This window comes from Sinohyriopsis cumingii, chromosome 6 (assembly GCF_028554795.1).
Source record: "Sinohyriopsis cumingii isolate HCF-2022 chromosome 6, ASM2855479v2, whole genome shotgun sequence".
NCBI classification, from domain to species: domain Eukaryota; kingdom Metazoa; phylum Mollusca; class Bivalvia; order Unionida; family Unionidae; genus Sinohyriopsis; species Sinohyriopsis cumingii.
In genome coordinates this window covers 114,416,952-114,477,899 of record NC_142966.1, presented here as the reverse complement: position 1 = coordinate 114,477,899, position 60,948 = coordinate 114,416,952, and the positions used below count along the sequence as shown (strand labels likewise).

Sequence of the window (60,948 nt, the reverse complement as noted above, 5' to 3'; positions counted from 1 at the left end):
TATTATTGCTCAGATGTATGAAAACCAGTGAAGTGTCCTAATTCCATAATGGATTTAAATAACACTAAAACATTCTTATTTGTGAACTTAATAACTGTTATTGAAAAGTTTGTGTTCATCACCGTCTTTTGTAATTCACATATACAAATTATGTAACTAATTAGATTCTAATTGTCACCAGGGCCGTGGACAGGATTTGTGGACCCTAGGGAAATTTCTCCAGTATGAATTACTTCCAAAAAATTCTTCTCGATGGTGATGTGCCCCATACTGCTGTGGGCCCCTGGAATTTTGTCCTAGTTGTCCTACCCTGTCCGCGGCCCTGATTGTCCTGACCCATGATATTTTGACTGTAAGGCGGTCAGCCGTCGTCTGAATCCCAAATTTTAATTAGACTTGCAGCCCTTTATTACCTTTACAATAAATCTTTGGTCACAGTTTATGAAAACAAAACTGTCAGAAAATGTATATTGCATGACTAGGAACGTGGAAAGCAAATCGTTTGTCTGAGTGCTCGTCTCAAAGGCTTCCGTGTGAAAATATTGCGGAATGCACAACATATGTTAGGTGCCCCGTATACACTGTCAAATTGGCTTGAGCAAATTATTTTCAATTACATTGACATTAGACAGCGTCCAGTTACTATGGGCGGGAGAAAACGACCAATCAATTGTCAGACTGTGACAAGCGCAAAGTGGCAGACGCGTGACTTGTGCATTGATGTTCTTACATTCTGACGAAAAAGGATGACAGTTTAGTATACAGCCCGAAAACGAATAAACTTACATTGAGGTAAGTTTTAAACAGATGCAGAGGAACGGACTATGATTACATTTAATTATTAATAGCCATATTACAACATAGAAATAAATTCACGGAATTGCAGGAGAAAAAGAGGAAATCAAAAGAAAAGGAAGAGGAAAAACTGCTACGACTTTATTTTAAAAAGACTATTATTTTCGAACTAAGAAATGTTGAAATAAAAACTGACGTGAGAAGTTTATGACTGCGTGCGTATAATGTGTGGAATCCATATGGCTAAAAAAATTGTTTAGTTGGTTCATCTTTTTCTTCTATATAAGCAAGATACTACATAGTTATATCAGACTTGGTAAATGTAAGCAGTTACTAAATGAGGCTTTATTGTTATTGATTTCCACGACTTTAACTTCTTAAATTCAAAATTTTGATCCAACGAACATTATTTGTGGGAACCAGGCATTTCTACTTATCTCCTTTATATCGTCCTACGACTCGTTTTACCTTTTTTTGTTGTTGAGTTTAATTATAGTAGCGTTCGCACAATTGTGCATGTGCCACTTTTTTCTGACTGCACCGCAGCCCGCTAGTTGTTCCTGGGGAAGGGATGGTGCCACATCCCCCAGGCTTTTATGGATTCAAGGAACCCTGATAGTTTGGCCTCAATCTGTGGGTCCATAAAGGTCCCTACAGTTGAATGGTTGGCTGTCATTAGTGGGAAGGAGAGCTCGGGAACGATCCTGCTTGCTTTACATCGCTGGTTTCTTGTTGCATTTGCCTTTTTTTTTTTTTCCGAGATTTTTTTTTTTCGAGATTTTTTTTTTTCCTCTTCAAAATGTTCTAAAAGGAGGGGGGATGTTCTATGCTGTTTATATAGGTTCTTAGTAGATATCATGTATGAAGAGAGATTTTCAAGATTATTATGGTATTACTAGTCGAGGTGTTTAGGGTGTGTTTCCTACGTTATGTTATTTATAAGTTTGTAGATATTACCTCTTTAAGTTATTTATTAATTGATGTTTTTAGAGATTGAATGTTATTCATACTTTATTTAGCAAGAGACCGGAGTCCTAGCCGATTACACGGTTCGTTAAGGACATCTAGGACAGGAATCCTAGCTGATTACTCGGTTCGTTAAGGACATCTAGGGCATCCGATTTTGCGGTTTCCTTAGTTTTTTATAGGTGCTTCGTAAGTGAATTATTTATTAATACTTTTATAAAATTGAATGATATGTTATGGTTTTTTATGTGATGGCTTCTACATTTATTTAGCTAGTTACTGGGTCTTTTGGTTTTGTGGGGATAGTAATTATATTTTGTTCCTAAGTCCTGCTGAGTCTATGAATTGATTTATATTTTTATATGCTGATTGTTTATTTTTATTAGAGTCCATAAGTAACTCTGGGTATGTGTGTGGTAATCCAATCTCTTTTTGGTTTTTGATAAATATTTTCCGAGCGAGTTGATATTTTGGGCATATATTGAATACGTGGTGTAGATCTTCGGTGGTGTGGCAGTTAAAGCAGTTAATGGTGCTGGTTTGGGTCCTATAAACCTTCCAAAACTGCTTGCTAGTTTAGTTTTTCCAGTTATTGTCCTGTTTATGGTTTTCTGTTCTAAATAGGTACCCTTAGGTAGCTGTATGTTCCTATCTACGTTTTTTTTGGGTTTCATGGTGATTTTTCCCTTTTGTGGAGGAGTTCCAAAAATCTTGCCATGTTTGGTCTATATATGTTTGTGCGAAGCTTATTGCTTCTGTAGAGCTATAGTTAAGCTTGATAGAGTTTTGATCTCCTAGTTTGGTTTTTGCAACTTTGTCTGCTGTTTCGTTGCCAGAGATTCCAATGTGCGACAGTATCCACATGAGCTCGACTAATTGATGTGCTGTGGTGATATCGTCGATTAATTGGCATGCTCTGTCGAGGAATTGTTCCCTAGAGTGTGTATTGCGATTTTGGATCGATTTGATAACGCTTAGGGAATCGCTTATAATGACTGCTTTAGGTATTTGGTTGTCTTTGATCCATTGTAGTGATTCAAGTATAGCCCAGAATTCAGTGGTGTAAATGGAGCAATAGTCAGGTAATCTGGATCCCGTTTGTATATTGAATTCAGGGATGACTATTGCTGCTGCTGTTCTTGGTGTGTTGTTTGTTTTTGATCCATCGGTATATATTTTAACATAGTCCGGGTATTTTTGGTTGATTTCGTTTACCAGTACAGGTTTTAGTAAGTTTTCTTGTCCTTCTTTATTGCCTAATTTGGTAGCTTCAATGTTAATCCTTGGTGGTTTTTGTAACCATGGTGATTTGTTCTGGTCTGTATTGTTTGTTACCTGTTTTTTTAGTAGAGGTATCTTTTCTCTTAGTTCAAGGATTACTTTGCCACTTGGTGTGATAGGTATGATTTTGGGTTTGAAGACAACTTTACACTTATTTATAGCTATTTTGGTGGGATGGTTTTACCTTGTGAGGTCTGTTGTTATCACTTGACACACGCATTGTGTAACGTCAGTATCGGAATCACCTATAGGCCTAAATGGTCCGGAAGTTTTTTTCGTCCTTATAAAGCGACGCAAACATGGATTAACCTCACTTATTTTCCTCTCTGAAGACAAGATGCTGGCCCTTATCATAATCAAGGGATAACATTTCATGATCTCAGACACATTCAATCAGACATCATGGAAGAGAATGTTGACCGCAACAAATGTCTTGTTGTCCAAATTTGATTTATCCAGGCCCTGCTCACTCACCTTGTTCCCAAAATGGAACCTCTCCTGGGTCTTGATGTGTCTTAGTTTGTCAAAGTTTGAGCCCCTGTCTTTCATCTCACTGAATCATGTATTATACAAGACTTGCATCACGATGGTACTAGCTTCAGCTAGCTGGTGAGTGAGTTGCATGTGCTGTCTGTAGATTCCAACAAGATGTAGTTCCATTCCAACAGATGTTATTATCTGAGTTACACAGAGTATGTCTGTCGTGGCTATCAAAGGCTGTTCTTACCATTTAAGGTAGGTATGCAAGATAGAACCCCTCAAAAGCGGGCTGTTTGGCTAAACAGGGTTATTAGACTGACATACTATAGACTAGCACAGGAGTTTAGCTGATGAAATACAAATAATTTCCACAAACGTGGTCTTCGAACGTAATATCTCAATTCTATACATAGTGGAGTCCAATATAATTAAAACCAGATTTCCACTGTCCTACGTGAAGATCTGACAGTCCCCGCTAGGGGTCATGTTCTGGTGACCATTGAATTAGCCAATGGAATTACAGCTTTGAGAAATTTGAAAGTGAATTAAATCGTTCGGCACACATCGATGCTCTTCAGCTATACTTCTCAGTCTCTCCGACACGAATTTGTAAGACCTCATGTGATTGGCGGATAAAGTTAGCGATTTGTGGTTATAACATAGGTCACCAGAAATGACTCCAAAGCGGTCGCTGTCAGATCTTCATGTAGGTCAACGGATATCTGATTTTAATCAGATTGAGTGGTGTCAGTTAGCCGGTTTACCCAGCCTACTTTCTGCTGCTTCTGTTTGTGTTACATGGTCTCACAAGGAGAGAACTGAATCTTGTTGGGTCACTGGTAGATGCCCAGACAGTTACAATGCCCAGTTCATGACAGCACAATCTCAGCCTCAGTCATGACCTTGTATCTTTTGCTGGATTCTCCCTGCAAACTTTGGAATGTAATGCAATAACCAAAGGTAGGAATCAACAGAGAGCGCACTCACGTGAATATAAAACGCATGATCTTCAGTTGTGATAACCTCATTTATATGTTTATCCTTTCAGTAGAGCAGTCATCTTCTAGAGGGTGAAATGGATAGGGTTTGCATGCACAACCATTCCTCTGTCTTATTACTTATTCTTTTAATGTTAATGTTATCGAGCAATGTATTTGATGAAGAAAGTAAATGTTTTAGTTTTTCACCAGAAGTACTTACCTGAAAACATTAATATCAATCCCTCCCCGCAAATGCAAGCATTATGTTATAGGTTTAGCTCAGGCTTAAACTGGTTACATCTGGGATATGGAAACAGATCAAAATTAATAGTTCCGGCTCATTACTCACGAATGTAGTCCCAGTCAATTTTTAGAGCATCTTTTTCCTGTCTTCTTTTGGTGGTGATACAAGAGTTAGATTTAGGCATTCTTGGTATGGATTTAAAGACAGTCGTTTATTTTTTGGAATATGAGCTTATGGTGTGGTTGTCGATGTGTGTTTCGGCGACAGTATACAGTGAATAATAAGGTCCTGGTGATGATCCGGAAGTGAAATATGTGTTCCATTGCACGCTGATTTGTTTACAGTTCAGCCTTTCAAAAAAATGCAGGTGAACCTTTGACAAGAATTTCACCGTGAAGTCATCTTTGAACGTATTTTAGATTAACATATGATTTGTATTGATTGTCACATAGTGGAATGTTCAGTACTGAGAAACAAATGTAGATAATATATAGTAAATTTAATTGTGTTCTATGTCCATATGTCACAATAGGAGAGTTAATCTGAGAACATAAGAGTTAATCTGTAAGAATTACTTCCATTAATCTGCGTGCTCTATCAAAGACGTTTATCATGTTTCAGGAGAGATAGAATCAAAGATAGTAATCTAGCAGAATGTAATTTCCTAATTTTAATGTGATCAGATGATGCATTTTTGGAGAACCGTAACTTGCTAAATATATCCTATTCCATATTTAAATAATATTACATAAATATAATTTAATTTATAGGCTGCTGCATATAATTAAATTTATAGATTATTGCATTTGTATTGGAAAATATGAACAAGTTTTTCTGAGCTGTACTGCACGATACTAAGACTGTAGTATAGCTCAGAAAAAGACGAGCTCATATTTTGTTAATGTACTCATTTTGATCCCTTCATTCATTTCCTTTCATACTTTTGATCTATAAAGGCTTTTGATGGGTTAGAGTTCAACATAATCAGTATGTAAGTTGTCACTTAACTCGAGAGATAGCAACTCGTAAGCCCTGTTAACTTGTACAGCATTTGTGCAAGGCATATTTTGAAAGATTATAGCGGAAAATATTTGAACAACACGGAAATGCATTTTAGGATTAACTTGCAGTGCTTTCATCATATTTCATACAACTGTTGCTTTCAATTTTTTTTTAGTTGCACAATTTGTTTACAATCTCGTAAAGCAAAGAATTAATTCCACCGAATCGTGAATGAAATCTTTGTCGAATTACACGACTTTTCAAATTTTTCTGGAAATTTGCCGCTGTTGCCCGATCAGCAGCGCTCTAAATACCATAGGGCCAGATTTATGCTTCATATTTTACGTGGATAAGTGCTTTGTTGTTGGTGGGATGTTTTTCACTCAGAAAGTGCTTCACTCGTTCCGCGGCTTTCCATAATTTTACTAATTAAGAGTTTATATGCTAAAACTATCTATATTTCTAGCATATTTGCTGGGACCCGTCAAATACTGGCAAGAAAATATCACTGGTCGAAAACAGTTTTTAGTTAGTCAGTGACGTCATTCGCAGAACAGGACGTTGTTCTCATACCATCTAAATTGGAAACTTACCGCCAGAAAAGAAGCAATTGGTTGGTTGCTTCACGCTGGCACGGTGTATACGTGGATAAAAGAACGAAGATTCTGTACTTCCACAAGGAATGCCTTTGTATTACCACCACCAAAAACTTAAAAACACTTCTCTTATCAAATGTATTTTTGTTAGGTATAGCGTGTTTGTGTAGGTATACAATGTATGTATAAACACTCTCCACCATTGTGCTGTAAATTTGTCATCCTCAATTAGAACAGGTATTTCAGCTGGAAAAAATGAAAATAATTTCATTTAGCTCCACATAATTTATATTTCCTTTGGTATTCTTTGTATGGGTATTGTATTTTGCGAGATGAATGTTTTCCTTTACTAGTCGTACTATTCATCGCTGATCTTATTAGCGCGGAGAAGACAAAAGAACCGTCCAACATTGTAAGGAAGGGAAGTTAAGGGATGATATCAGTTTGATGGAAATGATGGTGTACCTGCAAGACAAAATAGAGGAAATGGGATGCTACCCAAACCAAAGTAATGTTCGCAGGGAGCTGAAGACACTCACGGCAATAAATCATTTGTACGAGAGGTGGCAGGCATGTCTAATTCGAGTAGAAAACGGGGATCATTAGTATGTTTCTCGTTATTTTCTTTATAAAGTTAAAGATTAATCAGTGGAACTTAATCACTGATCTAGGGAGTACAGTAGCAATAGTCTGCTGCTGAAACAATATTTATGCATGCGTATTAATGCGCCATGGTCGGGTCACAATTTGATATGCCAGCAGCATTGGTATATTAAGTTGTTTTAAATCACCAAGGCAATCTTAGATGATTTAGCTTGGAGCTAGTATATAATCATAAAACTCTCGTTATGCTCGCGATACGATGGTTGAGCCGCTCTTAGGAAAGCCATACTCGTTTACCTGTATGTTAAAAAAATCAAAACTACATGATAATCCAATGAAAATTCAACGGCAAATGGGTACACATGATGCTATTTTACGGTTGATAGTGTATAAAATGGTGAGAAAGTCAACAAACTGATATAAATTTATTAAAACAATATAAATGATGTGTTATCGAAGATTATTATTGTATACAAAATCCAAGTCAATCAATTGCAAGACAGATGTTTGTACAACTGATTTCCAATTTATTTCAATATATTGATCCACATGCAATTTGTCTAATCATATCGATCTTGTAGTAGACCAGTGAATGTTGACCAGTCTTGCCCGTGCATGGTTTCTGTTTTACCAGGATATTCTTTAACAAAGACCACCTGACCCTTGGTCATCTCAGTAACCACAGTTATTGATCCTGACGAAGTTCCTGAATTTCCCGAGAACGCCCTTCCAATCTCCTCATTTTCTTTCATAATCATTAAATGAACCGTCTGTTGACTTAAAACGGTTACAGAGAAAGAATACAGTCCACGAAAAGGAGCGCTGAATCTTCCAGTAGAGGAATCATAGCAGTTACCCTTGTTGACTTTGACGCGGTCAAAAATCACAGTCTGATCGGATACGTGCGTCGTGTATGGAGATAATGTGGCGGTGAAGCCAATGCTGTGAGCTTCCAAAGTTACATTCCTGTCGAAGGCTGAAATAGACAAAGGGTGCCTATGTGATTGGAAGGAAACGGCTGACTATTCACATACATTCAATGATTATGGTCTAATTTCTAAATAATAATTGGCATGAAAAAAATGAACTGTAGAAGAATATCTTAAAATTATAGTACTGTAACCCTATTGTAGTTTATAACATTATTTCATTCAATCGTAATGTTCATTCATGGGCTAATGAAGAGTTAATATAAAGGTACTTTAAATAAGAAAATTGACTTCTACATATGTGTTCTAAAGCAATATATAATTACTTAATTATTTATAGCATAAATTATTGTAAGTACACCGAGTTCGGAAAAGATTTAACATGAAAGTTAGGGAAAAAAGTATAAATGCAACCATTATAGAAATAACAAAATGAACAAAATAAACAAAATCATACCCCCCATGCAAAAGAAAAGACCGACGAATAAAGCGATACAGTAATAATATATGAAGAGAAAGCATTATGCACCATGCTTGTCTCTTTGAGCACATTTTCTTTTCAGTTCTTCAAATTGTAGCATCAGCACCTCAACGTCATTCTGTAGAAGAAGTCGTTTGGCCTTCTCCTCCGCAAGTCGAATACGGATAGCTTCCAGATCTGCCTGATCCACGTTGTCTAAGATGGTCGTCCTGACAGAGGCAAAAGTAACAAATATAGCAACAAGTCTGACAGAAAGCATTTTCAGTCTTGAGTTCTTTTCCTTATGGTCACATTGGGAACAATGTCTAGATAAGTCGCTTGTTGGTCTCTTTATTATGGAGACAGACAATCTACGTAATTTTTGAACACGTGCGTAATGTTTCGAATTCTTATCTGCAACCATTCAACAAAGAGAGATGTGTAGATGATATCTTCCTTCATGGATCAGTTGTATTTGAAACGTGAGTATACATAATTTCATTAAAAAACATTAATACAATCAAAAGCATTCGTGTCTGACGCCGATAAGGTCTTGACAGGTCAATAACTCTAGTGTCATAAATACAACAATGTGAAATATGATGCTGTCTATGGGACAAATGAGGAAGGACAATTATTACGAATCCGTGGTGTTAAACTAAGTAATAGAAAAGAACAAACACAAACAAGTTTTGCAAAATTGAACAAATAATTTATTGCAGTAAAATACAAACTGAAAATTTAAAAAGAACTTATTTTATTGCGAATTAAGTCCCAAATAGTCTAAACAGTCCTATCATAAGTATAATGATGAACACGGTTCCAATAAATTCCAGTGGTGTTCGAAGTAAGATCCCGCGCTGAAGGTGCTGATGTGCATGTAGTCTTGACTGTACTAATGTATCAGTGACCTGATATTGATGATGTACTAACAGTCTTCCAATTAAACACAATAATATAATGTAAGATATCCTTGTCTGAGTTTACTACAATTTCAGATTAATGTCTCTGTACAAGAATATTATTTAAGAGCATTTTGTGTTTCCAGTGAATAAATAATTTGAATAAATGAATTCCACCGAAATATATTACTGAACCCAACAATAAGACTGATTTCTGCTTCGGATGTTATTGCAAGAATAAATAATTTTTCCAGAAAACAAAATTGGAAAACCCTCTGCTTGATCTACGAGTTTCCTAAATCTGACGTAACGTCGTCAATTAAGAGTTTATCGTTGTTTTCTTCTGAGTTTATCGTGGTATAAACTGTCAGTTGCCGACTAACACAGCAAATAACGCTCCTTTACCAGCTACTGGCATTGCATTATACAGTATTTAAGACAGTACACATGTACACAATTGCAGAGTATTACATTAACTCGCGATTGACAAATCAAAATGGACAAATAGTAAACATTTAGCTAATAATTGTTCGCACAATGAGATTTCGTCGACGGCAAGTTCCTGCTCAGTCAAGAGAGACAAATAATAAACACAAAAGAAAGCACTGAATTTTCTATTCTTCACATGACTATGTCTAATGGAAGTTTTGATTGAAAATTTGTAGGTATTGCGCCTAATTGGTTTGAACGCCGATGGTAAAATGGCAGCTCAATCAGTATTGACCTAAAACCTGAATAGCAATAGTGTCTTGTATTTTCATTGTATAAAATTGTGTTTCTTCAATGTTTCTCCACTATTAATATTAATACTAATGTTAACAATAATACTAATAATAATATCGACAAAAACTACACAAAACAATAGTTACAGTAATTGTAGGTACGTGAATAAACAATGAACCAAATGAATGAATTATTAACTAAAGAATATGAATTCTAAATAAATACTGGCAATAGTGCGCGTGGGTGACCGTATAGAGTCTTCTTGGTATACGTTGCTTGGTTTCAGTGCTTTTAGGTAGCTTTTCCAGTAGGATTCCTTTTCTATTATGATTTCGGAATTCCATTTGCGGTCGTGGGTAATTCCAGTTAGATCTATTATTTTCCGAAAAGATGCTTTAAACGCATTTTATCGTACAATATTGTTCCTTGACTAAGCTATTTGGGCATAGTGATAGGTGTCGGTGAATAAATGGGACCAGAACATGGTAAAATGATTCCGGATCAGTGTCAAGCTAAGCAGAAGTAGTTCATATATAAATTTAGAGGTTTTTACCTGGTTTTGCCTCTCATTGTTGAATAGCCATGAAAGGAAAGAGCCGATCTTTATTTTGAGATGGATTTTATTGGTTTTTTTTTGAAAGCACGGTGATCGAAGTGCACATATAAAGTCAATTTAATAAGTAGTCAAAAACTATGTTTTGATTCACCTTAAATGGCATGGACTGACGGGTCTTGGTTTGTGTTCACTGATTCTATAATGGCACTATCACCTCTAGGAGTGTTAGTGTACTATTAATGTTAGTCTCAGTTCAGCTTGGAAGAATGTATGTGTGGAATATATAGGAAAAATGAATAGTGATCTGACCCCAAATGGGTAGCAAGCATGACAAAAATACTTCTCTTTTTGCATGATAAATGTAGCATAATTGCCTTGCAGCTTCCTCTGTTTAAGAAAGTACCGAGCGCGGGCAAATAGCGTGGCTCGCGGTTCTTATGTCGTGAGGTTAATACGTTTTAATACGTTTTCTTCACACACACACCCCCCCCAAAAAAAAAAAAAAAATAAAAATAAATAAACACAGCAACAAAAAACAAATTAAAATTACCTTTATTTACAACTGCCTTTTATTTCTTTTAATAAGAACTTTCTGTAACGCGACATCTTGAAAGCCAGCACTATGTCCAGAATGTTTTTTCCTTGAAGCATGCATATAATGCGTGAACAATTCACCTGTGTGGCAGCATTTGTATTCTTGTTTATTGTTTTTTTAAATTTCGTTAAGTATATTTCTATTGTATGTTCGGCATGTGTCCATGATTATAGATTTGTAAGGGTAGTTTTGTAAAGAACATCACATAGCTAATTTTTGTTTATATATATATATATATATATATATATATATATATATATATATATATATATATATATATATATTCTAAATACTTATTACTTGTAGGCAAAAACGTTTACTTGCGTCTAAAGTTCATGTTCTTTATTTAAATTTAAATAAAAGATCTTGTCTTGTTTACAACTTAGAATGTTGTAGAAATGAAATTGTGACCCCATTCTGTTACTCTTTTCTGTCATAGGTTTAAATTTTTAATTTTAAGGTTGTTTGCATCAGAATTATTCATTACTATCTTACATCTGTAATGGAATCAGTCTTTTAGTTGTGCTCAGTTAAAATTTGAAAGAATTTATTAATTTAAATTATTCACTGGAATTATAAAGTGCTCATTAATAGTTTTTGAATATATCATTATTTTATGATTACTGTATCTTCCGATTGGTGTACTTATGATGGTTGCCGTTGTCACAATTCCACCAACACCGCACGAGTCACAAAATATAAACAACCATACACACGTGCGTTTTAGGAGTAGCAGTTATTTACGTGATTTCATCTTGCAGTTCTTGTTCCGCTTCGATTAATTTCACACGTCGGTAACATCGAAGATCCATTTTAGTTCTTCTATTAATAACGTGATCATGAAGAATAAGTGCTCGACAGGCTTTTCTTCTCCAGGTGCAAAATGTAAACACACTTCAAACGAATTATTCAATTTGACTGTACAACTTTCATAGAATCATAGAAACTATCTTTCCATGGAATATTTTGAAATTCTGGCGATTGTGCGTTTTTGTGGCCTTGCGTTATGTTCTTATAAAACCATACCGATTATGGGAATGAATGTTATCTGAGGCAATAGTTCTATTCTTCACCCAAAAACTGTTACATGGACAAGTCGAGGTGTTTCTCATTGACTGTGCTATTGTTGATGCAGCATAATCAACGGAGAAGGCAACTGCGGTAGATTTGTCAATTAACTCAACTTGATCGTTGCAGAAACAATTATCGACTGCTTTTATGCCTGGCTGTGCAGTCAGCTATTGGGTGTGTTCGCATGTTGGTGGTTTAATATCAAGCTGCCACTGAGTTGGTACACTCTGACGCAGATATTGGTCCAGACGTGTAACACAATCACTACGATGTTAACATCAATGGTCAGTCGATCCAACACCTCGTTGAGAAACTACCCAACCTCATCAACAAGTACAGATTAGGATTACACTTGCAGTGCCTCATTACCTGATACTGCAAACCTCGGCTCACACTTTGCCAAAACAAACTGTCCGAAAATGTATAAATCATTGCCAGGTAAGTGGAAAACATATGGCTTATCCATGAATACTATCGTCTCTAATGTTACCGTATGGAAAATAACTGACATGCAATATATTTAAATGCCTGTTAAGCACAAACATTTGCTAGATCAGATATGTTCTGGGGTGGTGTGGTTCTGTGCAGTTGGGGCATTTGATAGTTCTCCTTATACATGCCTCTCTATGTTGGCCCCGCAGCGGCCGCATCTATATCTGTCTCGACATTTGTTGGCGTAGTGTCCCAAATAATGACAGTTGGTGCAGAATCCGGATTTGTTGACAAAAGGTTCCTATCTGTGTCTTACTCAGGAGGAACTTAATTTTATCAAGGTTGCAACTGGTTCTTTTGATACTATAACTGCTTTTGTGGTGGGTAGTCCTTTACGATTTTTAAGTCGGTATGCCTTTTCAATTTTGCACCATTCTCATTGATTTTTTTTTTTAAAGCAGTGTTTGGTCATTTTGATCCTTATTATATCCTTTGAGGGTTAGTACTGATTTGAAGTTCATATTTAGGATTGGCTTGGTAGTTTTGTTGTGTGTTTTTGATTCAGAGGGGTTTTTGCTGTCAGATTTAGTAGGTTTATTTTGCATTTTGTGATGCCTTTCGATTTTAACTCTAATGTGGCATAAGATTTCCTGTTGCAGGAATGTTTCCACTTGGTTGAAGATGTTATTTATCTGCTTCTCACGAGTGCAGAAATGTGACCTAATCGTCTTCGAATCCCAACGTCTTGCATGTCTGGTATAATTTAGAAGATTGCCATCACTGGCCAATATGTGGGTTTGTATTTTTTATTTTATCTCTCCGATCTTCGTGAAAGTGAAATACAATGATCTGCTCACTGTAGCGACTGAATAAGTTATGTACAATCTGCAGACACGAATGGCGCTCTAGAAAAGGAAAAAATGCTTTTCATTATATAGTTTCGACAAGGACAGTACGAGTAACGAGCATCATTTATAGCATTCTCACACCATCCCGTTTGCTTGTACCCCCAAAATATTTTAAAAATAGAATGCATCATGGTATAAAAATGCACGAAACCTTGTCTTTTCATTCATTGATTTAAAAGTTCTAACCTGATTGTCACCAAGGGTTCAAGATTTCTGTCACTTGTTTGATTTCCGGATCAAACGGGAGTTTCTTCAGCGACACGGTCGCCATGTTTGCTTTGGACAGTGTTTGTTTTCAAGCCACATACATGATGTAGTACACCATTTTTGAAAATCTCTGTATTTCCGTAAATCTCTGAACACATTTATACAAGACTTCCTTCTATTTCTTTGTTGAATTTTTTTTAGAAATATTAGAACTAGACATTGCAGATTGTGGACGCAGACGACACAGTTTCTACTGAAATAGACATTTCTAGAAACCAGAAATGGACAACTATCAGTCTGTTTGCATGTCCACATCGGGAGCTTCCGTTTACAAATCGCCAATAAAGGAACCATTTGGGGACAATCAGGTTAGAAATTATTAATCATTGAATTAAACGACTAAGTTTTGTACCTTTTTATATCCCTGATACTTTTCGTTTTTAAAATCTGTAGAGGATAGAAACAAATGGGAGAGTGTGCTAATACTTAAAGGAGACCAGAAACCAATGGAAATATAGAATAATAATAAAAGTACTATAGTAGAAAACCTTATTCTGAAGTATCATCTGCGACCGTAACGCCAATATTTAAATATTGGCATATCTTCTAGGAGCTGAATTTCCGTGACCTCGTATGCAAAATTTCCGCGCCTATTCGGTTACTTTCGGGATGTGACGTCATAGTAGCCACTCCAGCAGCCCAAGTGGGAGTTGCCAGAGTAAAAGACAATACCGTTTTGTGTTGCTTACGGGTGTAATAGAACATTAAGAAAAGCCTGATGACATAAAAAAAAAAATCTTTTCCGAAAGATAAAGGCATAATGAAAGATTGGGTACATTATTACAAACGAGTCGATTTCAAAGCAACACCATACAGCACTATGTGCTTGTTACATTTCTCAAAGGAATGTTACGAGAGGGATCATGAAAAAATAGCAGCTCAAAGATACGCAAATGCTAGGCCTAGACTAAAAGTTGGCACTGTTCCAGACATACCTTTGGACATTTTAAATCCTGGGAAAAGTGTTAAATGTGTGAGTTACGAAAACGGGCAGAAGGACGAGTAAGTGACCACAAAATGCAGCAATCAATCCACATCTTTTATCTAAAAACAGCAGTGCTAAAAACAAATCTGATAGCCCGACACCCTGGGCCCCTTCTGGTTTTAGTTCCGGCCCATCCTGTATTCAAAGTGAGGTGCCCGTCAGGTTTGTCGAAACAAAAATTGTTTGCCTGAGGAAACTTTGATCGCGCTGGTGAAATGAGTAAATGTATTTTCAAAATGTTGACATACATGCCTTAACACGGCACAATCTAAATCAAATCACCACTGTCCTAGGTGAAATTTAGATTTGATTTTAATCAAATGGAAACTTTGCTAAAAATAAGATTCTAAACCTGTCGTGTTTCGAGAAAACACAATTGTCAGTAAAAATTAAAAATTTATAATAAAAAAAATGCATTGTATACATGTAGTATGCATAAACGGTAATCTGTAATAATTGGAACTGATATAAAACTATTCCTTGGGCAGTTTAAAAAGCAGCGATTAAAAAAAAGAGGTCAAAGTTTCACATTAACTGTCTGACAATAGAACGGGGGTGGGGACTATTGACCCCCCCCCCCTTGCCCCAATGTGCGACCGCCCATTTGACGTGCCTTTTCTCCCTGTGATACGCCTTATTATTCGCCCATGACAAGCCCCTCTTGCATATTCTGGTCAGTTCTGGCTAAATTGCAAAATAGCTACAGTTTTGATTTAAGTACGCAAATGATAAAGCCGGTGTGACTAATGAACATAATCCTTATCCTTGCATTGATCTTGTGAAAAGGACTGCCCTTCGGACATACTTCAAAGAAACCATGTTCGACAGTGTGTTTATGCGTAAGCACCAGCAATTGATTACCAAATAAACGATGCCTATTTTGTTATTACTTACGATGCCATAGACTTAATTTTAACAGTTCAAATATGCAGTCACAAGTTACTGTACTTGTGGCAACTGTTTTTCTCACGTTTTATGCCCCACCTTATATCCTTAGGTTTAAGTCTTAATGCATGTAACACTGTTTACTGAATAAAATATTTATTCAGAATTAGTTCTTTAGGGCCGCATATACTGCATGGTATATTTTGTTTTATTCCTTGTAATTTAATCATGATAATTAAACTTTTCATATACGGTAGAGGAATGTCAGGTGTTAACTGGCCGAGTTTCTTTGGCGGAAATGGAGATGCGATTTTGTTTGCAGTGAAAATTTCAAAGTGATCATTCATTTAAGCTAATTGGTGACAATTTTATTCTTTTAATTTTTTTTAAATACTATAGTACTGTTGTAGTTGTTTAAAAAATCTGAAATTCACTTGAATAATGTTTACTCTTCACGTTCTATTTACTGAAGAAGAAAAAAAGAAGAAAAAAAAAACTGTTGTATGATATTAATTATTTCGTCCAGTGCCGGTTTAGACGTGTGTGCGTGTGATTTGAATTTTTAACGTAGCTTTAACAATTTTTCAGTCATATCGCTACGATGTCTGCAGTGTGGCAGTTTAGACTGTGGATTGCATACGTTATATTTAAAAATGGTTTGGGGTTGGGTTTTTTTCTTCTGACAAATGAAAATTGACAGACATAATGTAATAATCGGGACTTCGCTGCGCAAAATTGAGAGATATTACGAGATCGGGAGGTAGATGAGGAAATACCCCCAAAATCGGGAGGTTTTTCTCCCGGCTTGACAGTTGACAGATATGAACTGTCCAGGCTTGTGGAATTTCATTCAGGACTTTAGTTTATTTAAGTCACCAGCTCGGGGCCTGTGCCTAACAAATTTCTTTTAGCACTTACCAGTACAGTACATAAACTATTGTATCAGATTGCAGATTCAACTTTTGAATGTGCAACCCAAATGTGGTCTCCTGTCTGCCTCGCTCGCCAATGTTTATGTTTGTATTCGAGAACTGGCTAGTATAGCGTCACGGTACCACGTGATCTGTCGTCTCATCAAAACTCGGAAAAACTCGGCAATTTACGGAATCGTGGTATCTTCCACGCAATATAATCACTACCCGCTTACGATATTTCATTTATAAACATTGCAGTCGAATTAAAATCTGTAGAGAATTACATACGTAAAAGGACAATTTTGATTTCTAGTCTCCTTTAAGTAAGGTCATGCCCGTATAAACTTATTTTGAGAGACGAAAAACAACAAAGCGTCCGACCGTATTATAACTAAGAACGTCACTTGTGTTACTGGTGCAGATTTAGTGCAAACTGCTACAACTATTATATCATTTTGCAGTTTTGCAGTTTATAGCGCATACAATGGAAATAAAGTCAATAAAATGCTTTAAAAGTATTAAAACTGTACAAATGCTGTGTAAAGAAGGAGTACACAGGTTAAACACAATCAGTTGCAAAGCATATTCATGGACCATTCATTTCCAGTTTATATTTTAAGATATCCGTCAAAAAGCGTTTTATTTAATTATATCGATAATGTAGTAGACCAGTGAATGTCGACCAATCGTTTCCGTGCACAGTTTCTTGATGACCAGGGTATTCCTTGACAAAGACCACTTGACCCTTGTCCATCATAGTGGCCACCGTCACTGATCCTATCTGAAATCCTGTAAATCCCGAATACACCCTTCCAATCTCATCCTTGTCTTTCATAATAAGACAATGTACCGCTTGGCTGGTTGAACCTGTCAAAACGGATACAGAGAAGGAATACAGTCCACGAAAAGGAGCGCGGAATTTTCCAGTAGAGGAGTCATAGCAGTTGCCCTCGTTGACCTTGACGCGATCAAAAATCAATGTCTGTTCGGATACGAGTGGTGTGTTTGTAGATAATGTAGCGGTGAATGCTATGCTGTGGGTTACCAAAGTTACATCCCCATCAAAAACTGAAACAGACAAAAGAAGCCCGTTTGCTTGAAACGAAATCTCTTTCCAAATTGCTTACACGTGGCTATTCACACACATTCTAAGACCATCAAAGACAAGGACCTCATTTTTAAACATTAATAGACTTGGGAAACAGTGGACTGAGTAGAAGAATATCTTAAAATTGTTGTACTATAGCCTTTATTGTGGATTTTATTCTTTATTTCTTTAAGCTGTAACGTTTGTTCATGATACTTGACACAATTAGTGTTAGTTTTATTATTTTTGCTAGTTTGGGTATTTCCAGCAGATAAAGACACAATAATTAAGAAAGAATAATTATATTTGTTTTTTTTAAGTGATATAAAATGACTTATTTACTAGCATCGGAAGTTCTCATAGGTTTTAAAACAAGACAAACTTGAGCACAAAGGTGAGAAAAGAAAAAATGTAAATACTTAATATAACATTAAAAACAGCAGCAACAAAAAGAGGTAGAAAATAAAAATAACACGTAATAGAACCCAACGGAAAAGACGATAAAAATATACATAAATAGAGAAGATTATTTACCCCGCTTATCTCTTTGATCACATTTTCTTTTCAGTTCTTCAAATTGTAGCATCAAGACATCCACGTCATTCTGTAAAAGAAGTCTCTTGGCCTTCTCCTCCATCAGTCGAATACGAACAGCTTCCAGATCTGCTTGATTCACGCTGTCTAAGATGGTCGTTCTGACAGAGGAAAAAGCAACCAATAAAAGCAGAAGTCTGACTGGAAGCATTTTCAATTCTTTCTCTTATAGCTAATTCGGGAACACTGTATAAGTGTAGACAAGTGTTGCTCTATTTATAATGGAGACAGACAATCTACGTACTTTTGAACAAATGCATATGAGTGTTTTCGATGTTTGTCTTCTTCTTGTATCTATTTTGTTCTTTCCTGCGTGCTTAGCAACGTAATGTTTTGAATTCTCTCCAACCATTCAATAAAGAGAGGTGTGTCGATGGGGTTTTCATGCACGGATCAGTTGTATCTGCTGTGGGGACAAAGCGTGCCTATACACATTTTTCCTTTAAATATGAAACGAAACTGAATCACTCGCGTCCAGTGCCGATACCATCTTGACAATTCGACAACTCTATTTGTAATAAATCAAACATGTGAAACTTAAGGCCGTCTAGTGAAAACTGAGGAAGGATGATCGCTGAGAGATTAGACAAGAAACAAACACGAGTTCGTCTAGTGAAAACTGAGGAAGGATGATTGTTGAGAGATTAGGCAAGAAGCAAACACTGCAAATCATCCATGCTATTCTTGACGGCATCATTTGAAGAGCATTGTAGTTGACACAATGGGAATTTGAGAAAGTAAAATACATGTTAAGGATCTTACAATGCTTTAGTGAGTATATAGATTGAAATTTGTCTCACCGAGATATATGGACATATTTTTCACGTGCTTGTGCTTGTTACATTGTTCGTGTTCGCGTTTAAATATATTACACCTAATGTATCTTTTGGGTAATATGTTAACTTCAAACTCAATGAAAAGCGCTTAAAATAAAAACTGCGAAGATTCCATGTATAGAATATGCACGCGGGTGATATGCACCTGCATCATTCACCTGTCAACCTGAACTCGTCATTCTACATAATCTTTGGTACCTTTTGAGTGTACATTCGTGGCCCCATCTGCAATGAACACAATCACGGACACAGCTACATTAATTAATCTGATTAAATGTCACAATAAATATCTCTGACACGTGCATTATAACACTGAAATAAATCCAATAAATTAAAAAAGTGAATAGAAAATAATTTAAATTACTCATAACATACACTGACGTAACCATTAAAATACTGCATACCATAAACTTGACAGCAACGATTTCAGACGGTAATACGAGCTCCCTACCCTTGAGGCAACGTCACTTGGATTAGACGATAGATGATATACATGTACACCTGTCGTACAGCGTCACATTAACTTCTGTTTTGATTTATTTAAATTGACGGATTTGTTTTCTACGTATATAGTTATATGTCCATTTTATTACGATCTTCCGATTTTACCTTGCTTTCGGATCGATAAAATCTCAAAGCTCAATAGCACTAGTCTTTACCAAGGTTAAATATGCCCGTTAAACTTTTGGGTGAACATTTAAAGATGTACAACGGTCGGAGTGGCTAAATAGGAAAATCACTGGATACGAGCATGGATATTATAGTCTTCAGCTGTGAAGGAGCAAGTCGCAAAGGTGTCCACATTTGAAAAGGAGGATTGTGTCTTGTAACTTTGACAGTGTTGGATATCTGTTGCAAGTATCTGACTCTCCAACCTACGTAGGCTACACATGCAACCGTTATATGTTTGTGTGTTTATTTGAGTTTTGAATTTCACACGAAGTGTATGCTCAAAGAAAATGGTTTAAAGAGAGCTGGTTACATTAGTCTGAATTTAACTGTCGTTGAGGAATGTGGCTCCTTACCCAAATACAACTGAGTTTTAGACTTCGGAGACTACATGACACACTGATTGACAGATTGCACTTAGCAACATATGTATCACCTGTTACTTGATTGTTGAAGGAGTCTAATTAACCTAACAGTCATTATGAAACATGCTTGACCGATAGATGTTTTATTATTCACATCTTGTTTGAAACGAGTTGGTAACGTACTTGCACCTACTCGACTAATCACAGTCCGCGAGTAAAAAATGACTTCGATATCCTTCTTGCAGAAAAATACTATTGTATTTTGCTCCAAGGTTTGCTGACTTGTGTACAAACCTTGTAGTATTTAAATTTTATTTTTATTGTGCAACTTTGTTAGTTCAGCTGGTAAGGTGTCAGTATCGGTATCATTATTCGATGAAGAAATGAGTACCAGTCACGATTAAGTTGCTCCATTTTTACAGTATCAATGTATCATAATTGCCGTTAAGCTTCCTCTATTGTGGAGAGCCCCGGAAGCTAGCAAACTGAACTGTCTCGCGGTACTTTTTTCCCTTTTCCTTTTTCTTTTGGTTGCTAAAAATACACCCCCCCCGCTCCCAACAGCATAATACTTAAAATACTCCTTATTTCCAATTTTCTCAAATTGGTTATAATAAATACATGGTGTCTGATGCTTTTTGATTTAGAATGTATGGATGACTTGGGTTTGTTTCATGGGGTACCGCGCCATTTTGAAATCTAGTTCGTAGTAAACCGGTTAACACTTTAACAAAGGATGGTTGTGATTTATGTCCCTAGAATTACCCCAGAGTTCATTCGAGATAAAATATAAAATAATGACCATTTGTTGAGTAAATTTCTGTCAGCGCTAGTAAGCAAGAAAATATTCGCAGTTAGTAGTAGACGTCGTATTTTTAGGTTTATAAAAAGCCTACCATATGTTGTTTCGCAATTACAGACATAATAATATTATTACTATTGGAGCTTTTCCTTAAATGGATGACGATCTTTTAAGATTGGATTATAAAAAATCCACATTTTCCTTTTCGTTATTTCTATAATAATAATAATAATAATAATAATAATAACAACAACAACAAGAATATATTGTTTGGGCAAGTTCCAGTTCTGGGTCACTTATTGATTTCTCTTGCCAGTCTAAGTTAAAAATTTAATGTCACTGGAGCACAGAAAATGGGGAAAACTTGAGGGACTGTACAATTTCTTATTATCCGATTCACACTTATGTCAAATGACCTCTTGCTTGGTAATTTGAGTAGTATAGTTGGTGCCAGAAGTACATGACAAAATGTGGAAAAAGAGTAATTATTGCTCAAATGTATAAAAACCTGTGAAGTGTTATAATTCCCTAATGGATTTAAATAATGCTAAAATATTATTATTTGACAACTTGATAACTGTTATTGAAAAGTTTGTGTTCATCACCGTCTTTTGCAATTCACATATACAAATTTTGTAATTAGATTCTAATTGTCACCAGGGCCCCGCACAGGATTTGTGGGCCCTAGGAAAATTTCTCCAGTATGAATTACTTCCAAAAATTTCTTCTTGATGGTGATGTGCTCCATACTGCTGTGGGCCCCTGGAATTTTGTCCTAGTTGTCCTATCCTGTCCGCTGCCCTGATTGTCCTGACCCATGATATTTGGACTGTAAGGTGGTCAGTCGTCGTCTGAGTCTCAACCCTAATTACACTTGCATCTCTTCATTACCTTTACAATAAATCTTTGGTCACAGTTTATGAAAACAAAAACTGTCAGAAAACGTATATTGCATGACTAGGAACGTGGAAAGTAAATTGTTTATCTACGAGTGCTCGTCCCAAAGGCTTCCGTGTGAAAATATTGCGGAATGCACAACATATCTTAGGTGCCCCTTATACACTGTCAAATTGGCTTGAGCAAATTATTTTCAATTACATTGACATTAGACAGAGTCCAGTTACTATGGGAGGGAGAAAACGACCAATCAATTGTCAGACTGTGACAAGCGCAAAGTGGCAAACGCGTGTCTTGTGCATTGATGTTCTTACATTCTGACGAAAAAGGATGACATTTTAGTATACAGCCCGAAAACGAATAAACGTACATTGAGGTAAGTTTTAAACATATGCAGAAGAACGGACTATGATTACAATTAATTATTAAAAGCCATATTACAACATAGAAATAAATTCACGGAATTGCAGGAGATAAAGAGGAAATCAAAAGAAAAGGAAGAGGAAAAACTGCTATGGCTTGATTTTAAGAAGACTACTATTATCGAACTAGGAAATGTTGAAATAAAAACTGACGTGAGAAGTTTATGACTGCGTGCGTATAATGTGTGTAATCCATATGGCTAAACAAATTCGTTTAGTTGGTTCATCTTTTTCTTCTATATAAGCAAGATACTACATAGTTATATCAGACTTGGTAAATGTCAGCAGTTACTGAATGTGGCTTTATTGTTATTGATTTCCCCGACTTTAATTTCTTAAATTCGAAATTTTGACCCAATGAACATTATTCGCGGGAACCAGGCATTTCTACTTTATCTCCTTTATGTCGTTGTCCTATGACATGTTTTACCTTGTTAGGTCTGTTGTCATCACTTGACACACGCACTGTGTAACGTCAGTATCGGAATAACCTATAGGCCTAAACGGTCCGGAAGTTTTTTCGTCCTTAGAAAGCGACGCAAACTTGGATTAACCTCACTTATTTTCCTCTCTGAAGACAAGATGCTGGCCCTTATCACAATCAAGGGATACCATTTCATGATATCAGACACATTCAATCAGACATCATGGAAGAGACAATGTTGACAGCAAAAAGGGTCTTTCTGACCTGTTGTCCAAATTTGATTTATCCAGGCCCTGCTCTCTCACCTTATTCCCAAAATGGAACCTCTCTTGGGTCTTAATGTGTCTTAGTTTTTGAAAGTTTGAGCCTCTGTCTTTCATCTCACTGAATCATGTATTATATAAGATTTGCATCATGATATCAATACCTTCAGCTTGCAGGTGAGTGAATTGCATGTGCTCTGTGGATTGGAACATGGTGCAACCTGTATTTGTTTCCTAAAAAGGTAAACCGTCGGAAGGCAATGAACAAATAAATATCTGCTCTCTCTCTCTCTCTCTCTCTCTCTCTCTCTCCTCAATGGATCCATAGACTGATATAGGCAACGCTGCAGTGTTGGGTATGTGCCTTCAGATGCTATCTGAGGTGAACAGAGTATGACTGTCGTGGCCATCAAAGCTGTTCTTACCATTTAAGGTAGGTATGCAAGATACAACCCCTCAAGAGTGTACTTTTTGGCTAAACAGGGTTATTAGACTGACATACTAGAAACTCGCACATGAGTTTATCTGATGAAATACAAATAATTTCCACAAACCTGGTCGCCGTCAGATCTTTACGTAGGACAACGAATATCTGATTTTAATCAGATTGAGTGGTGTCAGTTGGCCGGTTTACCCAGCCTACTTTCTGCAGTGTCTGTTTGTGTTACATGGCCTCACAAAGGAAAGAGTTGAATCTTGTTGGGTCACTGGTAGATGCCCAGACAGTTACAATGCCCAGTTCATGACAGCACAATCTCAGCCTCAGTCATGACCTTGTATCTTTTGCTGGATTCTCCCTGCAAACTTTGGAATGTAATGCAATAACCAAAGGTAGGAATCCACAGAGAGCGCACTCACGTGAATATAAAACACATGATCTTCAGTTGTGATAACCTCATTTATATGTTTATCCTTTCAGTAGAGCAGTCATCTTCTAGAGGGTGAAATGGATAGGGTTTGCATGCACAACCATTCCTCTGTCTTATTACTTATTCTTTTAATGTTAATGTTATCGAGCAATGTATTTGATGAAGAAAGTAAATGTTTTAGTTTTTCACCAGAAGTACTTACCTGAAAACATTAATATCAATCCCTCCCCGCAAACGCAAGCATCATGTTATAGGTTTAGCTCAAGCTTAAACTGGTTACATCTGGGATATGGAAACAGATCAAAATTAATAGTTCCGGCTCATTACTCACGAATGTAGTCCCAGTCAATTTTTAGAGCATTTTTTCCCTGTCTTCTTTTGGTGGTGGTACAAGAGTTAGATTTAGGCATTCTTGGTATGGATTTAAAGACAGCCGTGTATTCTTTGGAATATGAGCTTATATAGAGGTTGTATGTGTGTGTTTCGGCGACAGTGTACAGTTAGTAATAAGGTGTTGGTGATGATCAGGAAGAGAAGTCTGTATTCCATTGCACTCTGGTTTGTTTACAGTCCAGCCTTTCAAAAACATACAGGTGAACCTTTGACAAGAATTTCACCGTGAAGTCATCTTTGAAGGTTTTGTAGATTAACATATGATTTGTATTGATTGTCACACAGTGGAAAATTCAGTACTAAGAAACAAATGTAGATAATATATAGTAAAATTAATTGTGTTCTACGTCCATATGGGCAGAATAGGAGAGCTAATCTTAGAACAGGAGAGTTAATATGTAAGAGTTACTTCCATTAATCTGCGTGCTCTATCAAAGACGTTTGTCATGTTTCAGGAGAGATAGAATCAAAGATAGTAAGCTAGCAGAATTTAATGTCCAAATTTTAATGTGATCAGATGATGTATTTTTGGAAAAATGTAACTTGCTAAATATATCCTGTTCCATATCTAAATAATGTTACATAAATATAATTAAATTTATAGGCTTCTGCATATAATTAAATTTAAAGGCTGCTGCATATAATTAAATTTATAGGCTTCTGCATATAATTAAATTTATAGGCTTCTGCATATAATTAAATTTATAGGCTTCTGCATATAATTAAATTTATAGGCTGCTGCATATAATTAAATTTATAGGCTTCTGCATATAATTAAATTTATAGGCTTCTGCATATAATTAAATTTATAGGCTTCTGCATATAATTAAATTTATAGGCTTCTGCATATAATTCAATTTATAGGCTTCTGCATATAATTAAATTTATAGGCTGCTGGATATAATTAAATTTATAGATTGTCGCATTATTATTGGAAAATATGAACAAGTTTTTTCTGAGTTGTACTGCACCATTGCTAAGAATGTAGTATAGCTCAGAAAAAGAAGAGTTCATATTTTGTTAATGAACTGTTGATCCCTTCATTCATTTCCTTTCATACTTTTGATCTATAAAGACTTTTGATGGGTTAAAGTTCAACATAATCAGTATGTTGTCACTTGACGACTCGAGATATAACAACTCATAAGCTCTGTTAACTTGTACAGCATTTGTGCAAGGCATATTTTGAAAGATCATAGCGGAAAATATTTGAACAACACGGAAATGCATTTTGGGATTAACTTGCGGTACTTTCATCATATTTCATACAACTGTTGCTTTCAATTTTTTTTAGTTGCACAATTTGTTTACAATCTCGTAAAGCAAAGAAATAATTCCACCGAATCGTGAATGAAATCGTTGTCGAATTACACGACTTTTCAAATTTTTCTGGAAAGTTGCCGCTGTTGCCCGGTTAGCAGCCCTATAAATACCATAGGACCAGATTTATGCTTCGTATTCTACGTGGATAAGTGCTTTGTTGTTGGTGGAATATTTTTCACTCAGAAAGTGCTTCACTCGTTCCGCGGCTTTCCATAATTTTTGCTACTTAAAAGTTTATATGCTAAAACTATCTATATTCCTAGCATAGTTGCTGATACCCGTCAAATACTGGCAAGAAAATATCACTGGTCGAAAACAGTTTTTAGTTAGTCAGTGACGTCATTCGCAGAACGGTGACGTTGTTCTCATACCATCTAAATTGGAAACTAGCCGCCAGAAAAGAAGCAATTGGTTGGTTGCTTCACGCTGGCACGGTGTATACGTGCATAAAAGAACGGAGATTCTGTACTTCCACAAGGATAGAGGCTGTTATTTATCTGCCGTCTCATGAGCCCCACATGTGAGACGCAATTGTTTCCGAGTCCCAGTGTTTGCGTTTGTGAATGCCTTTGTATTACCACCACCAAAAACGTTAAAAAACTTCTCTTATAAAATGTATATTTGTTGGGTATAGTGTGTTTGTGTGGTTATACAGTATATGTATAAACACTCTCTACCCTTGTGCTGTAAATTTGTCATCCTCAGTTAGAACAGGTATCTCAGCCGGAAAAAAGAAAATAATTTCATTTAGCTCCACATGATTCATATTTCCTTCGGTATTCTTTGTATGAGTATTGTATTTTGCGAGATGAATGTTTTCCTTTACTAGTCGTACTATTCGTCGCTGATCTTATTAGCGCAGAGAAGACAAAAGTACCGTCCAACATTGTAAGGAAGGGAAGTTGAGGGATGATATCAGTTTGATGGAGATGATGGTGTAACTCCAAAACAAAATAGAGGAAATGGGATGCTACCCAAACGAAGTTAATGTTCGCAGGGAGCTGAAGACACTCACGGCAATAACTCGTTTGCACAAGAGGTGGCAGGCATGTCTAATTCGAGTAGAAAACTGGGATTATTAATATGTTTCTCGTTATTTTCTTTATAAAGTTAACGATTAATCAGTGGAACTTAATCACTGATCTAGTAAGTACAGAAGCAATAGTCTGCTGCTGAAACAATATTTATGCATGCGTATTAATGCGCCATGGTTTGGTCACAATTTGATATGCCAGCAGCATTGGTATATTAAGTTGTTTTAAATCACCAAGGCAATCTTAGATGATTTAGCTTGGAGCTAGTATATAATCATAAAACTCTCGTTATGCTCGCGATACGATGGTTGAGCCGCTCTTAGGAAAGCCATACTCGTTTACCTGTATGTTAAAAAAATCAAAACTACATGATAATCCAATGAAAATTCAACGGCATGATGCTCATTTACGGTTGATAGTGCATAAAATGGAGAGAAAGTCAACAAACTGATATAAATTTATTAAAACAGTATAAATGATGTGTTATCGAAGATTATTATTGTATACAAAATCCAAGTCAATCAATTGCAAGACAGATGTTTGTACAACTGATTTTAGATTTATCTTAATATATTGATCCACATGCAGTTTGTCTAATCATATCGATCTTGTAGTAGACCAGTGAATGTTGACCAGTCTTGCCCGTGCATGGTTTCTGTTTTACCAGGATATTCCTTAACAAAGACCACCTGACCCTTGGTCATCTCAGTAACCACAGTTACTGATCCTGACGAAGTTCCTGAATTTCCCGAGAACGCCCTTCCAATCTCCTCATTTTCTTTCATAATCATTAAATGAACCGTCTGTTGACTTAAAACGGTAACAGAGAAAGAATACAGTCCACGAAAAGGAGCGCTGAATCTTCCAGTAGAGGAATCATAGCAGTTACCCTTGTTGACTTTGACGCGGTCAAAAATCACAGTCTGATCGGATACGTGCGTCGTGTATGGAGATAATGTGGCGGTGAAGCCAATGCTCTGAGTTTCCAAAGTTACATTCCTGTCGAAGGCTGAAATAGACAAAGGGTGCCTATGTGATTGGAAGGAAACGGCTGACTATTCACATACATTCAATGATTATGGTCTAATTTCTAAATAATAATTGGCATGGGAAAATGGACTGTAGAAGAAGATCTTAAAATTATAGTACTGTAGCCTTATTGTGGTTTATAACATTATTTCATTCAATCGTAATGTTCATTCATGGGCTAATGAAGAGTTAATATAAAGGTACTTTAAATAAGAAAATTGACTTCTACATATGTGTTCTAAAGCAATATATAATTACTTAATTATTTATAGCATAAATTATTGAAAGTACACCGAGTTCGGAAAAAGATTTAACATGAAAGTTCGGAAAAAAGTATAAATGCAATGCAACCATTATAGAAATAACAAAATGAAGAAAAGTAACAAAATCATACCCCCCCATGCAAAAGAAAAGACCGACGAATAAAGCGATACAGTAATAATATATGAATAGAAAGCATTATGCACCATGCTTGTCTCTTTGAGCACATTTTCTTTTCAGTTCTTCAAATTGTAGCATCAGCACCTCAACGTCATTCTGTAGAAGAAGTCGTTTGGCCTTCTCCTCCGCAAGTCGAATACGGATAGCTTCCAGATCTGCCTGGTCCACGTTTTCTAAGATGATCGTCCTGACAGAGGCAAAAGTAACAAATATAGCAACAAGTCTGACAGAAAGCATTTTCAATCTTGAGTTCTTTTCCTTATGGTCACATTGGGAACAATGTCTAAATACAGTCGCTTGTTGGTCTCTTTATTATGGAGACAGACAATCTACGTAATTTTTGAACACGTGCGTAATGTTTCGAATTCTTATCTGTAACCGTTCAACACAGAGAGATGTGTAGATGATATCTTCCTTCATGGATCAGTTGTATTTGAAACGTGAGTATACATAATTTTATGAAAAAACATTAATACAATCAAACGCATTCGTGTCTGACGCCGATAAAGTCTTGACAGGTCAATAACTCTAGTGTCATAAATAAAACAATGTGAAACATGATGCTGTCTATGGGACAAATGAGGAAGTACAATTATTACGATTCCGTGGTGTTAAACTAAGTAATAGAAGAAAAAAAAACACAAATAAGTTTTGCAAAATTCAACAAATAATTTATTGCAGTAAAATACAAACTGAAAATTTAGAAAGAACTTATTTTATTGCGAATTAAGTCGAAAATAGTCTAAACAGTCCTATCATAAGTATAATGATGAACACGGTTCCAATAAATTCCAGTGGTGTTCGAAGTAAGATCCCGCGCTGAAGGTGCTGATGTGCATGTAGTCTTGACTGTACTAATGTATCAGTGACCTGATATTGATGATGTACTAACAGTCTTCCAATTAAACACAATAATATAATGTAAGATATCCTTGTCTGAGTTTACTACAATTTCAGATTAATGCCTCTGTACAAGAATATTATTCAAGAGCATTTTGTGTTTCCAGTGAATAAATAATTTGAATAAATGAATTCCACCGAAATATATTACTGAACACAACAATAAGACTGATTTCTTCTTCGGATGTTATTGCAAGAATAAATTATTTTTCCAGAAAACAAGATTGGAAAACCCTCTGCTTGATCTACGAGTTTCCTAAATCTGACGTAACGTCATCAATTAAGAGTTTACCGTTGTTTTGTTTTTTCAGTTTATCGTGGTATTAACTGTCAGTTGCCGAAGGGCGTTATGTAAGCTGTGTGATTCGGCAAATGACAGTTTCTACCACGATAAACTCAGAAAAAAAGCAACGTTAAACTCTTATAATTGAAATTTGAATTATTCGTTATGTTATTTTGTTTGCATCATTTAAACAGAAATCTTAATTGAGTGTAGTAATACATTTGGGGTTTTCTGTTACGTAGCTATTTATATCACTTGGGATTGTCGTGCTTGGTCGTAATAAGGTCATCATAACACCAGTCCTTCAAGCAATGAAAGCCAAATTTATAAAATGGTGTTTCTTCAATGTTTCTCCACTATTAATATTAATACTATTATTAATAATAATACCAATAATAATATCGACAAAAAACTACACAAAACAATAGTTACAGTAATTGTAGGTACGTGAATAAACAATGAACCAAATGAATGAATTATTAACTAAAGCATATGAATTCTAAACAAATACTGGCAATAGTACGCGTGGGAGACCGTTTGGAGTCTTCTTGGTATAAGTTGCTTGGTTTCAGTGCTTTTAGGTAGCTTTTCCAGTAGGATTCCTTTTCTATTATGATTTCGGAATTCCATTTGCGATCGTGGGTAATTCCAGTTAGATCTATTATTTTCCGAAAAGATGCTTTAAACGCATTTTATCGTACAATATTGTTCCTTGACTAAGCTATTTGGGCATAGTGATAGGTGTCGGTGAATAAATGGGACCAGAACATGGTAAAATGATTCCGGATCAGTGTCAAGCTAAGCAGAAGTAGTTCATATATAAATTTAGAGGTTTTTACCTGGCTTTGCCTCTCATTGTTAAATAGCCATGAAAGGAAAGAGCCGATCTTTATTTTGAGATGGATTTTATTGTTTTGTTTTGAAAGCACGGTGATCGAAGTGCACATATAAAGTCAGTTTAATATGTAGTCAAAAACTATGTTTTGATTCACCTTAAATGGCATCAACTGACAGGTCTTGGTTTGTGTTAACTGATTCTATAATGGCACTATCACCTCTAGGAGTGTTAGTGTACTATTAATGTTAGTCTCAGTTCAGCTTGGAGAAATGTATGTGTGGAATATATAGGAAAAATGAATGGTGATCTGACCCTAAATGGGTAGCAAGCATGACAAAAATACTTCTCTTTTTGCATGATAAATGTAGCATAATTGCCTTGCAGCTTCCTCTATTTAAGAAAGTACCGAGCGCTGGCAAATAGCGTGGCTCGCGGTTCTTATGTTGTGAGGTTAATACGTTTTCTTCACCACCACCACCCCAAAAAAAATTAAAAAAAATAAAAACAACAACAAAAAAGACAACTTAAAATTATTTTTTTTTACAACTGTCTTTGATTTCTTTTAATAAGAACTTTCTGTAACGCGACATCTTGAAGGCCAGCACTATGTCCAGAATGTTTTTTCCTTGAAGCATACATATAATGCGAGAACAATTCACCTGTGTGGCAGCAATTGTATTGGTGTTTATTGTTTTTTTAAATTTCTTTAAGTATATTTCTGTTGTATGTTCGGCATGTGTCCATGATTATAGATTGTAAGGGTAGTTTTGTAAAGAACATCACATAGCTAATTTTTGTTTATGGTTATATATATATATATATATATATATATATATATATATATATATATATATATATATATATTCTAAATACTTATTACTTGTAGGCAAAAATGTTTACTTGCGTCTAAAGTTCATGTTCTTTATTTAAATTTAAATAAAAGATCTTGTCTTGTTTACAACTTAGAATGTTGTAGAAATGAAATTGTGACCCCATTCTGTTACTCTTTTCTGTCATAGGTTTTAATTTTTAATTTTAAGGTTGTTTGCATCAGAATTATTCATTACTATCTTACATCTGTAATGGAATCAGTCTTTTAGTTGTGCTCAGTTAAAATTTGAAAGGATTTATTAATTTAAATTATTCATTGGAATTATAAGTGCTCATTAATAGTTTTTGAATATATCATTATTTTATGATTAATGTATCTTCCGATTGGTGTACTTATGATGGTTGCCGTTGTCACAATTCCACCAACACCGCACGAGTCACAAAATATAAACAACCATACACACACGTGCATTTTACAAGTAGCAGTTATTTACGTGATTTCATCTTGCAGTTCTTGTTCCGCTTCGATTAATTTCACACGTCGGTAACATCGAAGATCCATTTTAGTTCTTCTATTAATAATGTGATCATGAAGAATAACTGCTCGACAGGCTTTTCTTCTCCAGGTGCAAAATGTAAACACACTTCAAACGAATTATTCATTTTGACTGGTACAACTTTCATAGAATCATAGAAACTATCTTTCCGTGGAATATTTTGAATTTCCGGCGATTATACGTTTTGTGGCCTGGCATTATGTTTTTATAAAACCATACCGATTATGGGAATGAATGTTATCTGAGGCAATAGTTCTATTCTTCACCCAAAAACTGTTACATGGACAAGTCGAGGTGTTCTCATTGACTGTGCTATTGTTGATGCAGCATAATCAACGGAGAAGGCAACTGCGGTAGATTTGCCAATTAACTCCACTTCATCGTTGTTGAAACAATTATCGACTATTTTTATGCCTGGCTGTGCAGTCAACTATTGGGTGTGTTCGCATGTTGGTGGTTTAATATCAAGATGCCACTGAGTTGGTACACTCTGACGCAGATATTGGTCCAGAAGTGTAACACAATCACTACGATGTTAACATCAATGGTCAGTCGATCCAACACCTCGTTGAGAAACTACCCAACCTCATCAACACGTACAGATTAGGATTACACTTGCAGTGACTCATTACCTGATACTGCAAACCTCGGCTCACACTTTGCCAAAACAAACTGTCCGAAAATGTATAAATCATTGCCAGGTAAGTGGAAAACAGATGGTTTATACATGAATACTATCGTCTCTAATGTTACCGTATGGAAAATAACTGACATGCAATATATTTAAATGCCTGTTAAGCACAAACATTTGCTAGATCAAATATTTTTCCAATAAACTGACATGGGGCTGCATCCAGTTACTAGTGGGAGGAGAGAACAACCAATCAAATGTTACGCTCTCAGAAACTCGATCTAGCACGCCGCTGTCTTGTACATTGATGCTCTTTCATTCGAAATAACCATGTCATTTTAGTCCACAGGCTGAAAATATGAATAAACATGCATTGAAATAAGTTTCAAAGAGTGCTGGTGAATAGATTATACTTACATTTTAAACTTTCCAGCAACAGGTCAACATTAACAAAAATGTACACGATTTGGAGTAAATTAAGAAGAAAGAAAGAAATGGTCGCCCTGCTAAACACTGTTAATTTGTGTACTAAAATAATTTTGAAACATTTGAGTAAAATTTTAAGAAACGTTTAAAATAACGTCGTTCTTCCTATATCATCGAGAACAACCTACTGGCAAACTTAATCGAAATATTCACTAAAATAACAGTTGTTTCTTACATAATGATTCAACACACACACAAACACACACACACTGGGATCAGCAAAGTTTACTAATTAAACAAGATACTATCTTTATCGAATTTACTCGAAATGTTGCCGCAGAGAGTGGGGCCTCAGAGAGAAATCGTTGCAGTTTCTCCATCAATTTCAGACATATATTCCTTTTTGTCTCCTTGTGTCGTTATCATAAAACTCATTTGACCTTGATGTTATGTCAAAGAAAAATGGGTTAGTTGCAGAGGCATCTGTTGTTCTAAAGGTCTGCACATTGTGACAGGTATTTAATTTTCAGAGGTGACCACTTTGGAAACAAATACTGAATATGTTATCTTTAATTTGTTTCTTTGGGCAGAATGTTTTTATGACGAAACCATTATCAAGATTGTGCAGTATGGTTATATGAAGACTTGGTATTATATTCGCGATAAATGGATCCACGTTTTTAAGCTTATGACTGTTCCATTGATATTAGTAATGAGATACAATACACACAGCCTCTCGGTGAAATTTATAAATTGTGAACATTCGTATTTGCAGGCAACACTATGCAGTAAACATGGCCATTCGGTGCAATTCGTCAACTGCAATCGTTCATATTTGCGGGGCAATCACGTAAATCATTCCAGATGTCTGGATGATGGAAGTCGGCTGCTAAATCATATATTCTCACGCCTTTACTAAGCATGTCTTTTCGCCAGTTTCGAAGCATTGTTTCTGATCTGTGAATAGATAATGTTAGTTTTCAGTTTTCACTTCCTACATAATAGCCTGGGGTAAATCTTAGTGTTTCTGACATACTCGAAGGTGCCACGTAGCATGCTTTCAATATCGGTTGTTTTGGGAGCTTATAATGGAAACAATTGTATGTGGCAAGTAGCCACTGGGGACGTCATATGATTGCTTTTTTTGCAAAGGTAATAAATTCCATTTTGGCGGCCAATTTAATTTTGACACTTTGTCAATTTATGGAGTAGTTTTACTAATCTTCTGCGTGTTTGCTTGCATACAACACAAAAATGAAAAATAAAACTTCATGTGAATTCATGTGGTACAGATAACATCCTGTAAACTCCTTGTATTACGTTTGCAGCACATTCACATCCCCTAGTGCTGACACCAAAATGCGTGAATCAACACTTAATGGGTCTTTGTTAACTTTTCAAACGGTATTTACTTCTTCTTTGTGTAGACGGTTGAAATATTTCAACTGCAACCAGCCTCCTACTATGCTTAATGAAACGCTACTTTTCCTGGGATGGAATAGAGAAGCTACAAATCATGTTCATTCGGGATATGGGCAGCTACTGATGTGACCCCGGGTCTGCTGGCACGGTATGTCCTTGGGAAAGGCACTTAACTCCCATTGCTTCTGGATGATGTAGTCAATATTGTGCCAACTCGATTTGTAGGATACAAATCATAGATAGTCGCATACCTTTAATAAAAATGTCCATGACATGTTTACTTTTAAAGTAGGTAATTTCTATGCTGACTTGATATTTAAGTGTTTCTTATAATGTTTGTCCACAGTTATGGACTGATCCTTTATAGCTGCAATAAGTCTTCCAGGTATACCGCATTTGGTGATGTCAAGAGCATGCGTTTCCAGCTGGCGACAATTTACTGTGGCTTTACGTTTTGTGATTGATACAGGAAGAAATTCATATGTCTCAGTTGGAGACGCTGCCTCAACAGTTGCTTGTTCGCTGTGTTGCTAATGATTTAGGTCTGATTCTATTGGGTGAACTAAAACAAGCAGAAACATAATACAAGTAAGTGCATAACTAATAAATTCCCTTCCATAATTTGGTCCCAGATTCTTCCACGCCTCAAATGGGTTTGTTGTTGACTTGCCCAGTATGATGTTAATAGTTGGCAGCGAAAATCACTGTAACATTAGGAACACCAACAGTTACACAATACCAAGAAAACCAAGCTTGGTCTTTAATAAGAGTGTAATATGTTTGAATTTTGTGTAAATTACTGAACATTATGTAGTATTTCAAATTTGACTGACGTGTCTTGTAAACATTGTAATATTTAAATTGTTTTTTAATGTGCAACCTTGTATTTGGTTAGGCTAATTGGATGTCAGTATCGGTGTCAATATTCTATGAATATAATAGTACCAAATGACGAGTTAACTCCATTTTTAAAGTGTAAATCTAGCATAACTGCCATTTAACCTCCCTGTTGTAGAAAGTAACGTGACCAGCTAGTAACGTGACCAGCTAGTAATGTGACCAGCTAGTAACGTGACCAGCTAGTAATGTGACCAGCTAGTAATGTGACCAGCTAGTAACGTGACCAGCTAGTAATGTGACCAGCTAGTAACGTGACCAGCTTTTTAATTTATTATTGTTTCTAGACTCTTACCGGTTTCATTAAAGAAATTACTTTACTACGTAAAGCTGTATTTGTACCACAAAATCAAACGTTGCGAAATTTAAACTAAAAATAGCGCATTAATTTGAGTTTAATTTCTTAATCAGATCTTTGAATGATTCTATAAAAAGATATACCCTGGTAGCAATTTAGTAACAGATTTAAGCGGTCCTTTCAGGTCGTGACACAGTCAATCCTATATAGTAGAAAATGGTGCTTATTCGTTGTCAGACATATTATGTACAGTGTTACAATTCATCAGAAAAATGATTTTGCTTGGGGGAGAATTTTAATGTGCATGTTTTCTTGTACTAAGTTTGAAAGAATTCTTTCACTATGTTGAAATGTACCTACCCTACAAATTATGGTAATCTATGCCAAGATGTCATAACACTAAATATAAAAGTAGATCCTCCTGCTAATGTTTAGAGTTGCTGCTGTATTTGCAGTCTGACAATATCTTCATGTCAGAATATTTCAAAGGGTTATCATTGATAAAACATCAAAGTAAGATGATCACATTTCGTTAACTCAGTGCACATCATGGTGGACATTTCGGATTAAAAGATCCACACTACCAAAGTGGTTCAAATTATTGAGAACCAAAAATGTATTATTTTTACCATACATGAGAATAGCGTCTGATGAAACGTTCTCTGATACTACTGATATAGGCGTAATTATGGTTATATATTTTACTATTGCCACTGATTCTTGTCCTCATATGTTATAATGTTGTAAAGTAATATGGCATGGGTACAAGCCCAATAGATCGAGTGCACTTGAAAGGATTGTTATTCGCCATATATATATATATATATATATATATATATATATATATATATATATATATATATATATATAATATATATGCTGAAAATTCAATCTATGTCTTCAATTTTAATTTAATTATTAAAAAGAATTTTAAAGATGGGGTAATATTGTTGTCAAGTATTTAAAAAAGACAAATGATTCAGTGTTTAATTTCTCACTGCTGTGTACACTGGACAAATGTAGCCTACCGATGATGCTAGAAACTTAAATCATTCTCAGACCGGAATCTCACTTTCATTTACAGCGACATTAACCATGGACCCATCAGTTCCAAAATCGACTATTCTGCCTCTATCCAAGGATAGTTTACAAACGAGGCTTGAGGTGAACAAAAGTTCACAAAAGATTTTCGTCTTTATAGCCAACCACCGTGATGTTTGTCACTCGTTTTCATTAGCAATGTGTTATGTATATTTAATTTGTCCATAATTGATGGTAGGGGTTGAGCCTACCTGACCAATGTCTTTTTGTGTAAACAACATATTGCATAATTAATTCTTGTATCTGATTTTAAATTATATTTTAAGGTCATTATTACTTGAAGGTAAACATGTTTACCTGGATCTGCGTTCAGGATATTTCTATTTCCTTGGGAAAAACCTAGTCTATCTGATGTTTATATATTCTTTACTTAATTTTTAGTAAAAGACCTGATATTGTTGACAACTTAGAATGTTCTAGAAATGATCTTTTAACCCTCATCCTGATTGAAAATATATTTTTATATAAGGGAGAAGTAAACATAATGTGTTATGTATAATGTCTAAACTACTGGAATAGTGGCCTGATATGTTTGCCTAATTTCGTAGTGACATCTTTACAAATTCTTTTTTCTGCATTAACATCTGACTAGTGCAATCAGTCTTTTCGTTCTGTTCAATTTTTAGAGGATTTAAAAAAAAAATATTCCCTGGAATTATAAAGCGATCAATAATACATTCAGACAAAATCGCTCATTTGGGATTATTGTAAATTCATTTAGAAAAATATTGGATTATAGTATCGTGACACAGCAAGACTGTAAGCACATCAACACTATTATAGGCTAATGGTATATCAGCACATTCAAAATTGTAAAAAAAAATGCAATGCCTTGATTGCAGAAGGCACATCTAAACTACTGGAATAGTGGCCTGATATGTTTGCCTAATTTCGTAGTGACATCTTTACAAATTTTAGAGCTGTGCTTACCAAAGAGAAAAGTTTGATAGAGTAGAAGGGATGCGTGGACAAATGGACTAAAATATTGAAAATCACACATGTCAGGTCTACAGTTGGAAATTGTTTCGAAAATTTTCAGGGTGTTTCAAGATGCCGTGAGATGCCATGGCACCATGTATGGTCAGATAAAAGATAGTCTGATTGAGTAATTGCATAAACATATGGAGCAAATATCTATTTAATTGGCATCATATAAGATTAATGTTTCTGTTGTGCCGAAACCATAGTTACGGTAGGTATAATTATGTAATAATAAATTGTAACACAATTATCCAAATTATCATCATTCTACTATTTTAAGACTTTAAGAAAGAGTCTTAGAATGCATAATATTTCAAAATCTTCAAGAATAATTGTTTTCAAAAATCTCTATATAGTTGATTAAAATTCAGTAAAAGAAACGGTATGTCACTGGCCTTCCAGAGGAACGTCAGAGCGAAATACGTTAATTGACCATCTTGTACGGGCTTGCTAAGTTGCTCCCGCCCCTTCAAAGGTAACATCATTACTATTTTACGCCTTGAAGCAGGAATGTGCAACACGCGAATGGTCTGTCAAGTCGTTATTCAGCATCAGATCCAGACGATGAAATTTAGGCTCGACTTTATGACCAATATTCAGTAAAAATTGTATTTATGGAAGGAATAGGCTCATTGTACACAGTACAACAACAACAACAAAAAAAAAGCCACGTGAGAGCGTACCGCAATAATGTTGCTATTTAGAGACAAACAACGTTTATTACCTCTTAGTTCATTTTATCCCTGCCTAGATCATAATTAGTAAAGTTTGGAAATGATTAGCATTACAGATTTTTCTCAGTTTAGTGTTCACGCTTCTTTCTTAACTACGTTAATCATCGACTGACATGTGACTGGCATAATCATACGAGGTGAAAAATTTGTCTTCTTAATGCTACCGTTATCTTTAATCTAAAGTAAGAAAACTAATTACTGAGTTGTATTTTGCTAAATTATACCCCACACTAAGTAAAGATGTCTTTGATTTTTTTCTTTTACTCTGCAAACTGATGACTAAACTATTCTTTGTTTTCTCATTCCATTTACACGTTTGCATGACGTGGAAAATGTATTTTAGCTTGTAAAGTAATTTGTGGCTTTTAAAGCTTTTTTTCTTTTCATTTTCCAATTGTTATTTTGCACAGTAGTGTGAATTAGTAAATTAAGGAAGATGATGTAGGTTCTACCAGGTCGAATCTACCAACAAGTGTCATATTTGTCATTAAAAAAACAACAAAAAAAAAAGACCATATCTCATACAATTAGAGAATGTGCTGCACAAAATACCTTGGATCGGTATGCCGACAGGAAAATTTATTTGTCTATCTATGACGGGAGCATTGTTCCCATTGGCATACCGATCAAAGATATTTTGACAAGTACGTTTTTCGAATGGTATCATATGTACAAGAATGCGATAGATTCCAGTTGATTATATCTTGTTCACTCTAAAATTATATTCCTGTCGGGATCTTTTGCAATTAGAGCAACGGCTAAATTGATACATTGCATATGTACTAGGTCTTCCCAGCTGTCAAAATATAGACTAATATTATGTTTCCTGAGTACCGCAATTTTTTGCCTATTTCTATATTTTACAAACTTGGTAATTGAACCTGTGCTGATGCGAACATAAACGATATACATTAATCACCGCTAGAAGCTAGTTGTTATTCGTTTGATGTTATAAAGCAACTACCCGTTCTTTTGCTCACCGACACCATTACGTATCATGATTATTAGTCATAGTGAAATATTCCTTAGGACAGTTAAAAAATATGTAGTCCCTTATCAGGCGTTTTCAAAGCATAAAATAATGATCGATAAAAATCAAGTGAACAGTGAAAACTCTACGAATGGTAATAAGCTGTTGTGTGTAATGCCTGCAAAATACTGAGCTAACAAACAGAGTTCAGTGTACATGAAATAACAAATCAGTAAACAAAGCAGTCGATAAAGAATGTTCTTATTTACATATTTATTTAAACGAAAAAATCATTTGTTTGACATTATCCAGCATAAAACAGTCATTTAGCGTTTCTTGTGATTTTCCCCTCAAATACCACTGATAGTACTATATCTTAATCCCAATGATTTGTAGATATTCGCATTGTGGCCGGCGGTGATGTATACCCATGTTTACTTTATTTAAATCCAGATAAACCAACCGAGTGTACCAAATGAACGATGCCTGACAGACTGTACCAAATGAACGATACCTGACAGATTGTACCAAATGAACGATGCCTGACAGACCGTACCAAATGAACGATACCTGACAGATTGTACCAGATGAACGATGCCTGACAGATTGTACCAAATGAACGATGCCTGACAGATTGTACCAAATGAACAATACCTGACAGATTACTCATTCTGGGTCCATCCTTGCAAAACCTTTTAAGTGAGTTAGTTTACAGTTGGCATATAAGTCAGCTACTACAAATATGAACTCAATGCAAAAAGCTATAATGATATTTCCAGTAAATTTTGTCCGTGAAAATTCTAAATTTAAAAAAAAAAACCTTTTGTATTTATGCTCATCCTGTGGAACATGATCCTGCACTATGACTATACTTTTTTGTAGTTTGTAAAAATTCCACCTGTCCTTGCCAACTGACCCCTTGGTAGGAGGAGAAATTATGTCAGCTTTTTGAGTTGTGACTCTATTGCTTCGAAACAACAACTTTCACGTGCCTTTATAATTATGTTATTTAAACATAAATGAACGACATCATTGACCATGAAAGAAAGACGCAAAGAATTCCCTGCGAACATTATAATTGTTTTAATAATCAGGATACTACATACATATATTACCGTTTGAGAACATATAAACAATGTCAATGAAAATTACAGAGGTAAAACCCATTTTCAAATCTATATTATGAAAGCCATTTTGAAAGTTGCAAAAGCACATGTGTGATAACAGTAGATCTTTTGCCTTATATATCATTGGTCAAAGATAAAGAATCAAGTCATATTGTAATGAATGAAGAAAGATAAACCTTTTCCAAAGAGTGAATGGTAATAAAGAAAAAAACTACTCTGCCAATTTACTGCAAAAAAGATTAATATACAGTCCGAGAGTTTACGCTATTCAATTTATTACAAAATGAATGTTAGGAAAACAGCGACAGAATATATCTTTCTGCTTCTTTTGAACGGAACCTTCACCAAGAACTATAATCTTATAGTTGAAAATCTTTCCATCCGAACCTGCAGATCGAATTCTGGAAAGGATCATTCCATTTTACATAGATAGCAGTAAAAATAAAAATTGCAATTTAATTGTAATAAACTGATTACTACCACCACCCCACCCCCAGCGTGGGTACGTGGGAAAGCCTGCCAGTAGCTTCTCGTGGGTTGGTGGTTCTTCCCTGGGATTTCCAGGGTTCTTCCTCCACCAGCTATACTGGCCGCCCTTGTGCTGAAAAATGGCGTTAAACCCTAGAACAACAACAACTACCCCCCCCCAAAAAAAGGTATGGGATAAATTCTTGAGTGAACGTGAAGCTGTTATTTATTAACTGAAGCAGGTATAGTTATTCTACATTACGTTGTTCATTTGCTCCATCGCGATTGTTTTTCCATCATGAAAATATGATGATTTAATAAAAATTCATTGTCTGTATTTTAATCAGTGAAATATAGGTGCTTCTTTGCTGATATGGTGTAAAATATTTACAGCAACGAAAACATCATCTGTTTATAAATAAAACAAAAAGAAATACGTGCACGCATTCAACAGAACATAGTCTCGGGTGTTTAAAAATTCCACGGCATTCTTTTCACTGCCTCGACATAATGAAGAAAACAAACAGGAAAATAATTAGAAAAGCAAGATCCTGTCTGATTTAGATATGATCTAATCTCAAATCTTTGGTAACCAATCTTCTGTTGAAGAAACAGTACCAATATTTACAAGGAGTATTGGTTGTCGAACATCACCTGTAAGCTTAACTCTTATTTAGAATACCTGTTAGAGACTTGTCTCTCTGTGGAGCTAAGTAGTTCCCCGATCAGAAGTAATACGGGTTTAATTGCCACAATCGAGTCAGCCATTAATAGGTAATGTGTTGTGTCACTTGGAAAGTTTATTTACTAAAATGTATAATTCCGGCAAAGTATTGTTTTCTCATGTTTTCTAAAACCGTGATATGCTCTTTGACGAGAGAAGTGGGGAGGGGTTGAAACGAAAAGGTTGTACAAAATAAATATATTGTTCGCTTCCAAATATGGCCAGACTGTCCGAGTATAACACGAACCGTGCTATACAAAAAGTGCTCGCTGAAACAAACGTTACTATCGTCAGACTACTGCGACTTTAATGCAAATTAATTTATTTTCGATCTAAATCTTTATTTAAAAACAGCCAGAATAAATATTAGTAATGTAACTTTCTTGCTATGTTTTTGTTTGTAGTTTACAACCGCACGTTAGTCTTAATCATGTGTAAGCTTGTATTTGCTGACTATGATAGTAGAAAGTAGTTGCATGGGTTATCTTTAGGACTAGCTGGTATTGTGTTTTACATGAAATATGAAAAGTAAATATAGCAATAGAAGTATTGTACTGTATATTGTTCTTGTTTTATTGCCATAGCAAACATATGAGAAAGACAATGTAGTAAGAATTATAATAATCTAACATGTAGTAGTTGTTGATATTACATTAGGAGTTGTTATAAACGTTGGTATTTAAGTATAAATATTTGTGGTAATTGTTGACAATATTGCCACTGTTCTTGTGTTGTTACTATATTAAAGAGTGTAAGAAAGTTAAAGCAAACTTTCTCTCTCTCTCTCTCTCTCTCGTCATCAGTCTCCACTATAAGTGTTCATCTAGCCATTCTGATGTTATGAAGTTAGTTATCGAATGAAAACAATTTCGTCCCCTCTGACATCAATTTGCAATTCTAATTAGTGAAACCAACATTGGCAGGTCATTCATAATGATTGCCAGTAACGATGTATTCACTGTGTAGATAGTCTGCTGACGAAAGACACAAGTAAGATGCATTCATGCGATAATGCGAATTATAGAAGCGGAACCAGACGTCTAAATTCATTTTTTTTTTAAAAGATATAATTACCATATCGACCAATAAGGTTGATTGAAGATAACAAATTATCTTGTAAAATAATCAACTGCAATTTATTTGAAAAAGGCTAAAAGCTATAAATGGCATCGGAATGGAAACGTCTGGTCGAAATGGGGCTCTCGGAATACTATCTCAAGGGACCGTTCTAAAACTGTATTCCCTTTATAACTAATACGAGTTCCTTTAGATACAGAGTTGGCTGTATTCAGACAGCTTTAGTACTACATCCCAGAGAGGGTTGTTTTGTACACCTAAATGGACCAATCGGTCAGTATATTCGTTTTAATCTAACACTACTTGGTCCTTTGGCGTAAAAGAAATTTGGAAATATTGCAATGATACAAAAATTTGGGAATAGTTTGAGAACAAAACATATGCTATTACTGTCCAACAAGATAAATCCCAGCATTTCGTTGACTGAATGCAAACAGTTCCGTCAACTGGGAAATCATGTTGAATTATCCTTGTGGATTTTGTTTCTTCCATTTCCATGTATGTTGAAAATATAATCGCCTAAGATAAACAGTGTTTGCCTTCAAGCTTCCTTGTTGGTGCTTCCGTGTTGGTATTTCGTAAAATAATGACATCAACGATAACTTAATCTCTTTATGAACAGAAGCACAAGTTATGTGGAAACATTTCACACCAAATTAGCTTAATTAGAACTGCAATTATGTTCTAGACTATCTGTGGAACCGCGGTAAATCAGTGCCTTTTGTGATGTGTCATTGGGCACGATAATTTCTCTTAGCTTGCCTTTGTACCATATAATCTTCAATCGTTACTTATTGAAATAATCTAAATAGCAAAACAAACCTCTGTGTGTGTGTGTGTTGCTTTTGTGATGTGTCATTGGGCACGTTAATTTACTGAGCTTGCCTTCGTACTATATAATAATCAATCGTTGCTTATTGAAATACTCGAAATAGCAAAACAAACCTCTCTCTCTCTCTCTCTCTCTCTCTCTCTCTGTGTGTGTGTGTGTGTGTGTGTGTGTGAATTGGATTTTTAACGTAGCATTAACAATTTTTCAGTCATATAGCTCGATGTCCTCAGTGTGGCAGTTTATAGTGATGTCTAGCACTGGGGTATCATGCCGCAGACATGTAGCATGATGTTTAACCCAGTCAAATTATCCTAACACCTGACCGACCAGTCCTAACACTAACCTCTTAATGCTGAGCGCCTAGCAAGGCAGCTGTAAGTACCATTTTTATAAGTCTTTTTATAAGTCTTTGGTATGACTCGACCGGGGTTCGAAACCACGAATCCCGCATTCGAGGCGGACTCTGTAACCACTAGGCCACCGGAGCGGTCGCAAAACAAACCAAATCATATCAATAGCAGATAAAGCAGTTAGCATGCATAGTATGCAATCTGATTAATATCAGATCTCCACTGTCCGAAGTGAAGATCTGACAGAGACCTCTTGGGGGTCATGTCCTTGTGACCTTTGAATTAGTCTATGGAAATGCAGCTTTCAGAAATCTGAATATGAATCAAATCATTCGGTACACAATGATGTTCTTTACTCTAGAGCCATACTGCTCAGTCTCCAAAACGCGAAGCTGTAAGATTTTGGCTGATAAAATGACCCATATGGTGTCAGATCTTCACATAGGACAGCGGAGATCTGATTTTAATCAGACTGGCGTTTTGTGTTTTACATGCACAATATCATGCCATCACAAGGGGTTTCAAAAGACTTTAAGTTATAAGCTCTAAAGTTGGATTATATTGTTTCTGTTGGTACAGCATTGGGCTGCTAATCACAGAACCACGTGGTTCGACACACTCACGTGGGGTCAGGTTCGGCCGCCTAAATGTCTTTGGGAAAGAAACTTGGTCCTAATTTTTTCCTCTGCATGATAGAGTCAATAAGACGTTGAAAGAGCCTTACAATCAACCAGCCATTACGCCATCCATATTGATATTGATGTCCAGAGCAAATGTCATTTTCATAGATAATGGGCTATGATAATTTTCAACAGATTCCATTTGAGCAAACTTATTTATTTGTGAAATTATGCGAAACAAGGGACATTTTGTGTGAATGATATATGCTTTGTAGATCGTCTCGTGTATAATAATAATAATAATAATAATCCTCTTCATCATCATCGTGCGTTAGTTCCACTTAATTTTTGTCGATGTGGTTATATCGCCATGATTATCAGCACTAACGTCACCTTTCTGAAGTAATATCCTAAGTATTTTAAAGAATGGTTTGTAGGTTAGCTGTATTAAGATATTAATGGTATTAATTATGGTGATATAAACCGCAATGAAAACATACTGAAAGAAAAAGTTTTATACATTTTTAAGTTGCAAAGACTGAAAGCCGTTTACCATCCTCCTGTGATGGCATGCAGGTGTATGTCTTTTCCTACATGTTTTCCAATGAATATTAACAGGAAAAGAGTTTTTCTATTCAAAACGTTATTTAAAAAAAGAAATTCGCTGTTCGCTTTGAATGATGGCAAGACGGAATAATTTAAACCGTACCATGGGATGGGGACGACGCTGACTGACATAATTAATACTGCGATTCGTTTGCTTGGTAGTGGACTGCGACCTGTTGAAAGATGAACTCACTTTACGTTTAACTCTCGATTTCTAACAGTCTGAATGAAGATCACTGTCTTTTATGGAACGCCAGAGCTGTCTTAAGATGAGAATATTCATTATATGCTGTGCTTTTGTACTTATATGATGTGCAAAGTTCTTTATATGTTGTGCTTTTGTACTTATATGATGTGCAAACTTCATTATATGCTGTGCATTTGTACTTATATGATGTGCAAACTTCATTATATGCTGTGCATTTGTGCTTATATGATGTGCAGACTTCATTATATGCTGTGCTTTTGTACTTATATGATGTGCAAACTTCATTATATGCTGTGCTTTCTTCCTTATATGATGTGCAAACTTCTTTATACGAAACTTCATTATAATGAGATGGCCGATAACTGCCGCCAGAATACAACATCAAAGTAATACGAATCTGTCATCAGCTTGTTATTAACAAGTGTGAATTTCATTCATGTCAAAATTAATTGCTTTTAAACTCCCAGCTAACTGTCCAGCTAGAATGCCCCTATTTCAGTTCGCTGGGATTTAATAATAATAATAATAATAATAATAACAATAATAAACTATCTTTTACACGATAACACATTTGATCATGGCTGACCCATCTGCCATGTGGTCCTCAATTTTTGTAATAAAATAATAAAAATAGAAGTTCATGCACATAACCATGTATCGTCGTACACTCATTCGTACATATTTGACATGAATGACTATGTGTGACTATACTGGGAAACATACAAATATATATCAATTATGGATATGATTTTAAAGTTTTCTATTCAGAGCTTTTAATATATCATTCCAGCTGGTCTAGAAAGAATTTCTTTAATGATAATTTAAAAGAAGCAAGGGATGTTGAATTACGTATCCTCATTGGTAAGGAATTCCATACAGTAGGTGCTCATACAGAAAATGAGCTTTTGTAATTATTGGTTTTCGACCAAGGAATCAAGGTTTGTCGTCTGGTTTTCGACCAAGGAATCTGGAGATCGTTGTTTGTCGTCGATCGGAGATTACGCTCAGTATTTGACGATCTTAGTTCAATTATGTTAGAGATATAATCTTTAGAAAGACCGTTTAAAGACTTGTATGTTATGATTCCTTTAAAATAAAGAATACGTTTTTTTTTTATAGGTAGCCATTTCAGACGTGAAAACAAAACATTTGAGCAAGTCATAACAGGAAGTTTCAGTATTATTCGGGCTGCCCTTTTCTGGAGTCTAACAATTCTGGGCAGATTATAATTTGATGTGTTTCCCCATATGGTACAGCCGTAATCTATCAGTGGTAGTATATAACCCGAAAAATAAATTTCAAGTGATTGTGGAGGTAGAAATTTTGAAAGCAATTTTAACAGAGTTATTCTTTTGACTACCATTGCACATAAGTGATCGATATGCGCATTCCAGCTAAGGTGTTGATCAATGTAGATACCAAGAAGTTTTTGATTTTTGACAACAGATACGTCTAAGCCATTTTGAGTTAGAAGTAAATCCATGTTAGTAGAGAGACGCTGCCTTGTTCCAATTGTCATACATTTCGTTTTAGAAATGTTAATATGCATTTTGTTTTGATGACACCAAACTGATATATTGTTGAGGTCGGTTTGAAGTTTATTTTTAATGGAGTCTAGAGATTTATCAGATAAATGCAATGTCGAATCGTCAGCGAAAAGATCTGTGTTAGCGTGCGCTGGATACAAGGCTAAGTCATTGATAAATAGTAGAAAAAGAAGAGGCCTTACTATTAATATAGATCCTTGAGGAACACCACTTAAGATATGACTTGGTTCGGATATACGTTTACCCGTGCAAACAACCTGGTGTCTGTTTGTGAGATACGACGTGAACCAGGTAACTGAGTTTGGAGAAAACTTGCAGGCTGAAAGATTTTTAATGAGCACCGAATGGTCAACCAAATCGAATGCTTTTTTAAAATCAATGAAGATTGTACCAGTAAGTTCACCTGATTCTACTGCTAGTAGACATTGGTCTATAAGTTTTGTCATTTCAGTCTGACATGAAAGATTCTTTCGAAAACCTGATTGTGATCTATGGAGGAGTTGATACTTGTGAAGATATCTGAAAATATGCTTGCTGACATGTTTTTCCATAATTTTTGAAAGTACGGATAGAACAGATATGGGTCGATAGTTGGATGGGTCATTCTTTTCATTTCCCTTATAAATTGCGAATACTTTTGCTAACTTCAATGACTGCGGGAATTTATTGGAAGTGATACTACAGTTAATTATTTCTTTCAACGACTCTGAGATTGATAAAGCTGACATTTTCAGAGTTTTGGGGTGAATTCCATCTAGACCAGCTGATTTGGTTGTGTCAAGTTTATTTATAATATCAAAAGTGTCATTTATTGTTGGGAATGTTGAAACTAACATGAACGGGTACCCTTTCATTCACGAATTTAGTAAGTTTGTCTAAATTAGGTTCTGTATTCTTAGACCTTTTAAGCGTTTGGGAGATATTAGTAAAAAAAAATGGTTCAGCTGGTTTGCAATATCGAGCTCTTCAGTATATTTAGTGCCATCGACTATAATTTCACATGGAGCTAGAGGCGCAGGTTTCGTTGAAGTTAGATTTCGTAAGTGATTCCAGATGGATCTGTTATCGGACTTTGATGTGATGGCTTCTTTGAAAAAGGAGCGTTTGTGTTTTAGAATGATTGACTTGACTTTGTTTCGCCATAAACGATAGTTTGTGAAGTCTTTATGTTTATGGTAGTAGTTTCGTTTTGCGTTGTGGCTCTGCGATTTCATTAGTATACCATTCTGGTTGTTTTGATCGTATGGGAGCATGTTTATTTAGGATAGTAAGAAAACAATGATTCCAGTTAGACAAGTCATAATCTGGGTCTATGTTAGGGAAATATATTGCGTTAATGTGTTGTGATAGTTCGGAGAGAAATTCATTTTCAGAAACGTTTTTGAAACATCTGTACTGCATGTAGGCGTGTAAGTTGTTTTTCTTTGCGCTCTGTTGCTTACGAGTTGCACATATAGAATAGTGATCACAAATAGGGAAACATGGTACGTTTATCTTGTAGAGATTGGTTGGATGGGTAGTATAGATGTGGTCGATCAAAGCAGAAGTACAGGCTGTTACTCTTGTTGGAGCATATATTACCTGTGTACGGTCGTGCAGTTGTATCATATGTAGCCATTTAGTGTTAGTATCAGAAATGAGGTCAATATTAAAGTCTCCCATGATAATTACTTCATTGTTGGAAGATAAAGCAGCCTCTAACTCGTGTTCAAATTGGTCAGTCCGTGAGGAGAGGGAATTTGGGGGTCGGTATGCTGAGCAGATATAGAGTGATTTGCTTTTGAGGAAACTTAACTCGATCCATATTGATTCGATAGTAGAATTTTCAAAATCTGTTCTTTTGTATGTTAAGTTATTTCTATATTGTATTGTGCATAATAGATTGTAGGTGATATTTTGTACCAACATAAGATTAGCTGACTGTTATTGTGATGTGTTTGATTGACATGCACTCCAAATGCATTGTCTGAATAGTGTTGTGATTTTTTTTATACAAGAATACTTAGCTTTATCTTGAAGACACGGAGTATGTAATATAATCAAGAATTCCAAGAGGAAGAAATGATAAGAATTCTATATTATTTGTATTCAGTATTTTGTAATATCACATACTCAGTGTATCACATACCTACACATACTAATGTGAGCCTCAGTTTGATATATATATATATATATATATATATATATATATAATTGTAGAAATTACATAGCACAGTTCAATAGCAATAAGTTAAATAACAATGCTCTCTTCAAAATCAATTTTGACAATTTGTTTAATTGGATGGGGAGGTAACATAAATACTTAAGCCAAGTCGGCAGCTCATTTGCAGCCCAAGTTACGCATTTGATCTCCAATGCTCATCTAACTGTGACAGGTAGTCACCAACATGCCAACCTGTTTTCAAGCCTAACTCACAGTAAATCTAAACCACATTATATATTTAGCTTATGTTTGAATTTATAAATGTTAGGCTTGTGATAATTAGGTTCATGCTTTCTACCTTAAAAATTAGGGCCGGGGGGTGGGGTGGGTGGGTGGTCAGAATACGAAACCATCCAGTGAGACCTTTAACTCAAACATACTATGTAAGGCTGCATCTGATTGGAGGTTGAATTCTTTGGCTGGATTTGCAACTTGCAAGGTTCGATGTATTTACTCAAATTTGATTGGTAGTTTAATACTCTTGTAGAAATTTAACTTGTAATATGCAACCAAGATTGAATAAATGTAATTGAGGGCTGAATTCACAATAACTTAATTCTTTTAGCTGGGAATATTTGGTGTTAACTATTATTGGAAATGCTAATTGAATTTAATAAAACGCTCTTATTAGTTGGCAGATTGGAAATTGTTTGTTTGGTGTTGAGGGTCTATCCTAAATTTCTTTCCACTTTTGCCTCGTCCAGACAGACCAATTAAGAAGTGTGACACTCAAACATAAACACGGAACTGTAGTGGTACCATTCATACAGTTCAGAATCTCGACATTCGAGACTTAACCAGTCGCAAAAGCACCCGATGCATAGGCGACTTTAATTTATTTTTATCATTCATTCAATTCCATTAACTAGCAGTAATAACAAGATTTCAAGATGCCTGCTGTGGTAGCCATATTAAATGTCGGAGTAACACAATTTTCGTTTACAACCGAGTAGACCATAGAATGAACATGTGTGCATAAAGTGTCATGATAATCCTCCAAATTAGATTACTATAAGTGGTGATAAGAAATATACTAACAGACAGACAACATGCCATCCCAAAAGCTCATCTTTTCTTTAATAACTTGAAGATAAGAAAAGAAATTATGAACATATAATAAACCTTTTGAAGACAAAAAAAAATCATTGCTCTCAATTAAAGGTTTTGAAAATATGCATAAGTAGTATTCATTTACTAGTTTGATTGCAGTTCAGCAACAATATGACATTACACATTATATATATATATATATATATATATATATATATATATATATATATATATATATATATATATATATATATATATATTCACAGGCGTCGAAATTACTAGTAGTCGTCTAGTCCAAGACTAGTACATTTTCTGTCCGACTAGTAATTTACATAATTTCAATAGTTCAGTGGCTAGTTCTCTTGATACCTGTCTGACTGTATGTTGTGTGAAGGACTAGTGAAGTATTGAAAGATCAGCAGGACAAGTAAATTTCTCACTCTACTAGTCCTTATGGCTACAAAGAAATTTGTTTCCAATTCTAAGCATGTATGTTGCTCATTTCAAATGAACTTCATGAATCAAATAATTTGAAATGATGAGACTTCTTAAAATGTATTTTCTGATTTTTTATTTCCAAGTGAGCAGACGTAACATTTTGTTTCAGATGTGTAAACAATCATTGCTTTATTTAAAATTCAAGCTAAAATAATGATGACCAGTAGGTGAATAGAAGAGAAAACAGACCCCTGTCAGTGTTCTCAGCCAAGTTCTCATAAATGCATAAGAAATGAGAACAGGTTGAAATATAAAGTATAGCACTCTACCAACCATGTAATAACTATTTTATGCTACTGTAATATACATGGGTGCATAATCAGTATCTGTTATTTTGTTTTGTAATTTATATATACCGGACCGGATTAAGGCCTTTGGGGACCCTGGGCACAGCCAACATAGGGGCCCAAAGCTATCCTGCCTTGTCCATATATATATATGGTTACAGTACTATTAACTTTACTGCCTGTGAAATCAGACGATACTATACAGGGCCCCTTGAGCCTCGGGGGCCCTGGCCATGTTGCCCATTTTGCAATATGGATAATCCGGTCCTCTGTGTGTGTGTGTGTGTGTGATATATAATGATTTGTGTGCACGCATGACAAGTAAAAAAAAGTATGCTGTCGAAATAAATTTTGTTTGAAACATTATTTCCTTCTGTAATGCAAATAAAAATAAATATGCTGTACATTAGCAGTATTTCCGGTTTGATAGAATTCCCTCTCGCTCTTACCCCATTTATGATTATGCAAATATTACATTTGTGGACTTGTCTATATCTTAACACATCTCTCTTCACTCAATAAGGCAAAACAATTATATTCTAAACTCTAAAATTCTTACCTATTCATATCACTCCCTGGATATCACAAATACCAAGAAACATTGTACTTATATGTTGACAATAAAGAAACTTTAAATGATTATACCAGTAAAAATTTACAAACGTCCAGTACTTAAGGCTGGGACATCGAAGCCAGGGAACACGAGAGACCTAGTGGTCTAAAATGATTGCCATACTAGCCGCTATGTATAGCCTATTGTGTGCTGACAACTTGTGATAAATCCACAAAAAACGTCCAAACCAATAACCATGATGTGACTGGCTGCCTGATTCATGAACTATAGTCCCTAATACAAATGTGTAACATAATATACCACGGTGATATTAAATGTTACCTCCCCATCCAATTAACGAACTTGATATTTATTTTCCTATTGATGATATGTAAATAAAACAAATTGTCAAAACTGATTTTGAAGAGAGCATTGTTATTGAACTTATTGCTATTGAACTGTTTGAACTGTTATTGAACTTAAACTTAACTGATAATATAAACATATATTTTTTACTGTGGTAAAAGCTATGTAATTTCTACAATTATATATATATATATATATATATATATATATATATATATATATATATATATATATATATATATATATATATATATATATATATCAAACTGAGGCTCACATTAGTATATGTAGGTATGTGATACACTGAATATGTGATATTACAAAATAACTGAATGCAAATAATATATAATTCTTATCATTTCTTCCTCTTGGAATTCTTGATTATATTTCAAGATAAAGCTAAGTATTCTTGTAATAAAAAAATCACAACACTATTCAGACAATGTATTTGGAGTGCCTATCAATCAAACACATCACAATAACAGTCAACTAATCTTATTTTGGTACAAAATATCACCTACAATATATTATGCACAATACAATATAGAACCCCCATAGTTAAAGCTAGCTTTCAAACACAGGGAACTGAAATAGGGGCATTCTAGCTGGACAGTTAACTGGGAGTCTAAAAGCAATTATTTTTGACATGAATGAAATTCACACTTGCCAATAACAAGTGATGACATATTCATGTTACATTGATGTTGTATTCTGGCGGCAGCTATCGGCCATCTCATTATAATGAAGTTTCGTATAAAGAAGTTTGCACATCATATAAGGAAGAAAGCACAGCATATAATGAAGTTTGCACATCATATAAGTACAAAAGTACAGCATATAAAGAAGTTTGCACATCATACAAGTACAAAAGCACAGCATATAATGAAGTTTGCACATCATATAAGTACAAAAGCACAGCATATAATGAAGTTTGCACATCATATAAGTACAAAAGCACAACATATAATGAAGTTTGCACATCATATAAGTACAAATGCACAGCATATAAAGAAGTTTACACATCATATAAGTACAAAATCACAGCATATAAAGACGTTTGCACATCATATAAGTACAAAAGCACATCATATAATAAATATTATCATCTTAAGACAGCTCTGGCGTTCCATAGTCTTTGTTGCTGTATTTATGTTTTCTCCGAATGTTACTTTTAATCAAGTGTAAGCTTTTATTTGTTGAGCATAGTAGTGGTGATAGTAGTAGTTATTATTTTACATTGAATCTGAGTAGTTGATGTAAAGGTATTGTTAGTACTAGAAGGAATCGTTGTATAATTTTACCGGTTGTTTCGTTAATGTTCTAAATGCTGTTATTTTTATTTTATCACCATTACATGGATTTTAAACGAATCAAAGGATCATGTTGGAATAGTCGTTATTTTATAGAAATATGAATTGATACAATCGTACATTGAGTAGAAGCATTCGTTTTAATATTTTTCTTGCTATTTTCGAAGTTGCAAAAGCTGTCTTTGTTCTTTATTATAGAAGGAGTTTAATTAGACAAAGTATACCTCGGTTTGTTTGATTAATCCCTCCATATATCATATTCCTCTCTCAATCTCGTGTGATCAGAATAGATATGACCAGCGAGCAATACTTATGGTCAGAAGCCACGGTTATCAAAGGATACTCTCTCTCTCTCTCTCTCTCTCTGACATCAGTACATCAGTTATAACGTTCTAACATTCGTGTGAACTAAAATTTTCCTACATCACTACATTGGAAGTTACCTTGCATGTCATTGCTCTCCCTCCTCTCTCTGTATCTGTCCCTCTGTCTCTCTGTCTGTAGGTCTCTCTCTAACATACACACACACACACACACATATATGGACAGTTCAAAGGAACGAACTCAGATACGATGACAAAAGAAAGAGTCACATAAAAGACTAAACAGTAACATGCGAAGATGACTTAAATAGTTTAGAGAGTTGTTTGTGGGTCGGCTGTAGGTATAATACTAGTATTACTTATATTAACACCAGTAGTTATAATATAGGATCTATAAATTTAATACGTCGCAATGAAAACATTATTTTTAATCTAACACCAATTAGTCCTTTGGCGTCAAAGAGTTCTGGAAGCAATGCAATCTTGAAAGAATTCCGGAATAGTTTTGAAAGTAAATATCTGTTATTGTTGTTGTTATTATTATTATTATTATTATTATTATTGTTGTTGTTGTGGTTATTATTATTATTATTATTATTATAAAAGCTGATAAATCTCAACGTTCCTTTTTATATATCAATTTCAGACTATTCTGTGGAAGAAGAAATTGTGTCAATTTTTTTTTGCGGGAAATTTAACATGAATTATTCACTGAGATTAAAAGTACCAAAAACATTTCATGATCGGGATTTGTGAATACACATGTAAGCTTATGAGATTGAGTGCATAAGAATAGTTAACTGTTTATTATTTCTTGAGAAAAAATATTGATGAAGGACTAAAATAGATTCACAATCATACATATGTGTAAGTTCCGCTTAACAGTTGTCGATGCGGTTGTAGCAGGATCATAATGATCAGTAGCAAGCAGCAGAACTATTCGCAAAGATATACTAATTATTTTAAAGAATTTCTGTAAGTCAGTGGTTTTGTATTAAGAATAATTTTGATAGCAATATCAGTAGTAATATAAATAGTAACATCAATAGTAATATAAATAGTAACCTCAGTAGTAATATAAATAATAACATCAATAGTAAAAAATAAATAGTAACATGATTAGTAATATAAATAGTAACCTCAGAAATGAAAATTTGCTGAAAGCAAAAGGGAAAGTTAATACATTAAGTTGCAACGACTAAAGCACTTTGGGTAAAGATCTTTGTAAGGCATATTACGACTGAAAGCTGTTTGCCATCATTGTTTGATTACACTGGTCAACAGTGAAATCATTACTGACTTGAAAAGGCCCTAATCTGTAGTATTTTGGTGTGCCGAACACGAATATAACCGTGAAAAATTTGTATTGGCTCTCGTTTTGAAGATATTCATATACCTCATTTTCTATGTTTCACTGTGTAAATTTCTCCAGTAGGACTGCAGCAACATCCGGAATAATGATGTAACATTGCATAATACCATCATGCTCACATCATCCACAGTTGATTGCATCATTTTCTGATGCAATGCAATACTAATGCCATGCGGCTGCTGAAGTAAGTTGACGTCAGCAGTGTACTATACATGTGTAGGCCTATTATACTAATGCCAGGCGGCTGCTGAAGCTGACGTAAGCAGTGTACTATATAAAGCCCAATCAGATAGGTTCAGCATTTAAAATATTTTAGACGTTGTGCGAGACAGTTCAAGCTACTGTTACATAAAACTTATTATTTTATCCATTTACGTACAATAAAGAACAGTAATGCCTCGAAAGTGTGTTAATACCGCGGACAATTTTTGCTATATTTGTGGGGAAGTGACATTTGCCAACCAGAAGAAAAGTATCAATTCTCAAGTGAAGAAGGCATATCATCTTTACTTCGGATGCAAGGTTGGTGACCAAGACAAGCCTTGGGCTCCGCATATATGCTGTGCTACATGTACAACACAGCTTTCACAGTGGTTGAATTGCAAAAGGTCATCAATGCCGTTTGCAGTCCCAATGGTGTGGAGAGAGCCAAGCAACCACCTAAATGACTGTTACTTCTGCTTGGTTCCTCCTCTTTCCGGCAGAATAACGAAGCGAAAGAAGTCGAGAATAGTCTACCCAAACATTCCGTCTGCATTGAGACCAGTTCCACATGGTGAGGGACTTCCTATTCCAGAACCTCCAGCAGAATATTCTCTTGATTCATCTGATGAAGACAAAGGTGAGTCGACCTGTTCTTCTCCTGGTCCATCAGCATGCAGTGATCCAGATTTTCACTGTGGTGCATCATCAACCCCACACAGAATAACACAGGAAGAACTAAATGACCTGATTCGTGATTTGGACTTATCAAAGAACAAGGCAGAATTGCTAGGATCAAGACTCCAACAATGGAATCTTCTAGAAGAAGATGTCACAATTACTGCATATCGAAAGCGCCACCAGCAATTGGAGCCTTTCTTCAGAAAGGAAAGTAATCTGATATTCTGTTCCGATATTGAGGGCCTCATGAATGCTTTAAAAATCACTCATGACCCACAAGAATGGAGACTATTTGTGGACTCTTCGAAACTGAGTCTCAAGGCTGTGCTTTTGCACAATGGAAACATTCTTCCATCTATTCCAGTAGCGTATGCTGTCCACATGAAAGAGACATACGATAACTTAAGGCAGCTACTGAATTCCATTGAGTATAACAAGTACAGCTGGCACCTCTGTGGTGATTTGAAGGTAGTTGCCCTTTTAATGGGACTGCAGCAAGGATATACAAAATACATGTGTTTCTTATGCGAGTGGGATAGCCGAGCAAGGGAAATGCACTACATGAGGAAGGAATGGACTCACAGGCAGAATGTAGCCATTGGAGAGAAGAATATCCAACACCCAGCTCTGGTTGAGGCTCAGAAAATCTTGCTACCACCCCTTCACATCAAACTAGGTTTGATGAAGAACTTCGTGAAAGCCATTGACCGGACTTTGCCAGCATTCCGATACCTGCATGAAAAATTCCCTCGACTCAGCGAAGCAAAGATTAAAGAGGGAGTTTTTGTGGGTCCTCAGATTCGAGAGCTTTTCAAAGATGACCGGTTCAACAACTTGCTGGAAGGTGACGCGAAACAAGCATGGAATGCTTTTCGCCTAGTTTCTACAAACTTCCTAGGAAATGTTAGGGCAGAAAACTATAAGGAACTAGTAGAAGACATGTTGATGAAGTATAAGAAACTTGGCTGCAATATGTCTCTAAAGATTCACTTCCTTCATTCCCATTTGGATTTCTTTCCTAGCAACTGTGGTATTGTTAGTGATGAACACGGCGAACGTTTTCATCAAGATATCGCAACAATGGAACAAAGATACCAGGGAAAATGGTCCACTACAATGCTGGCTGACTACTGCTGGACACTCCTCAGAGATGCTCCCGAACAGCTATACAAGAGACAGGCGAAGAAATCTAAGATGTAGTCAATGACTTGATTTTTTATAGGTAGGCTATTACAGTTGACCTTTTACTATTGGAATGCATTTCGTTATGTAAACATTAATTTCTTGCAGATTACAAAAAAACTAGAGCCAATTTTGCAATTTGACTGTCATATTCGTGTTCAGCACATAAAAATTGATAAGAATTGACTAATTTTATTTCAGTAACATGACTTTTGTAAAAATTTGTTGTCCAGTGTTAGCAGGAATACATTTGAGCTGCCATGAATTCGAACCCATTTACTTCGTTTAAGCGATTTTTCTCACGTTTTCCACGTTGAAGGAAGAAGTGTTTTTCTATTGAAATCACGAATACAAAATTTGAAAGATGGCAAAGGTGTATGAATATAAACGCAACCGTGCAAACGGAATTTACTTACGAGAAGATAACTTTCTTACAAATGAATTCATTTTGATTATTGATTTCAGTATGGGATTAAAGCATAATGATGTTGGATGAAATCCATAATGATGTTGGATGAAATCCATAATGAGCGAGATGCGTATTAATACGATCTTGCGTCTTATCGGCCTAAACATGTTACCACTGTAGACAGCGTATCTTAAATCTAATTTTAGACACAGTTGGTGAAGAGACTTAAGTCATGCAGGCATCCAGTGAGTTTTTGGGATCAGAAAGAACTCCGGATATTTATAAAGTTCGGGGCAGTTAGTAATAGCTCTCAAATCGTATACAATGCAGCCCCCCCCCCCCAAAAAAAACTATCCGTCTTTTGCTCTAATAGAAAACAATGGAAGTAACTCGTAATAAGTTACTGAGAATTACAATTGTGCGTTGTAGGGAGTTCTTCCCCGTTCAAAAGTATGTTAACCAGATGTTTAACATATTTCAAATACAAGATAATTAAATTCCAGTAGAACAATCTATAAAAATTCGCAAACAAATAGAACTTACATAATTTGTAATTTATAACTGAAGTAAAATGCTTAGATATAATTATTGTAAGGGAAAATATACAACTGTGGGCTAGCATAAAATGTATTTAGTGTTATAATTATGGATCCGAATTTCTATACACAGTTAGAAATATTTGTTTTGATGAAATTGTATTTCTATAGTTTTGATCTTGTTCCAACGAGAACACTTTATCTTGTAAAACTACGTCTTTGTTTTAAAATGTGTTTGTTTATATGTGGGAACTTCTCTGTCCTTCAGCTATATTAAGTTACCGGCCTTTGAAGTGTTATATTAAAGGCTTTAATGTGTCTATGTTTCCCCCATGATGTATTTGTATTTTACTTTTTAAAATATAAAAAATGATTGCATGCAAATTTATTTTTTTATATTTTTTTGTGACACGTGTTTCTTTACATTGTTTTTCTTTATGAAATTTTTGATTATTCATACACATATGTTCCCTGTTAGAAGGCTCATATATTTTCCTCCCCTCTCTCCGAAAGGTTTAATTTAATTTGGTGTGCCACGTGCTTCCTACCGCAGACATATAGTCCCATGTATGCTATGTGTGCTATTGAGATGTTACTATGGGGTTTTCGTGTTAGCACTGGCCTACGATTGATCTTAATCTATCTTTAGCTGTGATACATTTCTATAGAGCTTAACAAATAAACACACAAGAAAATTGCGTTGTGTATATTTAAAAAAATGTGTTCAAATATATGGCGAGACAGGATTCCCCCTTCACACATACTTATACTTGTTATCACTTGTATTGTGCATATGCCATTACTAATTTTTTCTGTCAAGTTTTATGTTTAGCTTTTAATGAATAATATACTTCTGACATGGTAGTCGTTCAAATTTATTAAAATGATGCCGATCCCCTACCACCGTTACTAAAAATATACAAAACTGTGATCGACTTCAACAACTGCTCACCATAACTTGTCCAAATCTAATAGAAGGCTTCGTGGCATCAAGCTCTTTCAAATTTATTCAACTGTTATTGACCTTCTATCAAATATGGCTTAGAAGAATTTGACCAGATCATTCTGGCGTGAATGTATTTCACATTTTATTCAAATGATGTCGAGTATCTATCGAATATTACCGCCATTACAAAAAATATAAATATTTTTGAACAATTTCTTTTGAAGAACCCCTCATTAGAATGGAACCAAATTTGAAGAAAAAAGTATTCAAGCATCGTGACACGTAACTCCTTCAAATTCATTTACAGGACGCAAATCAGCCATCAAATCTAGCCAGCCTTACTAAAAAAGAAAGATGTTAATGGCCTCTTATCAGAAACCGCTGAACAAACCCAGCATCCATATATAGATATCTGTCAAATTGTCAGAATGGTGCCAATTGACTTTCAAATAATATGACCATAATTACTGGATATAAATAATAGCATCTGACCAAATGAGACGTAAGTAATTCTGGCATGACAGTCGTTCAAATTTCTTCCAATGCCGATCCGCTATCAAAAATGACCACCATTACTAAGCATAAGAAAAAAATTTGATTGAACAGCTTCTTCTCAGGACTAGCTCAACAGAATTAGACCAAATTTATTCGAAGGCATCCATGCATGAAGCTCTTTCAAACTGATTTAAGTGATGCCGATCTGGCATTAATTATCTATAATTTTTTTTTAGTTAAAAATAAATTCTTCCCTAGAGCTCAAAGAAATGCACGATTTTCTCTACAAGCCCTACTTCCTCATATAGGCCTTTTAGAGTAGAAGGCATGTGATGGCTGGAATTCTTTGTACCACTTTGTCTTCATACCGTTGTCTTTTTGATGTTTCTCCAGACAGAAATCAGACTTAAAATTTAAATAATCTGGATCCCTGTAAAAGATTGTTTTTGTGAGCTGTTATACAAGATACGAAATATCTGGAATGTTTCTTAGACTTTCAACATGTAATCCATCATTTGTTGGTGATTTTGCCATGGACGTGTTTTATCTTATGCAGTGCGTTAGATATTAGAATTTCCACTGCTCAAAGTTCAGAAAAGAGTGTTCAGTGTCAGAGCTTGAAGACTGGGTACTGCGGAAACAAGCATCGGCAAGTAGGCCTTATAGTGGTCGTTCCTATATATTGCAAATTTTGATCGAGCTCTCCACTGAATGGAAAACTTTGTTCCTCCTGAAGGAGTCCCTTAAAATTCTGATTCTGGCTGTAATATGGAATGATTCCACCGTGTAACCATTGTTTTTTTGTTCTTCGGTAGAAAGTGTTATTTCCTAATTACTTATGCCTCAAAAGTATGAAAAATGGATATTATTCCCCATAGACTTTGCTTTTGTGACTCGGACAGTAATATTTTGAAATTTACCTATTTTTCAGAACTTTCCAGATAGATTTAGTACTGAATAAACTTGGAGTAACTTCAAGAACTTTCCAGTAATACAAATAGTAGTATTAATACAGGGGCCTTAAGCCCACCAGTTCAGTTTAGTTCCAGCTGCCTAATTGGATACATATCTGCATCTTCTGAGATGATATCAAGAGGCTGAAATCATCCGGCAGACGCATTTTGCCCTGTCTGCGGCCAGTTTATCAAGACAAAAGCAAAAAAAGTACTCAGTGGAGGCATTTGTTAAGACGTGTGAGACCTACAAAGCATATTTCGGCATGCCTGCCGGGGATCAAGACAAACCCTGTGGACCTCATTTCACCTGCCAGCATTACAAAAATGCTCTGGAAGGTATGATAGATAATTTTTGCTTGGAATTTTATGATATAAAATGTTTAAAAATTTTCAAAATTGTAAACGTTTTTAATTTTAAAATGTTTTACAATTTTCAATGTTATTGAAGGAATAAATCATATATTAAAAATGTTGCGAGAATCTCTGTGTAAGATATTAGTCATGGGTGAAATTAATGTATTTATGTAGGATGGTACAGAGGGGAAAAGAGAGTTCGCTATCCCAAGAATGTGGCGGGAACCCACTGACCACTCAAGCAACTGCTACTTCTGCATGGTGGACAGTAGTGAAGTGGGTTAGTTTAGCCTCAATGGGAATTAGCATTACAGACCCCCCTGGGCCTGTTTAGCCTCAATGGAAATTTAACATTAACCACCCTGGGCCTGTTTAGCCTCAATGGAAATTTAACATGGGCAAAAAACCCTGGGCCTGTTTAGCCTCAAGGGAATTTAACATTGGAAAAAAAGACGTTTGGGCCTGTTGAGCCTCAAGGGGAAATGGAATAGGGTTGGGACCCTATTTTTTAAAGAAAAAAAGGCTAGGCAATGGAAAGTCATTCTCTTTTCGAGACCTATGAGTGGCCCTGAAAAGGGCCTTTGGGTTTATGTTAATGTATCCATTAACATAAGGGGCACCGCATTGGTCTTCTTCTTGTCCTTAGGCTGCGCCTCACTGTAGGACCGTAAATCAGCACTCTTTTGAGGCATCCTTGTCTTTCTACGTAGATCCTACGTATCCACAGACTGGTGTCTGTCCTGTGGACAACGGTCCACTTGGATCGGACATACATT

General features: G+C 35.4%; 2 protein-coding genes across 4 annotated transcripts; both read right to left on the bottom strand.

Moving 5' to 3' along the window:
• Positions 1 to 7,359: 7,359 nt before the first annotated feature.
• Positions 7,360 to 19,244, bottom strand: LOC149797765 (cerebellin-1-like). Of its 3 annotated transcripts, none has more exons than XM_089962708.1 (2): positions 18,196 to 19,221; positions 7,360 to 7,923 (listed from the first exon to the last, which is right to left on the bottom strand). In XM_089962708.1, the coding sequence occupies exons 1-2, from the start codon at positions 18,404 to 18,406 to the stop codon at positions 7,508 to 7,510; spliced, it is 627 nt and encodes a 208-aa protein (XP_089818834.1). In that variant the 5' UTR covers positions 18,407 to 19,221; the 3' UTR covers positions 7,360 to 7,507. The 3 variants fall into 3 exon arrangements, with proteins under 3 accessions (XP_089818834.1, XP_089818832.1, XP_089818833.1); XM_089962706.1 differs by lacking the exon at positions 18,196 to 19,221 and adding an exon at positions 8,406 to 11,348; XM_089962707.1 differs by lacking the exon at positions 7,360 to 7,923 and adding an exon at positions 14,817 to 17,642 and having other exon boundaries at positions 18,196 to 19,244.
• A 7,753-nt stretch (positions 19,245 to 26,997) lies between these two features.
• Positions 26,998 to 28,321, bottom strand: LOC149797764 (cerebellin-1-like). Its single transcript, XM_089960481.1, has 2 exons — positions 28,049 to 28,321; positions 26,998 to 27,561 (listed from the first exon to the last, which is right to left on the bottom strand). The coding sequence occupies exons 1-2, from the start codon at positions 28,257 to 28,259 to the stop codon at positions 27,146 to 27,148; spliced, it is 627 nt and encodes a 208-aa protein (XP_089816607.1). The 5' UTR covers positions 28,260 to 28,321; the 3' UTR covers positions 26,998 to 27,145.
• Between the last annotated feature and the right edge of the window lie 32,627 nt (positions 28,322 to 60,948).

Coding starts and splice junctions, on each gene's coding strand:
- LOC149797764 (XM_089960481.1), bottom strand. CDS start 28,259: ATGCTTTCTGTCAGACTTGTTGCTATATTTGTTACTTTTGCCTCTGTC. Junction 27,562..28,048: donor TGCTCAAAGAGACAAGCATG/GTGCATAATGCT, acceptor TGTCTATTTCAG/CCTTCGACAGGAATGTAACT.
- LOC149797765 (XM_089962706.1), bottom strand. CDS start 8,760: ATGGTTGCAGATAAGAATTCGAAACATTACGCACGTGTTCAAAAATTA. Junction 7,924..8,405: donor TGCTCAAAGAGACAAGCATG/GTGCATAATGCT, acceptor TGTCTATTTCAG/CCTTCGACAGGAATGTAACT.